Source organism: Danio aesculapii, chromosome 14 (assembly GCF_903798145.1).
Source record: "Danio aesculapii chromosome 14, fDanAes4.1, whole genome shotgun sequence".
NCBI lineage: Eukaryota > Metazoa > Chordata > Actinopteri > Cypriniformes > Danionidae > Danio > Danio aesculapii.
The window spans coordinates 10,521,098-10,585,604 of NC_079448.1; the positions used below are offsets into that span (position 1 = coordinate 10,521,098).

A 64,507-nucleotide genomic window follows, 5' to 3' on the forward strand; every position below is an offset into this window, starting at 1 on the left:
GCCTGTGTGAATTGTAGCGTTAGTTTCCTGTTCTTAGCTGACAGAAGTGGCTCCCGGTGTGGTCTTCTGCTGCTGTAGCCCATCCGCCTCAAGGTTGGACGTGTTGTGTTTTCAGAGATGCTCTTCTGCATACCTCGATTGTAACGAGTGGTTCTTTGAGTTACTGTTGTCTTTCTATCAGCTGGAACTAGTCTGGCCATTCTCCTCTCACCTCTAGCATTAACAAGGCATTTACGCCCACAGAACTGCCGCTCACTGGATATTTTTGCTTTTTCAGGCCATTCTCTGTAAACCCTAGAGATAGTTGTGCGTGAAAATCCCAGTAGATCAGCAGTTTCTGAAATACTCAGACCAGCCCGTCTGGCACCAACAACCATGCCATGTTTAAAGTCACTTAAATCACCTTTCGACCCCATTCTGATAATCGGTTTGAACTGCAGCAGATCGTCTTGACCATGTCTAAATGCATTGAGTTGCTGCCATGTGATTGGCTGATTAGAATTTTTTGTTAACATACAGTTGGACAGATGTACCTAATACAGTGGTGTTTCACAAAAAAACAAATATACAAACAACACTAATAAAAATGACATCAGGATGATCATGTTTGAATTTGTAAAAGTTATTAGTAAAAGCAAAGTTATTTTGTGTCATCCTGAAAGCGAATCATTAAAAAATTTTTTTTTTAAAAAGCTGCATAAAATCATTAGGAAATTATACAAATATAAAAAAAATATCCAATTATACGCTATACCAGTCATATTTTAGCATTATTTAACAGAATGCTGCAACAAAAACAAACAAAGCATTTAAAAAGCCATATAATAATGAAAAAGACAAACATAAGTATTTCATTTACGTTTAATAAATGCCAGCGTTCCAAACTTCAAGTCCTAGAATCCATTTGACATTCAGAAGGAATGCATATTACAGCAAACTAGCACACAAATGACAGCGAATCAGATTAAACAAATCAAAAGTGTATCCATTCCTGAAAGCTTTTCGAATGCTTCATTACAAATGAACAATGATATAAATACTCCACTGCGCATTAAAAAGCTGTTAAACGACACAGAGAGAGAGAGAGAGAGAGAGAGAGAGAGAGAGAGAGAGAGAGAGAGAGAGAGAGAGAGAGAGAGAGAGAGAGAGAGAAAAACAGTCCGGCAGGGAATCACCATACAAGGATCGGAAACAGACTCAGGTTGATCCGAGTCATAACACACACACAGACAGACACACACACACACACACACACACAATCTCTCACAGTAGTGCACAAAAGCAAGTCTTCAAGAAGTGTCTGTCAATAAATAAGGCTATTCACAAAATTCAAGTGTCATAAAACAGGGGCTAACACCACCTCTATGCTACGCAAAAAATATATTACAACGGAATTTTAAAGCTAACTAGTAAATGGCTTCACTACCCCCCCAAAAAAAATCATCAATAAGGCATTACGTTTCAGCCAATAAGAACTAGCAAAATAAAAAATAAAAAATCATGAAACTTCAGTGTCTTTAAATTCTACATCACATAACATAAGTGTCATGTGGTACGTTATGATTAAAGAGGCAGTGAAATTCCTTCAGCATGGAAACCTGAGAACAGACGGCACTGCTCTGAAGCTGAATTCGATTAGAATAACCAGTGGAAATGACTTTAAAAGTTCCTCTAAACGTGTTGCAGAGCACAGTAAACATACACAGGAGGTATCAGGAGTGTATTATGGCTCTATGTCATCATCTTCCTCTAGGGGCGTGGCTTCTCCTCTGCGTGGAAGGGGCATTGCGTCAGTTCCCAGAAGCCCTCTGCGCAGGACATACGGACAGGCCGGCCCACTGGGGATGTCGGCAAATCCTTTTAGGAGATAAAAAGGTGAGAAATAAATGTGTGTCGACTGAAATAACAGCTCTTTTATTAATTCTACACCTACACACCACCATTATGGGTTTAAGCACCACCATTAAGGGTGTTTTGGCGCCTTAAAATAAGGGGTCCCCCAACCTTTTTATCACCGCGGAGCAGTCAACGCTTGACAATTTTAATGCAGCCCGGCGGGTTGTATGTAGATTGCTAGGTGACCATCAACCGTTTTCTCAGAGGATGACAAGCTGACAAAACATTACTGCAACTCTCTGGGATAATGTGTACATTCCATACAAAATATAAAGCTGATTGGTCAGTTCGTGTCACATGACTTGCAGTGTGCTCGTGGCATTCTGATGATGTTTTCAACACGGTTCGCCTGGAAGGTGCAAGTGTGTCGCTCCCAATATGCACACACGAGCTGCATGCCTCTATTGGAAATAACAAACTTGCACATGGAAAATATGCGATATGTGAACGGACGCAGTCATTTGCGATCTTCAGCAGTTGGTCTTCTTGCACAGTCATGCTGGATTCACCTGATTTGCAGACAAATAGGTTGCAGATCTCTTTCTTGGCAGTTCACATGGGTCCTTCACAGGGCCTTATCCCCTTCGCAAAGAAACTTTCCAAAGATGTCCGTTTCTCACTCATTTTGCTAGCTTGTGAGTTAAATTTTGGTACTCAAGTGAACGAGATGTAAGCGAGAGAATACGGTCATTTTTCAAAATAAAAGATCGTTCAGACATGGATATTAAATAAAATGGAAAAAATGTATGATTTCTTGTGCGGCCCGGTACCAATTGATCCACGGACAGGTACCGGTCCATGGGCCAGAGGTTGGGGACCGCTGCCTTAAAATATCTCAAGTAAATGGTGATGTCATCTGCATGCATTAGTCTATAGAATACTTGATCACGATATATTAAACCACAATGGTGAACTACAGGAATATGTGTGTGCAGGCACACAGAGTTTTCAGCCGTTTTCTCAGATCGCCTGTACACTAGACATACAATACCACGAGAGTCGGGTTTCTATAATGCAAAATATCCACATTTATGGATGGCTGGTGTGATATTTTTGGCTTGCCTCATCAATTTTTATTTCTTTAAGCCAAAGTTAGTTTTTAAAGTTAGGCTACGTTTACACAACAACAATTTAGCCAAAACCTTTAGACTTCAGTTTCTTGTCTATGTGACTTTTTTAAAACAATCTGCATTTACACATATAGGAAATTGAATCATGAACTCAAAATTATGAATCAATTCAAGGAATTAAGTGAATAGCTACATACTGACTTAGCTGACTGATAGTTGGTCAAACTAATTCCTAACATGGGGGTGGAAAGATGGAGATGGAACTTAGAAGTATGTTACGCGACTGAATTGGCCTAAGATGACTAAATCACTTACAACCAGTTGTGCTGCTACATATTAATGAAGCTGAGAAAATCCCATTAAAATTAGCTTACTGAATGTTTGTCTTGACACACTTCAAATTCAGTGCCATTGTTTTGTATGTGCCAAATTCCTATTGTGCCGAATAAGACGCTGCTCCCAAGCAGAAGCATTAATTTCTTCAAATGGTATACCTAGAACTAAATCAGTACCCAGCTCCTGCTGTCTTATAGGACCTTCACACCAGACGTGGATGAAGCATCAAGCGCAAGTGATTTACATGTTAAGTCAATGCAAAGACTCAAATAGACATCCTGTGAATGGCGCGATTCGCACGAATGCGGTGGCGTATCGCTCAAGTTGGAAATTCTGAAATTAAGCGGACATTCGCGCCGCATTAACAAATCAGAAGCTTTCTCTTGTAGGGGTGATAATGACGTAGACACCAGACAACAGTTCATCAAACTGGGTTCGGCTCAGTCTGAAGCACTGCTGAAAGCCTCCAATATCCGGGTAAAGTTTCTGGAGGAGTTGATGAACTCACAGAGCTGGGTGCAACTCTGAAAGGATCTAGTGGACTCAGACATGACGCCGAACGAATCTACGCTGTTTTTCAGCCTTCCTAAAGCACATAAACCACAGTTACTATCTCAGTAAAATCCTTGTTAGCAATTTAGCAACAAAGCTAGAATCACCAAGCAGAGAGAAGCCCTGCCCATCACGGGAATGCGTATCCATGTGAAGCGAATTTGACGCACGAATGAAGCAAATTTGACGCACAAAAGAAGCAAGTAAACTCAAACTGCTCATGCATCTTTTTACATGCAAATAGCGTGATTTATCCACGCGAGCTGTGTCTAGTGTGAACACAGCATCAAGCTAAAAAGTGGGTACAACCATCAATAATTGCAGGAACTATGAAAAAGTTCCTCTAGTGTGAATAACCCATAGGATATGCATTTATGTGCAACTGACCCTACGTCATCAAAAATTATGCATCTGAAGAGGGAAAAGAAGTTATTTTGATTGAAGATTACTAGGCCACATTAATTAAAAAAGAATAAACGACACACATTTAATACTTATAATAGGTCCTGCAATATTCAATTAACTTAATTTAGGCATGTGACCTTAAAGGGGTCGCACACCAGAGGCGCCGTGCCATGCAGCACCATGCCTTTTAGAATTGTAATCATAGATGTCTATCAGGTTACGCAAATTGGCACCAGAAGTCAGTGGAGCTCAGCTACGACTCAGGACACTGTTCATATGTTTGCTGCACCACAGAGCGCCATCTGAATAGTTTCGTAATAAATAAGATGCGAATGTGTCCGGTGTGCGTTACTTACAACTGTCATATGCACAACATGGCGCTGCACGGTGCATCCGGTGTGCGACCCCCTTTATAATAGTTCTCTTACCTTTCATTACGACCTCTGGCAGGCCGTACGGTTCATATTCGGTCTCATCATAAGCAGCAGACATGCGGTTGCGGTTTTGCCGGATGCGTTCAGCGAGGTGCGCTGGGTCACTCATGGGGAACACGCTGGATAGCAGCAGTTGGTTTGTAACAGTGTGTGGGGTTGGGGAGAGGGCCGGTGAGTCTACAGATGCTTTATCACCTTCATCTTGCTCCGTCTGCAGCTGTTCTCCATCTGTCTGAGTGCAGGCGTGGACGGGTGGCTGTTTGTCTGCTAAATGCATCTCTCGGCGCTCCTCCGTCTGTGTGGACACACTTATGACCCCTGTTCTGTTACAAACTCCAACGACCTCTGCTTTTTGACCTTGAGCTGATTCGTTTCTGATTGTGTTTTCCACAGCAGTGTAATGTTTGTTCTGTTTATCTCTTGTTTCTCCATGATGTTTATCCAAAGCAACAGTTCCCATAGTTTCAGAATTGAGGAACTCTGCGTTCCCATAGGACTCTGTGATTGCATTTGTGTTGATTGCCTCGGACTGATATTTGGTTGAGATGGAAACACTGATTAAGGCATCTTCCTGGCTGTTAGCACTGGCATCTGTCACTTTGGGCTGACCCTCAGGAGACAATGAGGCAATCGGCTGAGACTCTGAATGACTGTAATCTGTTGGTTTGGTCTGTAGCGCTGACAGCTTGTCACTAGTGTTACTAGTCATTATATCTGAGGCACAGACAGGAGGACTTGTATCACTGTGGTGGTTAGCAGCATCGTTCTCACACTTGTGATGATCATTATCTTTGGTTTTCAGCTTCTTATTTCCAGCCATAATGTCCTGAAAATATTTTCAAAAAAATAAATGTGAAAGTTTTGTTATAATACACAAATAAGAAAGATCTATCATTATTTACTCAGTCCAAATACAGAATTTTTCAGACTACAAAGCTTTGCACACATTTACATCTGTAATAAACTGCATAACGTACATCCAAGCAGGTTATAGAAAAAAAAAGTTTAGTGCATTTATTCTGCACAATTAGTTTGTGTATATTTTTCAAATGCAATTAGAAAAGACTATTAATAAATACCAAATACTTGTTTTGTAGGGATGAACAAATTATCCAAAACTCTTCAACCTTGTGTATTATTCCACCCACATAGTTACAAGTAGATTACTCACTACAGTTTGACAAATATCGCAACTGTTGGACAGCATAATGTACTTTTGAGGCTTTTTCAGATGAGGATGTAGTTGTTTAGATTTCAACTATGCAGTTTATTTATAAGGATACTGCTTATTTTAAATATTAATAATTTCGGGATTCAGCACATTGGCGGCCATCAGCAAAGAAACTGATGGCTGATCGCCACAAGATGGCGACAGAGACCAAATAATAATGGGAGAAAAACTTGGCATTTTTCCAGTGTGTTTCAAACTACAGCTCAACAAATCATTACAGAACAGGTACGTGACATTCAAAGTCGATCTCTCTGTTTTGTATATTGTAGTGTTGTATTTATACCATAGTAATCTGGTCGTGTTTACTTTGGTTTGGCTCTTTTGGGGTTAATTATTGTGATCTCCCGATTGCAACAGAAAAACTGGGAAATGTCTCTAGACTGATGGCATTTCATGTCGTTCAGCCTTATAATCTTAAAATGTGAGCAAAATCCCCTGATTTGTCATTACTTTAGATATTACGCTAGAGAATCATTCAAATACTTGGTCTAAAGCGATGTTAGTGAAGCAACGGTTTCTGCCGTTCTGACCATCAGCTGCAGATGTGAATGAGTGGCGGAAGAAAGTAGTTCTTCGTACAAAAGGGTTTTTGAGACTTTTGATTTTCTTTTTTTATATACACGATTATGCCATCGAACTCGCAGCAGTGTGATTTGGCTGTATACTGTCACTGTTGGGACACTTAGGCACTCGGTCTGCGGCTTCGAGTCAACGCACGCCTTCCACCAGTATTTTGTTTTTCACAATACAACTGTTAAATAAAGATACTAATACTGTCTGTATTTCTTTATTTAAAAAACAAACAAAAAACATTAAAGCACCTATTTGTATGTATTATGGAACCTTGCAGGAATCTTAAATCTCCTCTTTTTAGTTTATAAATGCTTCTCAATACAGATAGTATTGTGATATGTTAAGTTATCTAGGGTCTGAGAGTAACGCAATTTCGATTCTCTGTATTAGGTCTGCCACGATACAGTGTTACCAGCCTGATCTCACGAGAAAATGTAAAATACTTACCAGTACTTAAAATACCAGTTTAGTGGCTAATTCGTACGAGTTCAGTCGTACGAAATTGTACAATTTTAAAAAGGAGGTGTGGCACCTAACCCCACCCCTAAACTCAACCGTCCTTGGGGATGAGCAAATCGTACTAAATTGTACAACTTAGATCGTACGAATTCATACTATTTAGCCACTAAATCATAAAGTTATGAATTGCCGTGAGATTGTGTTGGTGTTACCGTTTACATCACTTTTCCACCGTGACACCGTCCCCACATTTTCTTTTTTTTTTTTTAAGGATTAGTTTTTTTATTCAATATTTATTTGAATTAAGTGCAAAATATAATTCTAAATAATTGACATGAGACAAGAGCATGCAGTATATTTAAAATCTGAACATATACAATGCGTCACATTTCATTTATCACGTGAGGAGAATGACAGGAGTCGATTTTCCAGAAAGAGAATGGCGGACGATTTAGTGTCAATCCGCAATGCAAAAGCGCCTGTTTTGCAATATTTTGGGTTCAAACCAAATGCAAAAAGAGAACCTGAAAATGTAAATGAGGTAATCTGCAAACGTTGCCTGACAAAGGTGGCAGAATCTGGAGAAAACACAACTAATACATGCACCTTCAATGCACCTACTTGATGTTTAACTATGGGTGGGTCGTGGGTAGATAAGATCAATAGCCATAAATATGCAACGCATTCTCTCATTTTAAAAATCACATGACCATCGTCTCACAATGTTTAATAATAAATAATTATTTATTAAAACGAGTGATTTAGCAATGCCGCGCCATTAATAAGCCAACTGCAGAGAAACAAAGCAACCATCGCGGCAACTGCAGTGAGCACTTTTTCCTAAGTTCAGCTGTTCTTTTTTGCGATTAATTATTATGCGTCCAAAGTTTTAAAAAAATCAATAATGAATAGGCCGACAAGAGTGTATTCTGTGTGTGTGCGCGCGTATTTTATCACTGAAGCCGCTCTCTTCAAAAAACGAAAGTTGCTTCGTCTCTGGCAATATTTCAGCTTTTAATCAATTGAAAAGTTAATTTAGATGAGCCAATATTAAAAAATTGCAGTAAAGTAACTGCGACGTGCGGCCACACATCGAATCTAAGGTCTGATCTCATCTCGCTTTCATCCAGACATTGAAACAGACGCCACACAAGTCAAGTCGCAAAACTGAGGCTGGTACCAGCTGACAGGGAGAATAGCAGAAGCCTTTGCAAAATCTATCAAAATACAGCAATGAAATTTACAGGCCTAAATGTCTTTGAGCCAAAAGGTCTATCTGTAGGATATCTGTAAAAACGCAATGAGAGCCAATGTTATGTAGAAGTTGTGGAGCCTAATAATTATATTAATTCTAATAAAATGAAAACCAAAATAAACAATTCAATGCATTTTTCGTTTGATAAAAAAAAATATACAGAAACAAAAAAAAGCAAAGGGTGGCTAGTTTGTATTAATGTGTTTTAATATTAACAAAAATATGCTTAGCCTATTTAAGCTTAATGCTTGCATACGCTGCCAATAGGCAAACCATTCAAAAATGATTATTTTACTGTGTACTGGGTTATAATGTATATTTTACAATAAAAACTAAATGTAGCATGTCTCGCTGCCATTTGAAACATGCAATTCATAACACACCAGAGCTGTAGGCCTATAGTCTATGCAGTGTGTAACATACAGGGCAGTGTTGGTTACTGCGCACCACGTTATTGAACTCCAATATCTCTGAGGGAGATTATGTTACCAGATAGCCAACATTAACTTGAGAGATTTTACAAATAAAAGGTATTTTCAAAATGAACAACACTCAAATAACAAAACAAATAAAACTGGTCCCATGGAGTTCAGCACTTGTCACCTTGCCAGTGTATGCTGTGTAGTGTGTATAGCGCCCTTATGCAGTGCGTGGTGGCAATTCCCACAAAACTAAAAGTGAAAGTATAATGCGCATGCATTTATAAGCTATTTAAAAGAAGGAGAAAAGAGGAAACCCCAACCCCCACGGTGATACCGGTATTATCCATCTTGTCACATGCCGATTAACCGGTGGGGAAATTTCCTCATTGCCACAACCCTACTCTTTATGTCCTGTACATGTGGTTGAATTGACAATAACGGTGACTTTGATGTGTTAGATTTAGATTTTCTTATTATTTGACCCAAACTACAGAAATCAGTTTATTTGACGCACTGAAAGAATTATCATTAGCTACACTCATGCCTCTCACTCATTAGAAACAATGAACTTAAGCACACAATAGATGCGATATGTAATATGTATATATGCTATACAGTATATTCACAAAAAATGTTACAGTTCAATTAAATCTTTTGCAGAATGCTTTCAAGCTACAAATAAAGCATCTATAATAGACAAATTCAAAAATACAATAATATTTAATATTGTTTGGTCACTTTTGACTATAAGTTTTTTCTCCTTGTACCTTTCTGCTATTTTTTTTCCAAACAAACTATCCTATAGGTATAAAGCATAAAGGAAAATAAACAATGACATATTTGCAAATGTATTCTTTAAAAACCCAGTTAAACCCCTAACTGTCACCGTCCCACTTAAGTTTACTTCACTATATTGAAGTCAAATCCTAATCTAATCATGACAAACTATGTCATTGGAACGTCGCAAGTCTTCAAAATAAATATTTTACCACTTTTCTTTTATGTCATGTCGGGAGAGTAACGGATCAAAACCCATTTACTGTCACTCTTCAACCTGTGGGACCACTGCAGTTACATATTTAAATCAAAATATTGTAGTCTAAACAAAGAAATTGTGACAAACCATCTATCATTTGAAAGCTTAAAATGTTTAGTTACATATAAGGTCACTGATTTTTGAGATATATTACTGAGCAACAGTTATTTATTTATTTGCAACAAGAGTACTCAGAGTCATGAACATTACTTTGCTACAGCAATACATGTGTAAACATTTTTAGAGGCTAAACGTAAATTTCAACATTAGAATTTGAGGTCACACTTTATTTTGATGGTACTAATGCTCAAATGGACCCTCAAAATAGTGTTACAGAATACGATGTCTACTTAACAAATATTGTCAAAAGTATGAAAAAATATAGCTCGTATTGCTAAAAACTATACACTGAAGCAGGACGCCCTCTCCAATGGGAACTGAATGTCAATTGGTGGTCATGTCTGGTACTGCGGCCAAACAAAATGTGACAGCAAATTTTGAGGAAACAACTTCAAATTTGGAATATAATTCAAACAGATGTTAAGCTTTGATATACATTTAGTCCTTTTTACACTAAAACAGTTCTTGTTAAATATATATTTAATTAAATATATTAAAATACGAATTTATTGTTTTAAACGCTTTTACCACTACAATAAATTTCCCCTTTGTAAATTGTCACGTTATAAATTATCATTTACCTCAGCAGGTTCTTGTGTATTTCTCACATCATGTGACATTTGGGTTTCAGATGACACATTCTCCTCGAAGTCAGTCAGGGCATTCGACTCATCTAATCCAGAGCGATAGGTCACGTCTCTGACAGTGCATTGGTGCATCATTGCCCTACAGCAGACAGAGTACAGACTGAAGGGTCTTGCATAAAGGGTCCTACATAAACATCGCTCATTCACTGAATCTGTGTTTACCTTCCCAATCTCAAGAACAACACTCCCATAATTCACTTTAAGTACCTAACATGACCTTTTAAATTATTTCAAACCAACACTATTTACTTTACAATGGCGCTTATCGCAGATTTATCTTCAACAAATGACAGTCAATGGATAATACCTGGTTTGGAACTGTGTGTGCAGTTTGCTAGAACCGCAGGGGAGGAACAGCTCAAACTCTTTTAGTACAATAGAGGGTGAGTTGTTGCCCGCTGTTTCTTCCACAGTGGACAGCTTCCAGAGCTCCAGTTGCTCAGCCTGAGTCCTGTTCTGTTCAGAGAGGTCCCGGATCTTGTCTTGCAACGTCTGGATCTAGAGGAAATGCAGAATATTCATGAATAAAAAAAAATTTATAAAAAGTAAAATAAATATAAACAGAACAACAATTTCCCAATTGGTTACACTGAGTTTAATGCTTATAATGGTTTGTTTAATAGCAATCATTTATAAGAAATAATAGTGGTGCAGCATTGGATGCCAAAAAATAGAAAGATTGCCATCGCTCAATAAAAGATTTATAGTTTCAGTTCTCAGAATATTTATGCACACCTCTCACAAATCTATCGTTTGAATTGATAATTATTATTGGATGCTATCCAATATTATATTTGTGCACATACATTAGTTCAGTCGGTACTGGAGCCAAATCTGGAGCTAATCTAACAAAATAACTTACAATAACTGTCCAAAGATTAGTACACCCAAATTTATGTTAGGGAAATATATATAAAACATTAAATTATGCCGAAATGTTGTAGTTTCTAATTTCGCTTGAATTTAAATCTATTACCTTTCCATTTTTAAAGATGTTTCGTGACTAAAATATTATTTTAATAAATTTATTGATTTAATAAATCTGTTTTGTTCAAATGCACCAACATATATGACCTATATTTACTGAGAAATGGATAAAAATATTCCTTTTCAAAATGGAGTGTCCTCATTTATGCTGAGCTCTGTATTTACCATGTTTTATGGAATATAATTTTCCATTGTGAGAAGTACTGGGATAACGCTTTATAGTTAATATATAAACACTAATGTTTATGGTAAAGATTAAAATCACTGTTTAATGAAACTTGACACTGGTGAATGTTGTAACAATTACACTGTGTAACCAATGGGGTGGCGACAAACAACCATCAAAATAATGTCACTGAATAAGTTTTCAAAAATGATCCGCCTATAATGAAACAAAGTTTTATGTGTGAATTGTTGAATCATTAATTCGAAATGAATAAGATGTTGTACAAAATGTTAGATTTCTATATTTAGCATAATCAGCAACAGTAGTTTCAATAAAATTACAGGTTCTACCAAGTTATGTTTGTTAAAACCAATGGTTTTTGCAGTAATATTTTTGTATAAATGGAATTTAAAAGATCCAAAAAATGGTCTGATGCGTGACTCAATAACTGTAGTGTAATCCAAACCAGATTTGTGATCCGTTACGACACTACCAAAAAGTTAATATTTTTAGTGTAAACACAGAGTGAAGTGAGTGCATCGATGCCCCTTCTGGCCAATCACAGACATTTCGGTTGAGCTCCTACACAGCTCATGCTGATATGCTCTCTCATTGGCTGCAGCTAGTCACTACATCTGACCGCACACGGAGTCGGCCGGCTGGTCTGGAATATTTAGCATGCTAGATATTGGGTTTTCGTCTGCAAGGTGTTGGCGACACGTCAGCAAGCCTCTTTGATGTGTCGTTCAGTAGTTCACACATAAAGACTGCCAAGCACCCCCCGATCACAGCCTGATCTGTCGGCAAGCTTGTTAACTTCCAAATTGGGCTCAAATCAGGCTTAAAATCTTGTATTGTGAACTAGGCTTTAGCTTAAGCGAAATTAGCTTGAAGTGAAAAACATCCCATGAGTAAACTAGAGTGAGTGATGTAGTGAACCCAACATTAGACCCCTTCAAAATGTTTTGATTAGTTGAGAAGAGTGATGACATCTATTTTTTGTTTTTCTAAAACGTACCTGTTCGTGAAGAGACTGAACTTTCACTTCAGAATTTCCACGCTGAACGACCAATTTCTCCTGCCCTAATGGGGAGATGTTTTGCAATCCTTCATTTGAACTTAACAACGGTTTGTTTTCAGTGTTCATTAAATGTGAGGCACCATCTTGTTTAGCACCAGTGTCTTCACACAAGTGTTTCAGAGTTGATTTCAACTCTTCATTCTTTTGCTGAACATTCAGTAGCTCTTCCTTTATCGCGTCTCCCTGTAGAGCCAGCTCTGAATTCTGCGCCTTCATCACATTTAGCTCAAGCTGAGCTGCTTGTAATTCCTTTGTAACTCGTTCGAGCTCCTTGATATCATCCGTGGAATGTTCTGGAACGTCATTTTGGCAGTTAACAACATTCAACTGTTTATCTTGCAAGACAGAACTTGATTTCTCATCAGTTACATCAGAAAGTATTGGTGTATTTGAAGCTGTGCTATAATTTGAAGTGTCTACAGACGCTTTAGAAGTTTCAGTCACTTGCAGCTGATCAGAAATCTCACTAGTGTTTGTTTGATCAATGTCCGGACTAACAGAAGCTTCAACAGGAAGCTGTACAGTAGGTTCTGAGACCTTCTTCTTCAAAACCGGTGGTGTATCATCACTAAACATTTCATGGTCACTTATACTCGTGTTGCTGAAGACTGAATCACAGCTTAGTTCTCTTGAGATCTCTGTAGATAGTTCAGGAGGTATAGAGAGATCATCCGTCCTCATCTGTTTTTCTTCAAGAAAACAGATTTTAACCTGACATTTTTGCAGTTCCTCTGCCTGCTTCTGGAGAACACACTCTTTATCCTCTAACTCGCTCAACAAGTTGTCAATGTGCTTGCTCTGGCTTTCAAAAGCTTGGGTTAGCTGCTTGGTCTGAGTGGTCACTTGCTTCTGTAGTTCCTCCAGCTTTCTTTGAGATACTTTTGCCTTCTCAGACTCTCTGTCTCGGGCAGCTCTCAAGCGTTCCACTTCCAAAACTAAAACCGTAGAGCTGTCCATATCTGAAGCTTCTGAACTCAATGCTCGAGCCCTGTCCATATCTGAAGGAGTGGTCTTTGGTTTAGTTTGTGCTTCAAGGTCCATAATCAGCTCAATTGTTTTAGCCTCATTGCTGACCATTGTGTTCTGAAGATTCACAGAAAACTCTTGAATTCCTGGAGGAGGAATCAAGTCTTTGTTTTCGGTAAGAGCAGCATTCTGATCACTGTTTTGGTGGTGTTCGAGATGTAAATATGTGAGTGGAAGATTGTCTTTTGATATCTTCTCTTCCAAACTCGTAGACTTACGAAGAATGTCCAGCTCTTCTTGAAGCTGTGCAATCTTTAGTCCTTCCTCGCTTCTGATCAGCTTCCTTTCCTCCAATTTCTCCCGCTCCCTCTCCTCCCGTTCCTGTGCAAGCTTTAGCTGAAGGTCTTGCAGTTCCTTTTTGATTCCCATCATTTCTTCTTCCATGATGATCTCCTTTTGCTCCATCTCCTCCAAGACCTTTTTCAGCTGTGAATCTTCTTCCTGGTCATTCTCCTTCGTGTTCTCAGCTTCTCTTTGTAGAGCATCAAGCATTTCTCTTAATTTTGAGCTCTCCTTCTTCTCTTGTTCCAGCTGAGTTTCCAATTTCACCAGGCTATCCTTGAGCTCCAGAGCTTTGGCACGTTGCTGCTCTGTCTGGGTTGAGTGTTTGCGACTCAATTGCTTCAATTTGGTCCTGGCCTCAGTTTCGGCTCTCCTCTGAGTTTCGAGATCCTCAAGTCGCTTCTGAAGGTCATATTTCACATCTCTAAGCTCATCTTGAAGCTCCGCATTCTCTTTCTTCAGATCTTTCAGAGTTGTAGCGTCATATTTTTCTATTTTACCTAATGTGTTGTCTAACTTTAGGTTGCAAGTGATGTCCGATTTACTTTTAGGCATCGTGCCCCTGGTTGGGTCAGACGTGAAGGAGTCCGTATCCACATCTTCAATACCTGTGTCTTGTTCCATCACTGAGGTGTCTAAATCAATCTCAGTCAGTTTCAGAGAGCCACTTGGAAGTGTTCGGACTCCTTTACGCTTTTGGGATTTCTCCTCCGACTCAAATTTCTCAATGTGCTCTGAGTCTATGCCCTCTCCTGGCTCTCTACCGGAAGGATACTTCATTCTCTCCTCTTCTCTTGTTCTCCCTGTATTAGGGGCTCTTTTTCTCTGAGAGGAGTCATTGAAGGGAGGAGAGCGGTCGTGATGGAGGGAAACACAAGGGGAGAAGGAGTCTCCAGCTGAGCTAAAGTTAGGGGCAGCAACAGGTGGAGGAGGAGCAGCCAGCTGAGCTATAGAAAAGATATATAAAAATATATATATATTAGAATAAGAGTAAATTATTATGCTATTATTTGGCAAGTACAGCGCCAATAAAACAAAAACCCTCATACCCCTTTGAAATAATTCCCTTTATTTGTCATACCGCCTGAAATCAAATCACAATCCAAATACTTTTCCATCATTTGAAATGTTTTTGTAGCCTTCTTCAAACCTGGGCCTTTTAAACTTTATCCTGAAGGACTTTTGAAGGCAGGGGGTAATGAGAGTAGAAGTATAGATTTTTACAGGGTATGATTATTTTCTATGGGATTTTTTTTAGGTAATTAGAAAGAAAAAAGAAAAACCCCTTTTACTGGGGTAATAACATTTGTAAAGCATACACATAAAACTGCATTTTTTCATAATTGCAGCAATAAAAATATAATAAAAATATGCAATACGCAGACTCTCTAGTTTTTGCGAATTTACAACTGCTGAATCCAAAGCAAAATCAACAAAAAAGTTGCAAATTTTTATGATCCTGCAAAATTCTTGATTTAAATGCAAAATAATCGCAAACAAATTAAATAATCTCATAAAACATCCAATTCCAAACCATTTAATCAAATTAGATTTATTTATGTTTGTTTTACATGACTTATAGACGTTGCATTCACAGCGTACGTGATGTATTTAAGTGTTTCTCGAAACATGACATCTCACCTGCACCTTACAAACCTAACATTACATGGAATTTGGGGGGGGGGGGGGTGTTTTACAGCCTGTGCAGTAAGCAGAAGCGGATGAAGTGTGAGTGATTTACATGTGAAGTCAATGCACAGATGCAATTAGACATCCTGTGGCGCAACTCGAGTTAATAACATGGCGCAAATTGGGCGTTTTGTGCACTTGATGCGCTTCAGACTGCAAAAGAAAGTGGAAGCAAACATCTAACAAACAGAGCAATGAAACAAACAGAAAAGCAAGCAGCTTACAATGATGGAGATTAGTTCAATGGTGACGGCTCCTAGACGTGGCCAAATTGAAGGACATTATTTGTGCTTTACATGCATGGCTGTTTGCCTATTATGATCAGAGTCAAATCGATAAATGAATTCACTTAAATTAACTCTTTCCCTGCCATTGACGAGTTTTACAGCAATCTGTGTTTTAAGTGTATTACGGTAGCAGACATGATGTCAGATGTTATACAGCCTTTCTTTGGCTTAATCCATACTGTTTTAGATGTTGTCTTGACAATTTATATATATATATTTAGTGCAAGTTAATGCATTTAACTATGTTAAACATGTATGGTCTTATGACTTATGGGTCTACTGCTTTGGCTTTAAATATACTATTTTATGATGGAACACTGTCAAAGTCTGGACAGAAGGGGGAGGCAAACACATGAGACTGTGTGTAACAGAGCAAGACCAACATATCCAAACACTGTTCTCTTCCCAGATGATATTCTTTACTGACGTACCTTGCAGTTCTTTAATAAGCTTGAGTGCCTCAGCAAGCTCTTCAGTCAAGCGCTTCACTTCTTCCTGTAGAGCTTTCTCCTGTTTTTTCATCTGCCCCAGAGAAACAGTGAGACTCTCACAATCCCTCAGCGCCTCCTACAGGACAACATGAGCAGTGCAGGCCCAGAACACATTTGTCAATAAAGATCAATGATTAAACTCACACAAAAAGCCATAAAACTACAATAAAGAACTGCATTGTTTTAACAAACAGATTTTCAAGAGCAAAAGAGCAATGAGAATCCACAAAAGTGTTCAGGGTGAGGTATGCAAGAGAAAGACACATGGCTAAATACACTAAATTCAAGTATTTAAGTAGGAATCGTGATCTGCATGTTACACTACACTACACTTTGATTGGTTCAAACACAGATGTCAAAGCCACTTCCTGGAGGGCCTCAGCTCTGCACAGTTTAGTTCCAACACTAATTAAACACACTTGATCAAATTAAGTTATTCAGGCTTGCTTGAAACTTAGAGGTAAAGCTGCGGTCACACTGCACTTTTCTCCCTATAGACTTCCATTCATACGCACGCAAATGCATCAGACCGGCAACACAAGCTCCTATGACGGGTTTCGCAGTTCACCGAGTTGGAAAGTTCAAGCTTGGTGAACTTTGACCTGCGAAATCGCATCACTTGACTGCGTGAGACCAATCGAGGATCAAAACATCAAGCATTTCTCTCAATTTTGAGCTCTCCTTCTTCTCTTGTTCCAGCTGAGTTTCCAATTTCACCAGGCTATCCTTGAGCTCCAGAGCTTTGGCACGTTGCTGCTCTGTCTGGGTTGAGTGTTTGCGACTCAATTGCTTTAATTTGGTCCTGGCCTTAGTTGCGGCTCTCCTCTGAGTTTCGAGATCCTTAAGTCGCTTCTGAAGGTCATATTTCACATCTCTAAGCTCATCTTGAAGCTCCGCATTCTCTTTCTTCAGATCTTTCAGAGTTGTAGCGTCATATTTTTCTATTTTACCTAATGTGTTGTCTAACTTTAGGGTGCGAGTGATGTCCGATTTACTTTTAGGCATCGTGCCCCTGGTTGAGTCAGACGTGAAGGAGTCCGTATCCACATCTTCAATACCTGTGTCTTGTTCCATCACTGAGGTGTCTAAATCAATCTCAGTCAGTTTCAGAGAGCCACTTGGAAGTGTTCGGACTCCGATGACCTCTCTGGACAGAAATTTAAAATATGGAGCAATCGCTCACTTTTTTAAATGTCTAATCATCTTGTTTAATCCCGCCCCTTTTCGCAGTGCTGTACGACAGACTTTCGCAAGCTCAAACTCTAGTGTGACTGCGGCATTAGTGTGTTGAAGCAGGGTTGAAACAAAACTGTGCAGGGCTGCGGCCCTCCAGGAACTGGCTGTGACACCTGTGGGTTAGAACATTTGATGAGAAATTGAAGCTTGAGGTGACGTCAAACAAATCGTTGATCCATTTAGGCGGAAGTGACAAACTGCAAGCTTTGGATGTTTATATCTTCTCAATGCAAATGCAATGCAGTTTTTTAGCTTATAAATAAACATACTGATACGAATATCTATCATACTTTAATTTGATCTCATGGGAACTTTAAACACCATAAAAGCTTTGAGACATTATAATACATGACTCAAATATTACACGCACACCATTTAAAAACGGAGTGCTTAAACCCAAGCCCCGGTGCAAAACAGAAGTCATAACAAGATAACAGTGCTATATCTGAGACAGCATTCAGCTGAGTCAGTAACTGTATTGTTGCACTGGGATCTTCATATGTGTGTGTGTGTGTGTTCCAACAATGAATGTATCCCTTTGGTTAGTGTGTGAGCTAGCTATAAACTTCTGTTCGGAAGATTGATGTTAGTAATAAATATCTATAATGTAAAGAATTGTCAAAATAAATGATAATCTTTTGAAAATGAAGTATGGTTGAAAATGCATGAACGTTTTTAAAAACGAAATCAGCATGCTGGATTTATTTCTGAAGGATTACGTGACACTGAAGATTGGAGCAATGAGGCCTAAAATCTACATTGAGTCACAAGAATAAACTACTTTATAAAAATTCTTATATTTATCAAAATATTTCACAATATTACCATTTTAATGTGTTTTTTTAATCAATTTGATGCAGCATTGGTGAGCATTAAAAACTTGCTTGTGTATTTTCGGGGACATTCTCAATAAGGAAACGAATAAAACTGTTTATGCACATTGTATTTTGTAGGGTATATAGCCTATAGTAACAATATAAAGTTTAATTTATCTTTCAAGTGAAAAACTTCATTTAAATAGTAAGTGAATGTTGAGTGCTGTCATAAAGTGAAGGACCTGTTTGTTTCTCATTCTTCTGACTGAATCTTCTTTCTTACTTTGATCAATTTGTGCCTTATGACAGGTTAAAATGGCAGCAAAAACAACATTTGCTTGGTGGTCAGTGCCAATTTGCCAGCCTCTTATAATTATAGGTAGCTTTGCCTTATCAAGCAGACACAGACAGGTGACCTGGATTGGACTTTGACAATGCCTTTCAATAACACACTTGTTAAAGTTACCCAAGCATTTTTATTATATTTTGAAGCACAGAGGCATGTCTGAATGAACCTTGGTGTGTTTAGTCATACATACAGACAGACACATCCTTTTTTAAAAGCCGTTTTTTATGAGAATTAATGGTTCTGACAACAGTGAGGAACAATTCCAGTTGATTCCCATGAAAGCCTTTTGTATTTCTATTTGTGTGCATAAAGCATAATGTCACCAAACTGTTGCCAACTGTCAGTTTCTCCATATGCTAAGTGCAAATGCACAATAAATTAATAATTTTTGGTTATTCAACAAAGTAAATATTCCATCCCAAAAACAGAAATACAGTGGTCCCTGGTTTTTCGCGGGAGTTACGTTCTAAAAATCTGCAATAGGCAAAATCCACGAAGTAGTCAGCTTTATTTTTTACAATTATTATAGATGTTTTAAGGTAATAAACCCCTCACTTCACACTTTATGGACTTTTCTCAGACAGGCATTGACATTCACACTTCTCTCTCTTGTTTAAACACTCTCAAAGTTCAAACCTTCTTAGAAAAATAAGTCCAGTTTTATAGAATGGAACCAAAGATCAAAACCATTTGATCTTCATTTATTTATTCCATAATGGCGCCCAACAGCCTCGTAACTTCTACCTTTTTTTAGCATGTCCAGAACTTTTTCTGCGATGGTTAGCATCTCCTCTGCCTTTTGAGTGTGGTGTTACCGCAGGTGCCTTTGAGGATGCAGAAAGTTTCGTCGACATTGTGGGGAGAAAACTTGCAAATGTACAGTACAGCACTTCAGAGTCACACTGCTAGTGATTGAAGATATATGTCAATTTTGCAAACTGTACACATTCTGTACTGTACAGGAGACACGGCACAGAGAAGTGATTGACAACGGTCTACAGCCAGTCAGGACGCAGAACACAATGACTGTAGAAAAAAAAAAAGCATGTCAAATTGCACGAAAACAAAACAAACAAACAAACAAAAAAAACGATGAAACTGTGAGGCCCCGAAAGGTGAACTGCTTTATAGAGAAGGACCACTATATCTGATCATTGCTCAAATCACCATATATACTACACTCGCATCACCAAGGCAATAATTAGCTCGTTTTTATTACATTCCCAAGAACTCTGTTATAGGCAACAACCACCATATTTGTGCTGACTGAACTGGATCAGCTCAAAATTGAACGATTAAACATAGAGAAGCACTCAGCCTGATTAGTTTAAAAAAACTAAACTAAATGGTTAAATTTTTCAATGATGAATTATTGTTTGAGCTCTAGCCTTCAGTGAAAGGTTGGGCGATGTCAACCAATTTGGCATCGTATGATGTCTAATGTAAACATTGCGATGGACAATGGCATCGCCGTCGTAAGCAGCGAATTAATTATTTATGAATAACTCCTTCATAATGAATGAATTATTTGTAGCCTACCGTTTCAACTACCTGACTCGCATGGTCTTTTTTTTACCCATAACCAAATTATAAAGATAAGTTACAAATTGCCACCCGTCAATCAATTTTTCCACATGCATGAATAGGCAGAGTGTTCTGTGTCATTATAATGGCGTCCACAAGCTTGGTTGGTAAAAAAGGTGTGCAACCAACAGGAACCAACCAACAGTATCTGAGGTTTTGTGGAATGTATAGTGGTATAGTGTGGAAGGAAGCCTTTTCAGAATCGCTTGATGAAACACCAACGTGGACATGTATCGTTTTCGTTCTAAAATGGCATTTTAAAACTAAGATGTATTCGTGTAAACGGGGCTGTGTTTTTTTTTTTTTTTTTCGCTAGCCGGTTGCTGCTGCGATGTGGGCGAAGCGGAGGATCGCGATGTTGGCTTAGCATCGTGATGTCTATTAGCCATCGGCAATGAATGATGGCATTGTCTATCGACCCAACCCTACTTCAGTGTCACACAATCCTTCCAAGATCCTCCTAATTATGTTCTCAAGAAAACATTATTATTAAATGTTAAAAATAGAATTGATGATGATAAAATTATTGGATAAATGCTCAAAAGAACAACATTTATTTGAAATACAAATCAATAAGTTCTAAACTGATCTAAATGTGCTGGCCACAGTACAGCAAAACTATAATATAATTTTGGCCTTTGTCCACACAACATTGGCGTTGTCAGTGTCCTGAAACTATTTTTTTGGATGATGGATTACATAGTAGAAAAACCTCAAAACCTTACCCTTCATGTAGCCATATAGATAGGCAAAATGCTACTTTTTTTGGAAATGATAACACAGAACCACGTGACTAGAAGAAGGGAGAACCATAAATGTAACAACCAGTAACAATAACACTGGTAGATTACATACATATTAAGTTATTTAGAAGTATTACAAATATTATTACTAGATACTAAGTTTACTAGAATTATAAAAAAAATAAATAAATCTATTAATGCTGTATCAACTAGACCAGTGGTGTTTAACCTGTGAGCCATGACGGTATTGCAGGCATTTTATAGAAACAGAAACAGTAATAATAATTTGTTACTATGCATTCAATATTTGATTGTCGCTGATTGGTTTAACAATATGCCAATTAGAATAATTTGTTGCATAGACGGCTATAGGCATGGAACGATAACCGTGTTCAAGGTATACCATGGTTTGGAAAAGTCAAGGTTTTAAAATCGCCAAGATTTTCTGTAATACCGCTCCTAAGGTATGTGTTAGATTTTTCATTTATGTTTTTTTTTTAGGACAACAGTATCTCCAGCAGAAAAAAATCTCCAAAGATGCCCTTTTAAATTGTAAACAAATCTGTGTTTTTGAAATTAATGAAAATAGTGGAAGTCAATTAATCTTTTAAATCATTTAGCCTGACATGTTTACTGCTCCAAAATATTATAAATCTTTCAAAAAATAAAATATATTGTTTTCAAGGGGGAAAAAAGTTTTAGTTTTTACCCAGACATTTAAAAAGAATATATTTTAGAGCCATAATTACAATACCGTGATACCATGATATTTTTATGCAAGGTTAGCATTCCATCAGAATTTTATACCAGCCCATGCCTAGACGGCTATCAATGGGTCCAGCGCTCCTGTTCTCTGCCGGTTTTGACTGCTCGGCTGTCCTGAGATTTGCATTCGGAAAACCTGATGCAACCCAGATAAGATTTGATAGGTGAATGCTGCAGCATATATGCACAATGGTGCAGATTGTAAGAGACTTGTGTTTGTGCAGGTTGCGGGCACTTAAAATTATCTGTGAGACTCCCATAAAAATGGAAATATTACATTTTTTAAAAAAAAAATGGCTAACCATTGGCAAGTTTACCCAATAAAGACAGTTAACTGAGTTATGTCTGAGTAATTACCAACCCGCCACAAATAGTGGGTTCATTTAAAAATTACAGAGGGCCATGAGTTTGGGAACTACAGAACTAGACGATGGGATGGGACTGTGCTTTCGGAAGTGCATTTGCCATCACCCTCTTGCTGTGTTAATGTCAATACTCTGCATTCCACATTTATAATTTCTCTTAGTTACTAACATTATCTTCAGCAGGTACAGTGAAAACTAATGGTGGACAGCTGCTTCTCACTCAGGGCTGTTTATGCTAATGAGCAACCGATAGTCACTAATGGGCGGGGCTTTCCCCTCTGCTGAAATATACAAAGAAATAATATCAATCAAGCGTTTCTGCAGACTGTTTTTATCAAGTGTGATTATGAGATTAGAATGAATAAATTGTTTCCATTACAGGCTGGCTATATCCACACACTATGGCCACACAACTGTTTAAACCTCTTTTAAAAGTGAAGTTTCAAGCTTTAACCCATTTAATTTCTTGAAACAATACATGTATCTTTAAGAGTCACAAAAGAAGAACAAAAACCAAGATTGCTTCCATCTGGACGTAGCCTCATTTTAAGTGTCTCAGGTCATTGTGATTGTGTGTGCTGTTGTACCGTGAGTTTTGCCTCAGTTTGTGCCTCTCTCTTCTGACTCTCTTTCAGGTCAGCCTCTGTGTTCTTCAGTTTCCCTTTCACATCCTCCAGATCTCGCTCCACACTCTGCTTCTGCAAACACACCTGAGAGATAAAGACAGCGAGGAGAGGATTACAGGGTGTGCAAAGAGAAAGAGCCAGATCTTCATCCTGTCCTGTTTGTGGAGGATGGAATCATGTCATTCGTTTCATGCAGGACGCCACACAAACCCATGTTATAAGAACTATGACAAACAAATGGTGAGATTTATTCATGGAACGTCAAAATGCAAATCCTCCTTCTCTTGTTTTGCAGTTCGACCAGATGATGTGCACACCATGCAACACTTGAAGATTTGAATCCAAAGGCTTACTCATGGAAATCAGACACTCATGCAAACCACACATTTGAAATGTGTCTGTGTACACTTAAACAGAGAAATAAAAACAGATTAATAATAATGTCAAACATATTAACCCTCAAGCACATTACATTTTGAAGCCCTGTATATTCCTGCTATTCTCAGGTGTGATCACAACCTTTTTTTAAGCAAATGTTATATCCAATGACATTTTCAGATTTTTGAACAGTTTTTTGTACACCCAAGTAAGTAAAATATGCATGTTATGCTTCTTTAATATTTATCTTTCAAGTCCAAAACCATTCCAGCAAGTTCAGAATAACAATACAAAATAAATGGCAATAGTTTTCAATGGGGGCGGGGGTGTGGTGGGCGTTGTGTGTATGTAAGACAGAGTGTGAGATTGTTTGAGCAATGAACATGTTGTTTAATTTTAGCATTCCCAATTAATTTCCTATAGGACAAATTATGACGTTGGACTTATGACTGTGCGTGTGACTCTGAGGGCTCTATTTTGATGACCCATTCGCAAAGTCCAAAGCCCAGGGCGCAAATGCATTACGGGCGTGTCAGAATCCACTTTTGCTATTTTAAGGACGGAAAAATCTATTTTGCGGTTTACTTTCACTTTCACTCTCGTGGATAAGGAAACTCGTTGTACGCACAGACATCTATTAGTCTATAAATAATTAATTTTGTTTGTTAAGCACAAATATTGGTTTCAAAACTATTTCTAAATTCAGTTCTAATTTTTAGCAAAAGAAAAAATGAACAATAATATCGTAGTGTGGTCAAAAAAACGGAGTTATATCCAAATACACAAGCTGTGCCCCATATGGTCCAAAACCTGACAGGTGGGCAAATCTAAGCTTGTTTTTAATAAAAGAAATATAAATATGCAAATAATAAACAATACTGCTACTAATAATAACATTATACAAAAGCAAATTGTTATGAATAAACTGAAAAAGCCCTCAGAGATAAAGAAGGCATGAAAGTATGGTTTTTATATGTATGTAGCGAGAAAATCATAATTTTTGTAATATTTTAATCCTTTAATTCTTTTTCATTTGTAAAGATATTTGCAAATTGCTGTACACCCTGTGTGTATTAAGCAATAGAAACCTTTGATCTGGTCTACTGAACCGTCTATTTAAGTTCCTCAAAATAGCAACGCGCCAGCAATGCGCCTCCTTTTTTAGACCAGAACGCCTACGGGCACACATGAGCGCAAACGCGTTTGCTATTTAAACAGCTTGGCGCAAGAGTCGTTTTGATGTTTTGCACAACACTGTTTAAATAGCAAACGCGTTTGCGCTCATACTTTCCCATTCATTTCAGCTCTATTGGATTTTCTGTTTTCTAGGGAGTCTAACAATATTCAGGTACAGAAATTAAATAATAACAATGCAAAAGTGTTTTTTCTTACTTTGCTTAGTCTCGATTCTAGTCTAAATATATATATATATATATATATATATATATATATATATATATATATATATATATATATATATATATATATATATATATATATATATATATATATATATAAACATTTAGAGCATGTAAAAATATGGTTTAGTTTTCACCTTTAAAAAATTAAATCATAATTATGAGTTTGCGTTAAACTTCAGAGGTTTTCATTTCAATAAGCTAAATTATCTGCCAATAGAATAAGAAAAACAACTTTATTTTCACTTTAAAAAGTAGATATATGGACTAGGATCAAGAAAAAAAAAAAAAAAAAAAAAAAGAGTTAAGAAAACCTTTTTTTTTTTCCAGAAATCATATAAATAATTATATACAACTCATCTTTGCTACACCTCCAAACATCATTTTTGTGTCCAAATATTTTTTACTCTTGAAATGCTCAGTCACTGGCCTTAAAAACACATACAAACTAATGAGAAACTTTCACTCTATTATGGTTAAACTTAGCAGTGAGGTCAACTGTAATTCAGATTTAACATTGCAGATCCTGTGATGTGACTATTGTGGAGGCGCACATTGTGATATCGATGCTGAAACGATATATTGTTGCAACCCTGGCTCAGACGGCAAACTTAGAAAAAGTCTGCTCAGATTAAGAAAACTATTTAAAATATATATGTATACAGTATGTTAAATATTTTTGCCCAGAAATGTCCTCTAGCATGCTTGAGGGTTAAACAGCACACTTCATTAACCTTAAAGGCATAGTTCACCCAAAACTGAAAAATCTGTCAATGTTTAAATCACCCCACATTTCTCATAAATCTGTTTATTCATACCATTTGAGTTTATTCAGCTGAACAAACATATTTTTTTTTAAATGCTGGAAATCTTCTTTTGTGTTCAACAAAATAAGGCAACTCATAAAGGTTTGAGACCACTTGAGAGAGAGTAAATGGTGAATAAATTTAGATTTTTGGTGTGAACTATCCCTTTAAATGATCATGTACTTTGCATTAGTTTATGTCCCACCAGGATGGAGACCTCTATGGATCTCTGCATTTACTTTTCAACTCTTATTGCAATACACAGTATCGTATCAACACTATAAAAGAATGACTAATTCTACACAAGCAGTAAAACAGGGCTTTTTCCTTCAATGCCAAAACTGCATCGATCAGTGAACTATACATCTAAGTGTGGCATGTTGCTACCCCTGGTTCATCTACACATCTCCTAGTACTCATATTACCGAAGGACAAAGGCATTTCTGAAAGCACCATGCTATGAGATTCAAACAGACATCACACAGAGATTGCGACACTGACCTTCGCTTTAGTGTCCTCTGATGAGGAAAAACAGAAAGAGAAAGAGGGAACAGCAGTGTGTGAGAAAACATGAGCAGTGGGAGCATGAGAGACTGAGACAGAGGTGACATTAGTGCATTGACCAGCGGACAACCGGCCTGGAGCTCCCATGAGACAAAGCACAAGAGTCAGAGAGAATACAGAGAGAGAGACAGAGGAAAAGGACAGAAAGCAGAAGACGGTTTAATCTAGGCTGTTTTTAGCCTGGAAAAATGTTGTTTCCGCAAACTACAAATAAAAATGACTACATTTAAGAAAACAGAAGTGAATAGAGACAAGTGATGTGATGGCGGTCTAAACACTAATCTAGTTGGTTAATCAAGATATACCATGGTTTGTAGTGGTGCACCAATGTTTCTGCTAACAAAAATGTTGAGTTTTAGCCTGGAATGATTTAGATGGGCAAACAGTGATGTTTAAATAGGACTTCTCTTTTTTTGGTGTATTTTGAATGTTCAGTGAATATTTTGAGCAGCTAACCTGCTTGCATAACTGTGCGTTCACAATGAAGGTGGTGAGAGCGTCCAAGTAGCCGGAAGTCATTCATTTTCAATGGGAGTCTGTGACAATAAGCGGTGAGTCTTTGCCGGCGTGGGCTTCGAGGAGAGTTGAAATCAAGTCAACTTTATGTTATGACGCGATTCTGTGGCACCGCTTGAGAGAATTCCAGAGAACACAGTCCTGTAAACTTTGGTTTTGACCACAGTTGTTCCCAAGGATTTGAATATTGCAGTCAGGTGCGCCACTGGTCCCAACGGGCCCTCTGACAAGTTATCGTCGATGAAAATGAAGAACGGGGTCGGGGGAGGGTGTAGGGACGGGTAGAGGTGGTGAAATCGTGGTTCAAAGTTAACAGCGGGGGGTGGGGGGGGGGGGGGGGGGGGGGGGGGGGGGTTGAGGGGGGTGATCGCGTTTGACAGTTAAGAGCGGGGTGGGGGGGGGTTATCGCGTTTGAAAGTGTAGAGGGAGGGGGGGGATTGGTTGAGAACGCGGATGCAAGTGAAGAGCAGAGGGGGGGGGGACGGGGTGTAGGAGCAGGCCCTTGATAATGTCTCTAGGGGTCCCCTAAATGTTTGGGCCCTTAGAATCATCCTAATTTACCCCCACCAGTGGCGCCCCTGATTGCAGTCACCCGATTTCTAGTTATTTATGATGTTTTCTTACAGGGACTTAAATAAGAAAAAAGTTACTGGTGAGTTACTGATGTGCATTAATGCTATTTCTGTTTTTTTTAAAAAGCGGGAATCTCATGCTAACTATAACGACAGTGCAAAACAGCATTGCTTCGTCAGAATATTTCAGACATATGAACATATTGGAAAAGTGAAGCAAAGCCAAACCACATGAAACTACATGATTTTCCATAGTTAAATGAATTTGATAAAAGGCGCGCAACATTTTCAAGAAATCACATTATTTATGTGGGAATGTAAGTGATTTGCGGATATGCTGTAACGGGCCCTTTAAATACGAGAACAAATGCAGTGAATTTTGATGCTCTCGCCACCAGAGCTGTGAAAGCAGACAGCATTGTCACCTGGGCAGCCAGAGCAAACTTTGACGCTCTGACCGCCTTCAGTGTGAACGCACAGTAAGGCTTTTGCTTGGTTAATTTGAAAAAGAAACAAAGTCTCAATTTTCTTTTAACGTAGCGTGAGGAGGATTCTTAAAAAAAAAGTAGTAAACAGATTAAGCAGAGTAAACACTGCACAAGGATGAAACTTTACAAGGTGCACGTGTTGACTGCCTACGTTCACACACATTACCAGTAAACTTTAGGTCTTAGCACTCATAAGAGTTACATGTTACTGAGCAGTTACTGGGGGATTCAGTGTTGCTAGAAAGCTGTTAATGTGTAAAAAGTTAGTTCTGAATTGTAGGACCCTGTTAGGGTTTTCAGGAGGTTGTCTAACAGCCTAAAATAAAAGTACAGTTTTTTTTATTGTTTTTTTTATTACCCAAGTAATGTTTAACAGATCAAGAAATCTTTATAGTCTATTTTATTTTTCTTATTTTATCTTATTTCTTTTAGTTTGGTTATTAAAAATATTTTTAAGCACTGTTGTCCAATGACTTAACTAATTAACCTAGTTAAGCCTTTAAATTGCACTTTAAGCTGAATATGAGTATCTTGCAATAATTATATAAATATTATGCACAGTCATTCTGGCAAAAACCGGTGTTTGAAATGTGTATTTTTATTGAATAGCACTTGGAAAATATACATAAAAATGAATTCATAAGAAGGCTATCTTTTTTCAATCAAATTCTTAAACCATGAGTACAATGTTTTAAATTTTATGAAATTTTTTTTTTTTTTAATTCAAGGGAAAAAAGACTAAGCTAACAAGCGAAAAGGGGATGAAAAAAAATCGTAAATTATTTTTTAAAAAAGTACTTTTTCATAATTTATAACTTTTAAAGTAAAAAAGTGAATTTTTCATGTTTATAAATGCGTCCGTATGCCATCATAATTTTAGAATCGTTTGAATGACTTAAGAGTGCTTTCACACCTGTTTTGTTCCGAAACAGGGATTCAAATTGTTACAATGTTGCACTTTGTACTTGGTGTGGTTTGCTTTCACACGGCAAAGTTTCTAAGCGGACCAAAGTGCTAAAACAAGTCACGTGCGAGTAAACTCTCCTCACATTGGTCAGAGTTTCACGGTTTATTTTGGAGAGTCCCACTCAGCTGTCATGCGTACTTATTTTAATTTATGGCAATGAGCAACAATACATTATAAGCGGAAAGCTGTTCTTTAATTTTGAATTGTGACACCCATAGACATCGTCACCAAGTATAAATCAGAGGTAAGACCATCTCATACACAGCCCTTGGCTAGAATTATGCATTACAGCCTTTACATTAAAGAGAGACATAACAGATAAACCAAGACTGCAGTTCGGTCAGTTTTTCTAACGGATAAACAGCTCTCGTTAGCTTAGCATGCTTTCATTTTCATATTTGACATGAAACGCACATTTACCGGTAGGAATGATATCTTGCCTTACTCATAATTCTCTCTTCATATAGCCATAAATGCCTATTACATGTCTATAATACACTGTGATATAGCCTGGCTCGGATCGTTTTGCTTTCTCACTGCAATCGACTCAATCCAGAGTTTGTTTCAATCCAGTTGAGAGCACCTCATTCAGGCGATCTCGGACCAATTGATTTGGAGCGGATCCGAGCGCGATTGCTGGTTTCACATATGCCAAACGAACCGCGCTAACTGGGGAAACGAGACAGGTTCCGAAACAAAAGTCTTGGTGTGAAAGCACCCTAAGAATTTGACTGTGTGGATACATTATAATAAAAAAGGAAGCATACTTTGGCTTTTATGGTTGTCTAGAATTGTTGGACTAAGTAATAGCAGTTTCCAAAACCCTAAAAATCAAAAACACTGAGCAAAATCTGCAAATATTAATTTAGTCTCACTACAACTCTACACTATTTACATGAAGACTGAGCATCGGTTCAATATGGTCGTTCTCTATTTAGCACTGGTCAGTTTAGGTACCTTGTCGTACTGAGCCTGCAGTGTGTTGTGAAGTGTCCTGGCCTGCTGAATCTCCTGGTTCAGTCTGTTGTTCTCCTGCTGATGCTGTTTCTCCAGAGCCTGCCTCTCTCTCTGCTGCTCCACCAGCTCCTACACAACACAAAACACAATTATTGTAGGACTAAGACCACTGGTGTAATGTAACGCAGTAATAATACTTTGTTACAGTTCTTAAGTATTATTTGCGAATATCTGTAGTTTACTTGAGTTTTTATTTTTCTGGCAACTTTTACTCGACTACATTTCTATACAATAAATTTGATACTTTTACTCTGGTTTCATTTCATAGAAAGTAGTGAAAATGTAGCACAGGAACAAAGACTGCAAGTGAATTTGACGAATGCAGTGGTCTGCTGCATTATTTAAATTAGTTTGTGCATATGCAGTCAAGTGCTCACACTAGCTAGGCGGTTCTGAACAAGTCCATGCATTTCATGATAGCTAATGAATGATTATTATAATATTGATAATACTCCATAATAAGACTGATAGCGGCACCTTTTTGTCCTGTAAAAAAAAAAAACTGAACAAACTGAAGATAGTGCCTCTAATGGCCCGTCAACATCAAATTTCTACTGAGTGGTACAGTACGGTTTGGTAAGCTTCTATGGCCGTTTCCACTGTCAAAAGGCATACCGAACCACTTTTTCGGCACTCTTTCGAAAGGGTACCTAAAGGCGGAGCTAGATGCGCAGCTGAACGTTATTGGTTTACAGAGAAACATCATTCGCTAACCCAACAAGCCAGAATGAAAACAAAAGAGCCGCCATGTTTAAAATACACAGCCGAGAGATTACAGCGTAAATATATCTACATTTAGTAACAAGCCATGATCGACGGGGCTCAAACAAACCTTGTCATCGTCTTGATGAACAGCCACAAAGCTAAAAGAAGAGCAGATTTACCCTGTGCCCCTTAGTTTTTTACGAACCAGTCTGAAGCGCGAGCGGTTTCACTTTCTTGCTAGGGCTCGCTGCGCGTCTATATCTGAAATAAACTTTTTGAGCTAATGATAATAATGTGGGCTTGATTATTGACGTGCTTTTGAAACCCGATCCTATCAGAAACTGACAAATGCGAGAGTGACGCACGAAAAAACAAAGGAGAAGCCGGAAAAAAGGAGCACATTATTTTTCAGCAAACGTGAACAGACTGCCATGTTTAACTATTATCATCACCTTTTGGACTATTATGAACTCAGAATGATGGAATTAACAGAGGATACATGTGCTGCTGAAGATTACAGATACAGATGAGAGGTCTGCTCTGACTGTGGGCTATATTTTGTGTTGTTTTTGAACCTAAATAAGGACTAAATGTATGCTTAGTGTAGTTCTTCTGTAGTTGGTAACACATCGGAGACTGTAAGGGGCTGTATGTGTTCATATATGTTGCATTTATTTATTTTATATAATTACAGATGGTACAGTTGGCTATTTCGGCTATAAAATAGCCATTTTAGCTATTTTAGAAAAGTTAGTAATAAACATTTCTACACAAGCATTTATGTGTATAAAGCATCTGTTTTGTGAGAAGTGCTTCTCATATGATATGTAAGCGACCCGTACAGCTTTACTGTAGACCTTTTCTAGAGCGAAAATGACGTCGACTGAAACTCTCTGTCATACACCACACCCACCAAAAGGGTACCCTTGGTAGTGGAAACGCAAGCCTGATAGAGGTGATCGTATCGTATCAGTCAGTGGAAACGAGCCATTATGCTAGAAAACTGATGCAGAAATGTTGGTATTTGAAAACTCACTGTCCGACGTCAAGAAAAACATTAAAGGTCTCGTGAAGTGCTTTGAAATGTGCATTTCAAATATGTTTGACAAATCTCATCTGAAACACGAAAAGAAGGTGGGGCATAGTGCAGCTCCTCCTCTTTAAAAAAAACAAACAGCCAACAGTGTTTTATTTGATCACCGCTCTCAGTAAGAGTGGTTGAGCTCAAACACATCAAATATAAAGCGTCTTGAAGGGAGGCGGGGCATGTCAGATATTACAGAGCATTTGATTGGTCACAATTTGATGAGAAACTGAAGTATGAGGTGATGCGGAAAAAAGCATTGATCTTTTTAGATCAGGGGTGCCCAAACTCAGTCCTGGAGGGCCGGTGTCCTGCATAGTTTAGCTCCATCTTCCTTCAACACACCTGCCTGGATACAGGATTCTAGTATACCTAGAAACAGCTTGAACAGCTCATTCAGTTGTGTTTAGTTGGGGTTGGAACTAAAATATGCAGGACACCGGCCCTCCAGGACCAAGTTTGGGCACCCCTGATTTAGACGGAAGTGACAATCTGCCAGTTTTGTATGTTTATATCAGGTTTATATCTTCTAAACATGAATTTAGTCACTGTTTTGGTGTGCACTAGCTTATAGACATCCTAAAAATGAACAATACTGATGTTAACATCTAAAAAACTTTATTTTAATTTCACGGGACTTTTAAGGTACAGTTCAGATCCAGCAGCCAACGGTGTTTAATAGTCTTTAACATTTAAAATAAAAGTTTTTTTTTTCCCAACGTAAAACTTATTACTATCGTGATCATCATTTTACCTTAATATTTAGCCTATTTAATACAAATAAAACAAAATTACAATTGAACAAAAATTTGCTGCTTAAACAGTGTATAGATTTTATTAGTTATTACCAGTGGTGTAAAGTAACTAATTACAAATACTCAAATTGCTGTAATTGAGTAGTTTTTCTCAGGAATTGTAATTTACGAAGTAGTTTTAATAATGTGTACTTTGACTTTCTCTTGAGTACATTTTTTGGTGCTGTATCTGTACTTTTAATCTACTACTGTCCTTTAACTTGCAGTCTATGGTGATTAGAAAAATCAGTCCTGTGATTCCTGTCCAATCAAATTGCACATACTGTAGAAGGTAAATCGCATCATAATGAACTACCTCAAGACATGGGCACTTTATAATTGCAGCAAACTGTTTGGAGGCTCCAAGACGATGTCCAAAATCTTTAATTCAATTCAATTTAACTTTATTTGTATAGCGCTTTTACAATGTAGATTGTGTCAAAGCAGCTTCACATATTTACACGCATTGACCCAGAGGCTGTTTAGATACACGTCACTGATGAGAAGATGACTGATGTTTACTGTATGATGACCGAAATGGCCTTAAACAGCCAGCAGGCACAAGACGTCAACATGACGTCAGATTGACGCGTTACCATAACGTCATGGGGATATTGCATTTTGTTTGGAAATGAAAAAAAATGGGGTTGACGTTAGAACTCAACGTCAGGCCAACGTCAATGTCCAACCTAAAACCAACCAAATATCAATGTCTAATGATGTTACAGCTTGATGTTGTGTGGACGTTAACACTATGACATCTATCAGATGTTGGATTTTGGTTGCCATAACTGATGAATAAATTTCAGCATTTGACCTCAATATGATGTTGGTTTAAGATGTTGGCTCCACGTTGGATTTTAGTCACTTTCTCACAATCTAAAATTGACCAAATATCAACCTCATTTGATGTCGTTATTGGACATCAAAATAACGTTGTCCTTAGACGCAGGCTAAACGTTGAATATTGGTCACCTTACATCTAAACCTAAATCGAACCTAATATTAACATCATATGACGTTGTGTGCCTGCTGGGCAATAATTAAATGCACTACAGAATGTTACGTTTACACACACATGCACAAATTACATGTGAAAGCATCAACATTTAACTGAGCAACACTCACTGCTCACTACTCTTGAGTACTTTTGAAAGGTCTACTTTTTACTCATACTTTGAGCAATATTTACAACAGGTACTTTTACTCTACTTGCACAACATTTTTAGGCAAGTAATGGTACTTTTACTTAAGTATGATTTTTCAGTACTCTTTCGACCACTGGTTATTACCTGATAAAAGATTAAGCTTTTATTTTATTTGCAGCATTTACCTGTACTTTTACTTTTATTATTTAAGTATGAAAATATTATTTTATTAATATACTTTTAATATTTTAAACCGGGACTAAATGTTACCAAAGTAATTTTCCAGTGTGATATCAGTAGTTTTACTCAAGTACGCTTTTCAAGTACTTTATACACCACTGACTAATACATCATCTCCTGTGAAGCACTTTGAAATAACTTGCAAGAAGCTAAAAAAAGCCATAAATGCTAAAAACCAAGACGCCTGATTGGCCACTGGTTGCCTCCAGATTCTCTTAAGGAATCCAGTGACCAATTAATCTTTGAGTTTCCTCCATTGGAGTGGGGCTGTAGGAAACACTGAATCACCGGTGTCTCACCCGTTGATGTTCTCTCTCCATGTCTTTCCTGCGCTGCTCTGCATTACAGCGACTGCTTTCAGCATTCTGTCTTTGACATTTCAGCTCCTCCTGAAGATGCTTGACTTTCTGCTCAGCCGTCTGGGCCTACAGACACACAATCAATGCACATTCAATGCACGTACTAAACCACAGTAAACAAAGTAATGCAACAAGAAAAGTTCACAAATGGAAACTTTTTGGGGTATCACGTATTATGAACCCAACAATTAATACGTTTTTTTAGACCTCATTTAAAACGTGTAATGTTCATTTATGAATTTACTACTAAGAGATTTGGGTCAGAACTATATTTTGTAGGAAAAATAAGTTAAATTAAAATTAAAATGTATTAATTTTACAGTTTGCAATGCAAATGAAATTTAAATTAAAATGTATTAATTTTACAGTTTGCAATGCAAATGAAATTAGATCTATTTGTTTAGTAAACAAATTAAGTTTCTCATATATCTACTAAAAGACTACAAAAATATTACGTTACAAACTGTATTGGAAACATATCATATAAACATTTGCAAAAAATACACTACATAAAGTTAACTATGGCAACTTTTCATTCCATTAGGTATTATGAACCCAACAATTAATCATTTATATAGAACTCATTAAAAAAGTGTAATGTTAATTTATGAATTTACTACTAATCCAGAGAGGAAAAATGACATTTATTTTTCAGCTAGCATGCATTAAATACAACTAAAGCAATAGAAAAAGATTTATTAAAAAAAGAAACGTTTTCTATTTCTAACAAATGCTGTTGTTTTCAACAATTAATTCACCAAAGCACATGAATTTTTTGGAAATAAATGATCATGGTTTGACTAACCATTTCAGCACTGATAATGAAGGTTTCTTGACACTGATAATTAGAGTAATGACTGGTTTACACCTTTGCCATTGCAGTAATAAAAAAATCATCTTGTTATCAATATTATTTTAGTTTTGTTAAAAGGACTTTAAAAGTTCCTAATTTTTATACACACTTAAGGCATTTCACCAAGTTTTGTATAAAAAATATATAAAAGACAAATAAAAAGAAAAACAATAAACATGGATCCCTGCACTTTGTGTTTATTTACTTATGTTTGTATTATTTCATGTCATTTTTGTGGGTTTTTATAGGCGTGTTTACCTTTCGTATTCAAGATATTGTTTCATAAACCTACACATGGAAAACTATCTCACAGAGATCCACGTTTACGTTGTAATTCCACAAAATTACATAAAGCTGCTTTATATATAGTCCACAAAATGGTTGTGCAATTTGACTATGAAGAATCTAACTAAGAATCTGAGAATCATTCTAGCAAACTTATGGGTGTGTTGCTTCAAGAAAGAAACCATTCTTTTGTGTTGTGTTTTATTTTCATTGGATTCTATTAATTTATTCTTCATTTAATTATTTTATTTAATCAAATTATTTGACCATTAGTCATTTATATAATTATATTGATCATTAGTTAATTATTTGATTATTATGGATTATTATTTGTCATTTAATTCATTCATTCATTTTCTTTTCAGCTTAGTCCCTTTATTAATCAGGGGTCAACACAGTGGAATGAACCGCCAACTTATCCAGCATATGTTTTACGCAGTGAATACTCTTCCAGCTGCAACCCAACACTGGGAAACACCCATACACACTCAATCACACACATATACTATAGTCAATTTAGTTTATTCAATTCACCTATAGTGCATGTCTTTGGAACCGGAGCACGTGGAGGAAACCCATGCGAAGATGGGGAGAACAGGCAAACTCCACACAGAAATGCCAACTGACCCAGCTGGGGCTCAAATCAGCGACCTTCTTGCTGTAAGGCGATCGTGCTTGTCATTTTATTATGTTTATATATTTTACTATTATTAATTTCCTTTTTTTCTAATTTCTTTTTTCCGTATTGTTATAATCTTATGACTGTGGATTCAAGCAACACTAGGTTTTAAGAGTAAGAGATAAGAGAATATCTTCATTTGAAGGTCTGTATAGTCTCTGGACAATGTTGTGAAGTAGTAATTTTCGATTGCTGTTGCTTGTGGTAAAATAACACTTGCTGGATTTATCCTGGTCAGATAAAGTCTGAGCATTGAATCATACGCAACTAAGATTATTCAACATGCTATTTCTTTATCATCATCATTTCATCTCCTGATTCTGCTCCTCTCTGGCTTTTTTAGTCAACTCCTCTATTAATAGGAGATTGTTAATTCAGTTGAATATTGGTAAACAGGTTAGGATATTGGGTGGCTTTGCTGGTTGTTGTCTGGATACCCAAAGAAACAGACATTTTCAGACAGGATCTGGCATCCGGGGCTAGATCTTTTTTGTTTATCTGTCGTGGACAGTGTGTTCTAACAACTAAAATATATAAGCTGTGATTTTTATAACTGATATTGGGATTTGATCTTTAAATGAAAGGAATACAACATACTTTAACCATTTATGGATTACATAAACATACATTTATTAACTGTTCATAAAAACACGCATTTACATTGCAACCTTTCACAATTAGCTAATGACTATTTCACAGAAATTACAGGAAGTTTTCAAAATCAGGTTTAATCAAACATTTTTTAATAATGAAAATATGAAATGGTAACCATCAACAAGTTTACCAGGGTTTACACTGAAACTGGTAATTGTAATAACACTAAAATAAACGTAAATGAGAGTAAATTATATTACAATTGAAAATACTTTACTGCATTTTAATTTAATAACTGCAGCCTTGGTGAGGGTATTTAAGTGACTTTAAAAAAAGGAATAAATAATGAATTATATATAATAAATAAATAAATAAATAAAAAACTGGCACCCTATGCTATTGTTCATTAATATCCATAACATATTGCTTAAATTAATTATACATAATATAGGTTAACTAACTGAACCTTATTTTAAACTGCCTATTATTATTATTATTTTTTTTTTTTTTTTTATTATTATTATCAATAATATAGTTGAATCTGATGGTGTGAGTTATGGTAATTGGCCAAAATATCCTTCAAACAGCACTGCTTGTTGATTTGTGTTCACTTTGTTTTCAAACAATTGCAATTTTCCATTAAGTCTTGGATATTTCTGCATTAAACAGGACCTATTATGCAAAAATAACTTTTATAAGGGGTTTAAACACAGTTGTGTGGCGAGACTGTGTGTATATGGCCAGCCTCTAATGGTAAAAACTGATAAAATAAATTTTTTTATGATCACACTTCATAAAAAATTCTCTGTAGAAACACTTGGCTTGCCATTCTCCCTTTTTTACGTGTCATCAGAGGGGAAAGGCCCGTCTATTAGTGACGATCTCTCCCTCATTAGCATAGATAGCCCTAAGTGAGAAGCAGCCCTCTTCCATTAGACACACAATGCTTACACATAGGCATTTATAGTTCCACCATCTTTTGAAACATGAGCTGGGAGCACAATCTCATTTAAATTTAAAGCGACAGTCACGAGAAGGAGCAGTTTCAAAGACTTATAAAACATTACTTGTGTCGTATTTTGAGCTGAACTTCACATACACACTCTAGGGACATCAGAGAGTTATTTTACATATTGTATAAAGGGACATAATAGGTCGCCTTTAAGCATGTTTTTGGTGTGTGCTTACTCTGTCAGTTTCCTGTGTGCTGCGGGTCTGTGCGCGGGTCAGCTGCTCTTGCGTGCGCGTCAGGCTCTGCTCTTTGCTGCTGATCTCTCTGTTAGCCTGAGCCAGACGAGACTCCAAGTCCTTCATGCGCTCAGACTCCAGCTGGGCCTCGCGCTGTAGATCTGAAACACGCACACGCAGCTCTGAAAGAGGAAGACACAGTCAATTATTTATGTGCCATTCGCAAATGTTATTTTTGGCTATTTTGAAATAAACGTTTGATGTATTATGTACAATATGAGAACATTTACAGGATAAAGCTTCCTACTCAATCCAACAAGTGCATTTATGGAAATCAAGCTATGCATAACCTTGATATTTCTGGATGACATCATAATGTAATTAACATAGGACTCGAGTTTTGTATAAAATCTGCAGATGTCTGTGGAATGATTTTTGGAGTATTGTAACTAAATACTCTAAGCACAACATAAAAACATATTCATTTACCTTTAGAGTTTACAATGCGAATCTATGAAAAACTGCTTAGAAAAAATAAAGAAAATATTACTTTACTGTATTTCAACATTATTTAAACATCTGCATATTTGTTAGTAAAATTACTAAAATTAATATAAAAACTTACATTTATACAGGTAAATAAATTTGATTCGATGGGCTAGAAAATTTGTGAAACTTGCAGATTCTGTTTGAGCCTACATATGACTGATATTACAAGTGAAACATGTTTAAAATATTTGTTATATAAGAAATATAATTATTATATCTGGGTTCAAGATGAAAATGATTATTCCAAGTATAATAGAGCTTTAAATTTTGCTTATACATTTTAATATCATGTTTTTTCTCCATTAATTACAAGACAGTAGTCTACAAAATCATGTCATGTGCACTTAATGTAAGAATGATTTGATGACATATTCAAGTAATTTTTTTTTTTGAAGATGTGGATCTGGAGCTGCTGCAAATACAAGCATCAGATGAGTTTCTAATATAAATATATATTTATTCTGTCTTTCTTTTTTCTTCCTTTTAACTACCGATCATTTGACGCGCCTTGGTCCACTCTCAGTATCACGCTCCAGACTGCCTATCTCGGTTTCAACAAGGTCAGGTGCTGATGTAATGGGGGTGGGTACTTTCACTTTTCACTACTACAGCCCTTCACCTCTAAGATCAGCGCGGTTTTTCACATGGCAGGTTTTTACATCCTTCATACATGTTGAGAGATCGAATTGATCGACTTGAAAAGGGAATATGTCAACATAATCCACAAAGTTGTGACTTAGTAAAGCGTGATGTCATGTATAATTTTAATCGTTGCATTAGTCTTATATCAAGGTGCATCAAACGAAATGTATTAACAAAAGACCTGCGATGCATGTCCACAACTTCATGCATTGGGTTCAATTAGGCTGTCCAGTGTGTGTGTTTAGTCCGTTACTACCATGGTTGAAACCCAGACAAGCAGTAAGGCAGTGTAATACAGAGAGTGGAGCAAAGCACATCAAATGATCTGAAAAATAGTATATATATATATATATATATATATATATATATATATATATATAAAAAACACATCTGATGCTTGTACGCACTGGGTTTAATTAGGCTTTGCAGTCTCCGTGTTCAGTCCATTACTTCTCTGTATCTGTTCAGCCGAGGCAACAGAACCAACCCAATGACGTCAGACACAGCAACATTCTAAGATGGTGGCACCCTAGGTATAAAAACTATAGTAAAACATGCCTTTTACTTCTAAATGGTTACATTAATCGAGTTTAATATATTTTCATTAAAGTGGAAACTAACTTACTAAATAATGTAAACTTGACTGAGTGCTTTGTTTCCCATTTAACCCCATCATCCTGGCCAAATTTGCCCTCAGGCCTCGATCCATCACGGCCTCCTAACCGTCACCATATCATAATTGGCTTCATCGCCCTGTCTCCTCTCCATCAATCAGCTGGTGTGTGGTTTGCGGTCTGGCGCAATATGGCTACTGTTGCATCATCTGAGTGGATGCTGCACACTGGTAGTGGATGAAGAGATTCCTGCCTAAAATGTATAAAGCGCTTTGAGTGCCCAGAAAAGCGCTATATAAATGTAAGGAATTATTATTATTATTATTACTATAAAAGATACATTTTAAAGAGATAATTCACCCAAAACTTTCTTTCAGTTATGTGGTTTTAAATCTTCAGGAGTTTCTTTCTTCAGTTGAACACCAAAGAAGATATTTTGAAAAATGTTAGTGGCTTGCACCCACTGACGTCCATAGTTAGATAAGACATTACAATGGAAGTCAATGGGTGCCAGCTACTAGCATTCTTCAAAATATTTTCGTTTGTGTTTAACAGATGAAAAAAAAAAATAGATTTTGAACAAGTGAGGGGAGAGTAAATGATGACAATTTTAATTTGTGGATGAGCTATCCCAATAATACGTACAGGTCTGATTATGTGCATGAAACGGTTTTATAAATACGCGTGTTACGCTGATTAGCAATACAATGCTATCTCACCATTTTTAAATGTTCACAAAAAAATGTTTGAGAAATATGGTAGATCAAACTTGTATTCAATATGCTCTTTCTTTGTACATACAATTTAAAGGAAATAATTTGTGAATTTGACATACATAAAATTGGACACTTAAAATCTGAGGGTCAGATTTAATTTACTTTCAAAAATTATACAATTGTTTTTTTTACTTTGTGTCATTAATTAGTTGCTATTCCCTTTAAATTCTTATTAGCAGAAAAATATATATCAGGTCAGTTTTCTTGTTTAAATATTTCAGAAAAATAGGTTCACTTCATTGTCTTCATATGATATACATTCTACCATTTACACTATACACTGCACTAATTACATTACACTATAATAAATGAAAGCATTCTGGTGCAAAAATCCTTTGCTAGCTTTTAAAATTAAGATGCTTAAATTCAAGTGTTGAATAGATCCTTTTGAATGCATTCAGATCTGCCAATCATTGTGACAGTTTTTAAAGACTGAAGAATTTACATCTGAGAAAAGTTTATATTCCTGTTCCAGAAGCCAAGTGTTTATTGGTCAAAATCAGTAATACTGTGGTGCAGAGCTGTAGAGAGCTGTCTGTGGAGATGACAAACCCTGATGACCTCATTGATGACTCATCAACTCCACCAAAACAAAACAATGGAGAACATTCATACCATCCGCACTCGCTCTCTCACACACATACAGAGATCTCTTTTGCTCAACACACATACACACACCCAGTCTCTCGCTAAACCACCTCACAACAGTTGTGTATGATTCTGGCTAGAGATAAGACCAGCATGTGTCAGTGAGTCCAATTTGTGTCAGTGAGTCCAATTCTCCTTTCTTGTTTAGAAATTTAGAAATACTTAATGCACTGCAAATACTAAATATAAAAGTTAAGAAAAGATCTAGTGAAGGTTGGGGGGGGGGGGGGGGTTACATTTAAGCATATTCTATGGTTTCAATGTCTGGAGTAATTTTTTTCCAACATTTATTCATTGCATGAACACAACACTAAGCAAAAAAATATACATTTGGTTGATTAAAAGTGCATACTGTATATAAATATAGAAAATGCTTTTAATTAGAGCTGCAAAATATATCACTAAATTGTCATTATTACAAGAATATTATATGCAATATTCGTATAATGAACAAATCGCATGATAAATTGCATATATTTTTTGCATTGGTTGCTTGTCTAAATTTAACCAATCAGATAAGGCCTTAATCTCCACCTCTCCAGTAGTTGCTCTTCTGCTATTGGCTGGAGCGCCTCAAAGGTGAACCCAAAGCTGAAAATAATCACTAATGTCGAGATGAGAGGAAAATGACAACAGCCAATCAGAGTAAGAATATCTGCTGAGGTTTTAAAGACTAAATATTTTTAGTCTGTGTAAAATTAATTAGATCTGAAAAATATATAATTACCTGCTAAAAAAAAATAGCATTTTTTCTAGGGAATTGTACACTTACCAGCCACTTTATTACGTACACCCGTCCAACATTATCGCAAATTTCTAATCGGCCAATCACATGGCAGCAACTCAATGCATTTAGGCATGTAAACATGGTCAAGACGATCTGCTGCAGTTCAAACTGAGCATCAGAATGGGGAAGAAAGGTGATTAAGGTGACTAAACGTGGCATGGTTGTTGGTGCCAGATGGGCTGGTCTGAGTATTTCAGAAACTGCTGCTCTATTGGGATTTTCATGTACAACCATCTTTAGGATTTACAGTGAATGGTCCATAAAAAGAGGAAAATATCCAGTGAGCGGCAGTTCTGTGGAACCAAATGCCTTGTTGATGCCAGAGGTCAGAGGAGAATGGCCAGACTGGTTCCGGCAACAGTAACTCGAATAACCACTCGCTACAACCGAGGTATGCAGAAGAGCATCTCTGAACGCCCAACACGTCCAACAATGAGGCAGATGGGCTACAGCGGCAAAAGACCACACCAGGTGCCACTCCTATCAGCTAAGAACAGGAAACTGAGGCTACAATTCACACAGGCTGACCAAAATAGAAGGACAATAGATGATTGGAAAAATCTGATGAGTCTCGATTTCTGCTGCGACATTCGGATGGTAGAGCCAGAATTTGGCGTCAACAACATGAAAGGGTGGATCCATCCTTCCTTGTATCAATGATTCAGGCTGGTGGTGTAGCGGAGTGGGGGATATTTTCTTGGCACACCTTGGGCCCATTAGTACCAATTGAGCTACCTATCCGAGAATTGTTGCTGACCATGTCCATCCCTTTATGACCACAGTGTCCCCATTTTCTGAGGCTTCTTCCAGCAGGAGAATGCACCATATCATAAAGCATGAATGAACCAAGACTGGTTTCTTAAACAAGACAAGGTGTTCACTGTACTCAAATGGCCTCCACAAGCACCAGACCTCAACCCAATTGAGCCCCTTTGGGATGTGATGGAATGGAAGATCATGGGTGTGCAGCCGACAAATCTGCTGCAACTGCGTGATGCTATCATGTCAATATGGACCAAAATCTCTGAGGAATATTTCCAGTGTCTTGTTGAATATGTGCTACGAAGGATTAAGGCCGTTCTGAAGGCAAGATGGGGTCCAACCCGGTACTATTAAGGTGTACCTAATAAAGTGGCAAATGAGTGTATATTGCACGTAATACGTTAAATCGCAACATTCAACAACATCGCATTTGTTTCCAGTATTACACACTCAAATATTTTAGAGAACTGTCAATTTAATTTGAAATAATTGCAATCTATTGTTTTACTATATTATCAACTGCAGCTTTGGTGAGCACAATACTTTTTTTCTTTTTACTGAGCCCTAACTTTTGAACTTTCCATCACAGTGCATTCCTGCTTTTCAATGCATGTATTGTGCCTCATGTACTGGGATATCATTATTGGAAATCTGACACTAGCATTCACCAATAAGCAGGCTGCCTGTGTAAATAAACCTGACATTCTGTGAACAAATACAAAGCTCTACCTCAGTTAATGGGCAAACACAGCTGCAAGAAAAAGAAAACCTCACTTTAGTCTTATTTTAACCTTATTACTATTATTATTATTATTATTATTATTATTATTAAACAAATTCTTTTAGCAAATATAGAATCTAGTTTACTTTCAGCACCATGTGAAGCTATGCCAAATCTCCTCCTTCCTTAACATGCAAATACTACACAAATCTGCTCATACCACTGCTGAGGTCAATCAACTTGCTCTCAGTGGCTGCCATGCCAACTCTGCGCAAACAGCGACTTTGGACTGTTTTAATTTTTTATGATTATTATATAGCAGGCAAGCAAATGTCTTGGATTCCAACAAGCCTGGTAAGAGAGATGTAACTCAACCCAAAGAACATGACACAGCAGATTAGCATTTAAAGGGACAGTTCACTCAGAATTGAAAATCATCATTTACTCACTCTCCACTTGTTGCAAACCAGTTAGAGTTTGTTTCTTCTGAAGAACACAAAAGATGATCTACTGAAGAATGGTTGTTAACCACAATCCTCATAACAAGACAGTTGATAGCACATAAATGTGAAAAGAAACCTGGAGATTTTTCAAAATATCTTCTATCATGTTTAACAGAAGAAACAGACTGACGCAGATTTAAAACTAATTAGGAGTTAGTTCATTTATGGTAGCCCTATTCCTTTAAGTAAAAAGAGCATTTTCAACTCTCATATTATTTTAGGGTCCAATTTTGACCAGGAAGGGACATTACTAAAAACTATAATACAGTTTACAAATTGATATTCAAATGTAGTTTTTCTAAATTTGTTTTGTATGAAGCACTTTGCCAAAAATACTTTAAAATATTTAGGTAAAATATATATTTAGGCTTTTCTCCTATCCTTTCATCACTTATATTTTTCATCTGGGATTAAACTAATACGCAAATAACTGCTTTGGGGAGTGGGAGAAAAATAATCTGAATTGTTTTTGCAATATTTATGTTATTTTCTTAGAAATAAACATTTAGATTTCATAAATGTGATAACGTTGTAAGTAATTGCACTGAATTCTAATAACACCTATGAAGTAATGGTAATTCTCCTATAATATATTATTTAAATTAATTATAATGATTTATTCAAATAAATGTACCCATCAATGGTATAATAAATAAAAGGGGGGAAAATGCAAGATTTTATAAAAAGTGTGTATTAAAATAACTAATTTATAATTTTTATATATTTATAATTTAATTGGGGAGGGGGGGGGCATAAATTCCCACTTCAAGCTAAAACCAAAAGTTGGCAGGCCTGTATAATTGACATATCATCAAAAATTACAGATATCGAATGCAGTTATGATCCTATAATCTGGATATTGGGGGAAACTTAACTACTAGATACAGTTCATTATAAAAAACACTTTACACTTCTGGCTGGAACGGCTGGAAAATTTTTCTTCGTTTTAATTACCTGGTAGTCATCTCATTATCTACAAATCATTGGATTGAACTTATTTCCTACTGCACCCCTTAGAAAATACTGTTCAGTAGCTGAGATGCACACAAATTTTGAAAACGTGCATTAAAAAAAAAACGTATATGCATAACTGAGTATGATAAACTTTTTATTCGATAGGAAAAGATGCGCTACAACTACAACAGAAACACTTTTACTGAAATTCCAGTATCCGCATTAAAGTCATGTGATTTTGTTATAAGAGATCATGTGATGATTAAAAATGTGTGTGATTGGACAAACCAGCAGGCTGAGCACATTGTAAAACATCTGAAATGCTGTTTTGGTCATTTTAAAACACCTTAACCATTTCAGTATTAGTGTTGTTATATTATTTATTACCTCCAGAACTGTCAAGTCAAACACCACCACGTGTTCACTGCGTGTTGTCATTTGTCTTCTGAGGCGCAAGTAATTTATTAAATAAAGAAAAGATTCACGCAGTTTCCCCTACCACAGTAAATCCCATTTTTACTTTTGATATTTGGCGTCAGTTAATCAGGAAGTGACGATTTTTTCTCTTTGACTCGTTGGATGAAAAAAATGGTTTATGCAATATTCCGGTTTAGCGCATAAATTTAATTTGCATCTTTGGATGGAAACATGGCTATTGTTAGAGAATCACCAAGGACTTTTGAACAAATTTGGGGACCTTTTCTGGTACATCTACCTTCCATTTCGTAGTTGCTTGCTTTACGTTTAAATTAGCTTTTTTTTTTACATTTAATTATTACTTTTTTTTTTTTAATCTCTCTGATATCTTTTTTTTTTTTTGTTTGCTTTTGGTAAAGTTAAAAAAAAAAACGTTTGTTAATGTTTGTACAATATGATTTGTTTTACACATACAGTTGAAGTCAGAATTATTGGTAACACTTTACAAATAAGGTTCATTAGTTAATGCATTTACTAACATGAACGAATCATGAACAACACTTGTACAGCATAGATTAATCATAATTGAACATTTACTAACGCATTATTAACATCTAAGTCCATGCTTGTTAAGATTAGTTAATGCATCGTGAGGTAACATGAACTAACAATGAACAACTGTATTTCATTAACTAATGTTAACTAACATGAACAAATACTGTAGTAAATGTTTTGTTCATTGTTCATGTTGGTAAATGTATTAATTAACATTAACTAATGAACCTTATTGTAAAGTGTGACCGAATTATTAGCCCCCGTGTTTATTTTTTTCCTCCAATTTCTGTTTAACAGAGAGATTTTTTCAACATATTTCTAAACATAATAGTTTTAATAACTCATTTCTAATAACTGATTTATTTAATCTTTGCCTTGATGACAGTAAATAATATTTTACTAAATATTTTTCAAGACACTTCTATACAGCTTAAAGTGACATTCAAAGGCTTAACTAGGCAGGTTAGGGTAATTAGGCAAGTTATTGTATAACGATGGTTTGTTCTGTAGACCAGTGTTTCCCAACCCTGTTGCTGAAGGCACACCAACAGTACACATTTTCAACCTCTCCCTAATCAAACACACCTGAATCAACTTATCATAACATCAGAAGAGACTCCAACACCTGAAGTTAATGGGTCAGAAAAGGGAGACATCCAAAAAATGTACTGTTGGTGTGCCTCCAGGAACAGGGTTGGGAAACACTGCTGTAGACAATCGAAAAAAGAATATAGCTTAAAGGGGCCAATTGTTTTGACCTTAAAATGTTTTTAAAGAACTAAAAGCTGCTTTTATTCTAGCCGAAATAAAACAAGTAAGACTTTCTCTAGAAGAAAAAATATTATCAGACATACTGTGAAAATGTCCTTGCTCTGTTAAACATCATTTGGGACATATTTAAAAAAAGAAAAAAATTAAAGGGGGGCTAATAATTCTGACTTCAACTGTATATGAAAATAAAACTGGGAAAATGTGACAGGAACATCAAAACAATATACAGATTCTGTATTTTTAAAACTAAAGACCTGGTGCAGGTTACACATGTTACTCAAGGATGTCTGAATAACTTGTTAAAATGTTTCTTTTTCTCCTGAACTCCAGTGGTTAAGCTCACCATCGATTTCGTTCCTCAGGGCGTCCTCCATCCCACAGTCACTGCTCTTGTTAATGACCTCACTGGATGAAACCAAGGAAGCCGGTCGTCCTTTGGGAGTGGACCACAAGACTTCACGTTCCCATGGAAACACAGAGGAGGGGGTGGATGGCTCTGATTGGCGGACGTGGCGCCGGAGGGGTGGGGATTTATATGGTTGCTGTGGAAACGGGGAGGAGGCCCCGCCTGCTGAGGGCTTGGGGACGTCTCCAAAGTGCAGCTGCTGCTACAGCGGACAGAAGACAAACACGTGATTCAGAGTCATAAACAAAAGATTTCTTATTAAGAAGCTACTCTTAAAAGTGTTTATGCATACGTGACGTACTCTGGCATGCTGTGCTTTGCTTTCGCTCTCCGCTCTGAAACCACCTGCAGTGGAAAACAGGTTGTAAAAGAATCACAGTGATGAACGGAGTGTTCTGAATGCATCCCACACATGATACAAGCCAGGAAAAAAAGAGCCTGGATACAAAGTTGAAATCAGAGATAGACAAAGCAATCGCACACTCTACCATGCAATCAGTCTTTAGGGACCTTCAGGGGGGGAAAAAAACACTCTTTACCCTACTTAATGACAGGATACAAGCTCAAATCTTTGAAGAGTTACAAACAGACAGAAAGTGAGAAAAACAAATGAGCCAAGCGTGACGGATGGTACCGTTGTTGTCCCAGGGAGAGCTCGTGTTCCAACAAGGTGTGGAAAACATCGTGGATTCCCCAGAGCCATTTCCCTTCTGCAGCTTTTCCAGCTCTGCCTCAAGCCTACATGCAGAGAAAGAGAGAGAGATGGTGTTAGGTCAATACAGCAATGGGGCTTACAGGCTAATGTCAATACTCAGGCCTAGAGCGTAGAGTGTATTGGTCATTTTGTAACCTCACCATCAGTGTCACACCAAAATTATTTTAGTATTATTTTAAATAACCTTTGTCCATTTGAGCTTGTGTAAATTTACATAGTGTTACATTTATGTACATTTACAACCTATTCAAGCTAATTAACCAATGTTACTATTTAGTCACATTTTTTTTCAAATGCTAAACAGCATCCAATGATCTCATGACATGTTGTGATATTATTCCTGATACAGCTGAATACTGCAATAAATGTAGTGCAAGCTCTGCAACTGTAGGCATGGGCCAGTATAAGATTCTGACGGTATGATGACCTTAGATAAAAATATCACGGTTTCGCGGTTTGACGGTATTGTGATTATTGCTGTAAAATATATGCTTTTTAAAAATCTGAGTAAAAAACAAAAACCTTTTCCCCCTTTGAACACAATATATTTTGAGAAACATTTCCAAAATATTTTAACAATAAACATGTCAGGCTAAATAATTAAAATAAATCATTGACTTCTGCTGTCTTCATTAGTTTCAAAAACACAGATTTCTTTACAATTTAAAACGGTATTTTTGGATATCTTTGCTTCGTAAAAAACATAAATAAAAATATCTTACACATACCTTAGGAGTGGTATAGCAGAAATTTGTTTTTTTAAAACCTTGACTTTTCCAAACCTTGAAATCGGATTCATTAAACTTCTTTTAAACTTTAAAACACAGTTACATTTTGTACTGTGAGAATATGGATATTTTACTGATGACTTTAAAAGACGTAAAAAAAATCATGTAAACACATTTCATATTCACTACAAAATGTGCAAGATGTTTTTTGTAGAGATACAATTTAAATGTTTAATATTTCCCCATTTTTAATACCTCTGCGTCATCTGCAAGGCTTTTTCTGGATGTTAAGTGTGCAGTCTTGTATTTCAGTCTTTTTTTCTGATTACCTCTTAACTTCAAATCAAAGTAGGTAATGTTGTAGTTTACCTGGTGGCCCATAAAAGTTTAACAAAGACTTCTTGACAATCACTGGGAAATACTTCTGGAACCAGTATTGTCAAAACAGTGTTCATTCACTAATGCGCAGTGGTAGAAGTACACAAACCAGTATTTGAATACATTTACAATTTGAGTAAAAGTACATATACCCTAATAAAATATTACTAAAATCCTCCTTTTTCCTAGTGTCAAAGTAAACAAACGATTTTAATGTACTTGAGCATAAACATTTTATTACAAAAAATTGATAATCACTTAATAACCATACTGTTATGCTCATTTAAGTGTGCAAACAAGTGACAGTAACATCACATACTCTAGTAAACCATAAAACAATAAAAATAAAAAAAAACGTATGTAAATGTGTGCAGAAAAATATAAACACAAAAAAGACCCAATGGACCTCACTCTGAAGAAATCATTTAATCAGAGACTCACTCTGAACGGATCATTTGAATCAGCAAGTTGTAAATTGGAGACTCAATCTCAATGAATCATTTAAATCAGTGAGTTGTAAACTGGAGACTCGCTTTAAACAGATCATTTCAATCAGTGAGTTGTCAATCGAGACTTGCTGCAAACAGATCATTTGAATAAGTGAGCTGTCAACTGGAGACTCGCTCTGAACAGATCATTTGAATCAGTGAGTTGTCAACTGGAGACTCGCTCTGAACAGATCATTTGAATCAGTGAGTTGTCAACTAGAGATTCGAGGTGGGAACAGATAAATCAGTTTAGTCCAAGGGTGTCCAAACTCAGTCCTGGAGGGCTGGTGTCTTAGAGCGTTTAGCTCCAACCTTAATCAAACACACCTGAACCACCTAATCAACTTACTAGATATACTAGAAACTTCCTGGCAGGTGTTTTGAAACAAGTTGGAGCTAACCTTAGCAGGACACCAGCCCTCCAGGACTGAGTTTGGACACCCTTGGTTTAGTCCAATTTACAAATAAATTGTTCAGCCCATTTTGTAAACCTATTAAAGTGGTTACCTGAGAAATTACAGCTCACTCACACCACTATTGCATCTCTGAGCATTATTTCGTCACTTCAAAATCACGTTTTACTCAGCTTCACTTAGGAAAAGTACTGGAGTAAAAAGTACAGTATTTTATTTTGGATTGTATGACTGTGACTCAATATTGGCATGTAGATGTCTTCAGGAGTGGAATCTCATTGAAAGTGAATTTTCAGGCAGATCAGACATTGTGTGTCTACGTTATAAGTACTTCCTCTTCCATGGCGATACACTAACCTTTGTCAGTCCGTCACGGACACACTCTTCGGCGAAAACTCTAGATCGTCACAATTTCACATCACAAAGGCCTTTGAATTAAACTGCTAAAACACATGATAAAATTTGTGGAGGAGTGTAAAACATGTCATTTCCTGTTGCCAGCAGGTGGCGATATGATAGTAACTGAATATTGGCATGTAAACGTATTCAGGTGAGAACTCTTATCAAACATGTGGACTTTGAGGCAGATCAGACAACGCATGCCTGAGTTATAACAACTTCTGTTTTTGTGGCAAAAACATTAGTTTGTTGGCCCACCACAGACAAGCCTTTCAACGACAACTCTAGATTTTGAACATGGCCATGGCCTTTAGACAACAATAGCCAATTTTGGTGTTGATCTGATAAAATCCCTTGAAGGAGTTTATTAAAATGCAATGCCTGTAAATGGCAAAAACTGCACTTTTTTGAAAAGGAAGTTTAAAATATCCGATTTCCTGTTGGGTTTGAGATTTCGCTCCAAGAGACTTTTTTGTAGGTATTGGCATGTTTGATGTGTGTGCCAATTTTTGCACGCGTGCATGAAACGTAGCTCGGAGGCCACTTCGTCAAAAGTGCATAGGTGGCGCTGTTGAGCTATTGTGTCACACCCACTTCCACAACGTAAATGTTTAAACCCTCAAAAATGCAATTTATTCTAGAGAAGAAGAAGTAGAAGAAATAGATGAATTCCAATAGGGGCCCCGCATCGTAGGTGCTCAGTCCCTAATAATGTACAGATACCTAAAAAAGGCACTTTTGAAGTAAAAAAAGAGTGTGTGAGTGTGTACTACTTGACACAGGAGAGTAGGATTTTCTCGTTTCTTAAGGACAGTGTTGTGAATAACCTACAGTAGTAGATAAAAAGTACTGGCAGATCAGAGTAAGAACTAAAATATTCAGTGATTTGCTAATTAATGTTGATGATCTGGTTCTGTCTGGTATGTAAACAGACAGGAATGTTTGCAGGAGCGCGTCTCACCGTTTGATCTCCTGTGTGAGGCTTTGTGTCAGCTTTTTGGCAGACTCCAGCTGTCCCTCCAGCGAGTGCACTTGACCCGTTTTGGCCTGCAGGTCGTGAGCCAGACGTTCTCTGCTCCGCACTTCGGCCTGCGCCGCCTCTCGTACTCCTCCCAGCTCCTTCTGAACCGCGGCCAGCTCCACACGCACCTCCTCATGCTGACAGACAGGAAGACGTACATAACATCCCACACTGTTTGTGCTACAGCTGTGCTCAAACTTTCAGCCAACTTTCCATTTGGTGTCCTTCCAAGCAGTTATTTCTGCATTGCTTAAGTGCCTTTGTTAACCCTTGAAAGTCTACTTGGTCATATATTTGTTTTGTGTCTACTACACGACTCTGATGCGTCTTTTCAATCAAGGCTTTATAGTATGAGTCTAAAAGAGTCCAAGTCATTCTATTAGTGTATTGAAAAGCAATTGCAGGAGTTTACAAATACAGTGGTCTCTTGCTTTAATGTGGCTCTAGGCATGGGACGATAACCTTTTTCAAGGTATACCATGGTTTGGAAAAGTAAAGGTTTTAAAACCTCCAAAATTCTGTAATACCGTTCCTAAGGTGTCTGTAAGATTTTTTTTATTTACGTTTATTTTTTTTTTTTTAGGACAACGGTATCTCCTGCAGAAAAGATATTCAAAGATGCCGTTTTAAATTGTAAAGAAATCTGTGTTTTTGAAACTAATGAAGAGCGCAAAAGTTTATTTGAATTATTTAGCCTGACATGTTTACTGCTCCAAAATATTTTTACTCTTTCAAAAAATAAAACATATCGTGTTCAAAGGGGAAAACGTTTTTGTATTTTACCTAGACATTTAATTGCAATACTAATGTCTTTTAAAATATCATAAAATTATTGTTGTTAATACATCTGAAAAGATTTCTTTTGACATAAATAAGTCAAACTGAATGTCTTTTTAGTGAGTAGTTTCCATAAATCGTGGTCTTAACATGTGTCCTAGTTATTGTTTTGGCGCAGAAAATAAAACAGGACACATTCTGATAACCCTTTAACTTGGGACCCCTTTTTGCATTTTACTTCCATATTTGTTTATTCATTACAAGCTTATATCCAGAGGCAAACAGAATCTGCAGTCTATTTCTGCTTAGATTTTTTTTTACTATGTGGATTTTTGCTGAATAATTTTCAGACTACAGCAACTAACCTATTAAATTAACCTATGAAAAAGTATTAATAACTTCTATTTAAGGTATACAACGCAAATCTAATTAGTACTACTTGTTTAGTAAACAAAGCTACAGTAAGGCCCAATCCCAATTCTATTTTTGTACCCCTACCCCTTCCAATCGAGGGTTAAGGGGAAGGACTTCAAAATGTACCCCTAAGAATTGGGACAGCACTACAGCACCTGCATACGTCATCATATGTCCTTGCGATCTCTTGCTTCATATGAGATCAGACAATCGCGAATGCTGTAGTTATTCCAGCTGTGTTTTGTATTTTTTGGTATTTATCTTCAGGAGATCACTGAAGGCATATATTATGTTATCATAACGATCTAATGTGTAAATAAGATCACAACAGTACTGTGCATTTACATAGTGGCCATATTCATCATGTAAACACACCAAAAACAACATTAACATTATAGCAGACACTGTAAAAAGCCCATTCCCAGCCACTAGACTTTTCTGACAGGGTATTCCAGTGTCATCGAGTGTCAGAATGTTGTGGGACTGCTGTACAGGAGCTATTATAAGGCATTATAGATTGCAAATAGATCGCAAAATTTAGCGGTTTTTATTTTAGCGTTTTTTTTTTTAAAGCATGACGGTAAAACATGAACGCGGTTATGAATATATTAAAACATGTGTTTGTTTGTTGTAAAAATTCGTAATAATGACAAAAAAAATACTAATTTGTGGATCTTCATACTTCCGGGTGCAGCTGTTGCTAGTGTATTCTGGGAAATTTTTCTTAGCCCTTGGTTTCGAGTGTGGTCCTGAAAAATCTTCGTTTGAAGGGGTGTATACCCCTTGCCCTTAGCCCTACTCCTTCAAGCTAAAGAGAATTGGGACACCACTACCCATTCACGGGCACGCACAAAACGAGGGGTAGGGGTAAGGGGAAGGGCTAAGGAGTAGAACTGGGATTGAGGCTAAGTATCTCATATAATAGATCTATTAGAAGACATATTATTGAAATATTATTTGAAATATTTCAAAACATATTGCACATAAACCACCTAAACATTCGCATATTATTCAATAATTTTAATAAAATTTATATAACTAATATATAAAACTGAAGAAATAGACAATGTACAATAATTCCACACAATTACCTAAATCATTATATAAACAGAATGGACTCAAAAAAAGTAAGTGCAGAAGTCTGTGGGTGCAGATTTCATCATCATAACTGACCTTCTGCTTCTGTTTGTGCAGAGCGGCCTCAGAGTTGTCCAGCTGTAGCTGCCTCTGCTGTTTCTCCTTGTTCAGCTTCTCGTTCTGAGCCTGAAGCTGTTTAACCTTCTGCAGGACGTGACCCGTCAGACCCACGGTCCAGTCGTCTCCAGCCCAGCTCATCGTGGCAGACGATTACAGATCTGTCATAAGAGTTCACAGATCCTTCAGCTGCTCATCATCTTCCAGCACTGGACACAGAAGAGAGTTCATATTAACATTTTCATTCTTAGGCCCTTAAATATCAGGGGTCACCACAGAGGAATGAACCATCAACTATTCCAGCATATGCTTTACGCAGCGGATGCCCTTCCAGCCACAATCTAGTACTGGGAAACACCCACACAATCTTGGATTCACACACACTCAAACACAATGGGAAATTTTAGTTCATCCAATTCACCTATAGAGCAAGCCTTTGGACTGTGGGGCAAACTGGAGCACCCGGAGGAAACCGAGGAGAACATGCAAACGCCAGACAGAAACACCAACTAGTCCAGCCGTGACTCGAACCAGCGACCTTCTTGTTGTGAGGTGCAGTGCTAACCACTGAGCCACCAAGTCAAGTTACATGCGGGCAGTATTTGTTCACATGTGGAGCAACGGTTGCATTTTTCTTTAATGGAGATTGAGAGTTTTGGAGGTTCAGCGAAATGTAGCGATTTTATTTCATCTTATTTTACGCAGTAGTAATTGAAAGCATAATAGAATATGTTTTAAAAGTATGGTTTTAAAAGCATTACAGTTTGTTCTAAAGCCAAGCTTGCACGTTTGTTGAAGCAGGGTACATGGGAATCAGAGAGTAAAATTCAATGCCATTTAAGACCGTTTTTAAGACTCTTTCCATATATTCTAAGACCTCATCGCCATTTTAGGTCTGAACCGGTAACATTGGCGACATTTTAAATATATTCACTAAATACTGATTGTAAGAAACATTCATATACTTTATAAAAACGTTAATCCAGAAGGTGTCACCTATAGTACAGCAGAAATAACAGTGCTGCCTTGGTGTGTGACATCAAATATAGCAGGATTTTATCGATTTCATAAGCTACACAGCATCCCAAAATTTTGAACTTTATCATACAATTATAATTACATAACTGTATAATCAAAAATGATGTGAAATTTAATACCTTGTAACAGCATTTAAGACTTTTTAGGGACCTTAAAATTCTCTAAATTGATTTATCATCTTTTAATACTTTTTAAGACCCCTCGGACACCCTGTAAAGACAGCCATGGAAATCATAGAGAAAAGGGATTTTTACAATCATTAGCAATGATCAGTTCTTATTGAAGCTACTAAAATAAAATCTGATGCCTCGCATCATTTATTTTCAGACTCAGACTTGAGCATGTAATTCTCTTCTTTGAATGTTATTTTTGTGTTCACTTGTTTTTTTGTTCAGTGTAGGCAAATGCACGCCTAGGGTCCAATACAACTTCCTCCACTGCGGACAATAAAGTGTATAAACTAAATTAAACTAAACTATATGGAAACATCTGGCTTGAGCTGTTTTTCATGAGGATCTGTGCTCTGCCTGAGGGGAGACACACTCAGATGTCTGTACTTGTTTCGGACTAGAAATATCAGTTCACAATCTCATATTTATAACATGATAAAAGCTCAAATGAATCCGTGTGTTTGCATATTCATATAAAGAATATCATAGCAATTGTGAGTGTGTTTGTCAGAGTGTTCATGGAAACACTCTTGAGGGACTTCTGCTGCCAAAACACCAAGTTAAACTGAAAACAGAAGATTTAGTCATTATATAAGCAGGTGTTAGTCTTAACCAGTATAACATCATATTTTCTTTATAACACATAGAAAGAAACACTGTACACTGGTTGTTTTTGTTAAGCGATTACAAAGGATGGAGACTGACAGTCCAACTCAAAAACAAAATATGTCATCCGATGCATCAATGAATCATTCAGTCCGCCCCTTTGTGAAATGGATTAACAAATTCAAATACATTATTTGTCTGAAAAGAACAATTCATTTACTGCTGGGACATTTACTTCTCTTGTGAACAAGACAACGCTGAGACAGGGCGACGGTGCACATTTCTGAATGACTGTTTTTTATTATTAAACTGTAGTTATATTAACTATTTTTATGATTACATAAATAGCGTGTGATGTGAAGTTTCATTTATAGGGGTGTCAAAATTAATTGTTTCTATGGTGCACCGCGATGCAGATGCAGGCAAATCGGTATTGGTTCAGTAATAGATCATAACCGGTTATTACGTACTGACGTCATTTATCTCATATGTGCTATGTCTCAGTAGGTTACTATGGGAAGGGAGGCGAGTGAGATTAATTAAAATGCTCCAACTACTTAAAAACCCTGAACCACTGCACAATTCACTGCGTGTGTGTTTGCTGGAGTCTTTCACTGACACTGAAGTTACAGCAGAAGCCTTTTTCACTTTTAGGGTAAAAAATGAAAGTAAACTTCTCTAGTAAAATTTCTCTCTCTCTCATTGTGAGAGACATTTAACTTTCTGTCGCGAGGTAACATTTTCTCTCCTCTCGGCTGTTTGTTTTAAAGGATAAATTGTGTTACAAATAATACATAAATATTTATACATTTTGTTTGAATTATTTATTAAAGAATTGTTGGGCAGTGAAGAAAAATATTAAACTGTGTATGGAAAGTATCGTCAATGCACCGTGATGCATTGAGATATCGAACTGAACCGAATCGATGTCATGATAATCGTAACCGAACCGTGAGACCGTATATTATATGTTTTTTTTTTACATTTAGAAAAAACTAATATCTAAAAACAATTTAATTTACAAGATGAAATGAAAAAAAAAATACTCAATTTAAAAAATTACATTTTCTAAATATTTCAAAAATTATCAACAAAAATGATATTCACTTCAAAAATATAATAGGCAATATAAAATAATTCTAGCATAGCTTAACATCTAAAGCAGGTTGCAAGTGATAAATTATTTTATGCAAAACAATTAGGCTTAATTATTAACACTTTTCTATTGTGTTTTACTACCCAACAATTGTGTGTGTGTGTGTGTGTGTATGGATGTTTCCCAGTGATGCGTTGCAACTGAAAGGGCATCCGCTGCTTAAAACATATGCTAAGTTGGTGGTTCATTCCACTGTGGAGACCCCAGAATAACAAAGGGACTAAGAAGAAAAGAAAATGAATGAATGAATGATAAATAACTATTTTAATGTAATTGTAAATGTAAAATGTAGCCACAGTAGTTGCATACAATTCAAAATGGAATCAATTTACATATTTACAGTTAAATGCTAAATTATTAGCCCTCCAGTGATTTTTTTTATTCGTTTCAAATATTTCCTGTTTAATGGAGAGATTTTTTTCCAACACATTTTTATACATAATAGTTTTCATAATTAAATTTTTTTTGGTCTTTGCATAACATTTTAAACAACTAGTATGTTACTAGTATGCATCATAAAGTGATATTTAAAGCCTTACCTAAGTTAAATAGGCAAGTCATTGATTAGACAACATATATATTAGCCAATTGAGGAAAAAGAAATCATAAAGGGGCTAATAATATTGCCCTTAATTTTTGTTTTTGTTTTAGAATTTAAAACCGCTTTGCTTTTACAGCCCAATGTGTTAAATTTCTTTATCTTTTTAACCTAATAATATTTTATTATGTGTACTTGTTTCTGTACTAAATTTGATTCAGAGAGGAAGAATGTGTAGACTAATTTGTTTTCTGACCAGTATTTCAACCAAACTACAAATATAAGACTTTTTCCCAGAAGAAAAAGTGAAAATGTACTTGCTCTTTCGGGAATTTAGGGAAATATTTACTACACTTTTGCCTTCAACTGTAAAAATAAAGAGCTGAATGTTTTTGGCTGAACTACTTTTCCAAGAAAACAGAAATGGACAGTGAAATTGAAACTGAAATGAACAGTCCAGCACATGTTTGCTATTCTTGTAGGGACTTCCCACACACTCAAAAACAGAAAGATTTTAGCTGTTTACTCAAACTACTTATTTAAAATGAGCTGAAACAATTATTGCCGCGATACTTTGTGGAACAACTTTTGGTTCAATCCACTTGAAATTGTTAAGTTAACTTAATCGATTTGTGTTGGTACAACAAGAATGAATTATGTGGAACCCAAGCAGCAACCTCCCGCTCTCCCTCGTGAAGCAAATACGGAAGTAACTGAAACTGCAATTCATCGAAATTCCGCTAGTCCTGACTCCATAATAGAGCAGACTTCTATTGACTACACTGTTAAAATGGCCAACTTTACAGCAGAAAAATGGTGTTTACAGCCTGGTACAAAGAACAATTTTGGTTCAGATAGCTAATATTATTCTTCATAACACCTGTGAGGGGGGAGATTTTTTTTATAACTCATCCGTTGCCTTAATATTAGGTTATATTAAGTCTGCATACTTGAGTGACAGCTAGGTCTCGCTGATCACTGTCACTTCACCTCAGATGATTCCAGCTGGCTTTACACAGTCAGTTGCTTTTTGGAATTATTTCTTACAATTATCAGATAATATGGCATGCTGTGTGCACTTAATTGTGCTCACAAACCATTCACATGGCCTCTGGTAACCAGGTAATTGAAATTATATACTTAAATACCATCTCTATAAATGTATTTGTTTTACTTAAGATCATTTATCATCTTCTTTAGACCTGTAATGCACTCCAGAATCTGACAGATTGATTAGCTGTAGGCTATAGAACGGTCATGTGAAACGTTGTCATACAGTGTTATGCCTGGATTTTATAAATAGTTTTGTATTTACTAACACAGACCTTATTTTAAGTGTTTGAAAGTAATTAGCATTTTCCTCCTGTAGAAAAACGTCACTTTATTGATATAGTAAATAACCAAGCACATGTGGTCAGAAAAAAACGAGTTGCAAGTAATAAACATATTTAGCATTTCTCCCAAAGAAAAGCCCATCTAAGCAAAATGTTAGCAGGTGTTTGTAGCTCCGCCTCTTTGCCCTTGTTTGGTAACCCCAGTGCTATGACGTGCAAACAAAATCTATGTCTACGCCTACATTTAGGTTCTTTTGCGTTCTTCAAAAACCCATGGGTGACGTCAGGGATACTAAACCCATATCTTTTACAGTCTACTAACCCTGCATTTTATACCATGTAGACAGAATGGTTTTTATACTATACATATACAGAAGTGGATTTATTGATTAGGGGGGATGGTGGACTAAGCAATTCCAGCCAAGGGGCCCAACAGTCCTAAAATGCCCTTTTGTACTTTTATTTATTTATATTGCAGGTTTTTCTCTCCTTTTCTATGTTTTAGCTTAATGAAATCTTTACATTTTAAATAATTATTTTCCTCAAAATGAATTTACAACAATAAAAATAAAATCAATCAACTATTTTGCTTTTAAAAACTAAATCTTTAGCTGATTTGACCATGTAGGCATTGCTGCAGCCCGGAGATCTCCAAGTGGGAGGGACTTAAACCACAAGTAGGTTGTGTTTAAATGGTGTAGGTGGAGCAGATATTGATAAAACACACCAGGTTACTGTGAGGTTGGGTTTAGGGTTGGGGTAGGTGTAGACATTAATAAAACACACCAGGGTACTGTGAGGTTGGTGTTTAGGGTTGGGGTAGGTGATGTTAATAAAACGCACCAGGTTACTGTGAGGTTGGTGTTTAGGGTTGGGGTAGGTGATGTTAATAAAACGCACCAGGTTACTGTGAGGTTGGGTTTAGGGTAGGTGTAGACATTAATAAAACACATCAGGGTACGGTGAGGTTGGGTTTAGGGTTGGGGTAGGTGATGTTAATAAAACACACCAGGTTACTGTGAGATTGGGTTTAGAGTTGGGGTAGGTGATGTTAATAAAACACATTAGGTTACTGTGAGGTTGGGTTTAGGGTTGGGGTGGGTGTAATATTCATAAAGCACAATATTGGACTCTGTGTCATGTTCAAGGCATTAAATAAATAAAAACTCCAGGTTTGTACAGCCCACTTGGTGCTCGAAGGTCCACCTACTTAGAGCTGACTCCTGCCTCCATTTATAGTCTTCTCGATTTGACTGCTGGAAGCTTCATGATTGGGGATGGCTGACAAATTTGCAGACATAATAATTACATTAAAATGTTAGGATTTCTTTGACCCTCATGTTACAAAATGAAAGAAAAAGATGTAATATAAATCTTATAGGCATAATTTACACTTCTATGTATTTATTTGGGGCGCCCAGATTTCAGGGGTCCCTAAGCATCCATTTACCTAGCTTATTGGTTAAATCCGCCCCCTGTACAGACTGTATCTTACCTAAACGCTACCCCTAAACCCTCACAGAAAACATTCTGCAGTTTTATTTTCAACAAACTTCATTCTGGATGATTTATTAGCTTGTTTACCATGGTGACTCTACAGTGACAAGTCCCCATGAGATATAAAAACAAGACCTATCTCACACACATACACACAGGAAACAGTCTGCAGTTTTACATTTTCAATAAACTTCATCCTGGATGACTTATTAGCTTGCTTACCATGGTGACCTAACAGTGATACAAGTCCCCATGAGTCTGTGTGGATTCAGGTTTAAGTCCCCAAGGGATATAAAAACAAGACCTCACACACACACAGTGGAAGAGTACATTTACACTATCACCCAACCTACCGTGTTTTGTTTCTCTTTTCAGGCAATAACAGAAGAGGACTACACAGCTGAGAGAGGAATGAGGAAAATCCGGCCCACGAGCTGTGAAACTGTGAACACCCTGATCAGATCTCCAAGAAGCTACATTTCCATGACAAAGCACCAAAGATGTGCTTTCAAACACAGCTGACGCCAGCCTGAGGTAATAACAACCATGTTCCCTACTGAGATGATAATATACGTTCTTGCCTCAAGTTTAATCTCCACTCTAAGCCACATTCACAAAAGTAAACCTCAGCGAATTTATGAATCCTACTACGGTAAGGTGGTGGCTCATGAATATTCATTAGACTAAAATGATCGGAAGCTGTGAGAAATATTACTAATTAATATTCATGAGATAAACCTTCTCCTTAGTAGGATTAGGAAATTCGGCTGGAGTGTTTACAGTAAACTAAAAGTCAGGAGTTTGCTGAGGGTGCATTTTAAATTGGTTCTCTACTAGGAAAAACGAATTAAAAACAATATCCGCACAGATTAAATAAAATATCAAAATTCAAACAACGTGGCATCACTTACCGGTTGTTGATCTCTCTGAAGCGCGGTGATTCTGATGTGTTAATCCGCGTTCGCGAGGATTTTACTGAAATAAAAACGACGTGTATTTGCGTTGAAGATGGAAAGTTTGACCGTTTAAGGGTTCCAGATTGTCGTTATTTTTCCCCAGTCAAGCTGAGCACACGCGGTCGCTGAATCTCCTGCCCCTCACAACTGGCGAAGTTGATTTGACGATAGCCGCGAGGGTCCGTGACGTGACGTGGTAGGCGGGGATTTGAGAGGTGAGCTGAAGTGCAGTGGCGCCCACAGTCTTTTGTTTACATTTTATTTTAATATTTTTTTTAAATAAAGTGACACATTATATTTGTTTTCTGCTCACGAAGTTTTTCAAACATTTCATGATATTTATTTTAGGTATTTAAAATTAACCAGCATTGGAGGCAAAGTATAATTCATTTATCAAAATTCATTTATTTGTTTGATAAATTAAAATAAAATAAAATTAATTGGAATCAAATAAAATACATTGCAATAAACTGCAATAAAATAAAAAAATATATATATAATTAAATAAAATACAATTCGCAAAACATTTGCCAGAGTCCCTATACAACACACTGAAAAACACTAGCAAGGTGTTTTATATTTATTTCTTTTCATTACACGTAAAGAGTTTATGTCGTAAATAAACTTCAATAAATGAATAAGGAAATGAATGCACGGACAATTAAATGAATAAATATGTAATGAATTAATAAATAATTGACTAATAGTAAAACAAAAAAAACAGAAATGAACGAATTAATAATATGCAATAAAGGAAACGTGAATAAATGAATGAATACACAAATGAATGAATAAATAATCAAACAAATTAAGTTTGAAAAGTCTTCAGCCCCGGCTGGGTCAGTTGACATTTCTATGTGGAGTTTGCATGTTCTCCCCGTGTTCGCGCGGGTTTCCTCTAAGTGCTCCGGTTTCCCCCACATTCCAAAAGCATGTGGTATAGGTGAATTGGGTAAGCTAAATTGTCCTTAGTGTATGTGTGTTAACGAGTGCGTATGGATGTTTCCCAGTGATGGGTTGCAGCTGGAAGGGCAACACACACACACTTGTATAAGGAAAAAATGATATCAGTGTATTTGTGTATCAAACTCTTGATACCTGAAACTACTAAACTATTACTTCTGGATTCAGACGGAATAAACAACGTTCATATCTGATCTCGTGACTTCTTGACATTTGTTATTGAACTTCAGAAAAATCTTTTGTTTATTAAATATATTATGAAGTATGAGTGACCCCTGCTGGTGATGTGACTCAATAAATTTTACGTTTGACACCAAACACTTCTCAGTGAAACCTTGTCATGCTGAAGATGGGTCTGAAGGGGATAATTATTGGAGTTTTCTTTTTCAGGTTAGTTAGCCACTGTATGCTCATCGAGGTTTAGACCTGGTTTTTTTAAGTCAACAAAATTAAACTTTCAACTAGGCCTATTAGGCCTACCGTTGCTGAAGGCACACATTTTGTGCTCCACACGAGCCTAAAATGTTAACAGTAACACTTTACAATAACAGTACATGAATAATGAAGTGTTAATATGTAAACTAAACATTTCTTTATCATGAATTAATGGATGCGCTAACTACCTTTAACTGCAACATGAGTCACATGAGATCATGTGTGAATAACAGCTACCTTAATTACTTGTTAGTACATGATTGTTTGTTAATTAATGTATTAACTACCAGATTAGTTTATGATTGATTAAACCATCATGAACTCATGATATGTTAATGTATAATTATTCCGTGACTTTACTTGGAGGGGCACATCATCATTAACCCATTGTTAACTACTCATGATGAACTCATTATGCACGTCTATTGAGCATTTACACTTAATAACAATAATAAAGTGTTCTATCAACATCAACAGTTTAAACACAGGAGTTCATGAGTAGTTATGGATGAGATAATGATGATGTGCCCCTCCAAGTAAAGTCATGACATAATTACACATTAACAGCTCATGAGTTCATGTTGGTTACATTTAGCTTAAACTTAAAAGTTAATTCGTACATTAATTAACTACATGTGCTAACAAGTATTAGGGTAACCATTATTTACTGATGAACTCTTGACTCATGTTGTAGTTAAAGTTAGTTCGTGATTAGTGCATACATTAACCCATCATTAATTCATAATAAAATAATGTTAGCTTACATATTAATACATCATTATTCATCTACACTCTTGGAAATAAACACTCTTGGAAATTTTCCCCAAAGGTAACAACTATTTGTTTAGCACATCTTAATGTGTCCTGTTCATACATAACCTGCAGTGATATCAGCTCTGATACACCAATAATTTTCCAGGCAGTGTGAATCAAACGATTACCTTAGATCTCAGCTGCAGAGACACCAACCAGGCTGTGATGCCGTACCTCATTAAACTCTCAAACACAGCCTTATAGAACATGATCATACATTTCTGACCCACTCCATAAATTCATAGACGTCGTAAAAAAGAACAGTCATTGCTGAAGCTTACTACAGAGATTATCAACATGTATATTCCATTTCAGTGAGTTATCAAAGAAGACACCAAGATATTTATATGAAGTGACCTGTGTGATGGTTTGAGTGTTGATGGTCACAGGCCTATGATCACCAATTCCTCTAGGGTCAAAGACCATCTCTTTTGTATTACTGACATTCAAAGCTAGAAGATTGTCATCGCACCAACTCGCAAATCTTCCAATCTGTGAAAAATATTCCGATAAATCTCTATACTTATTCAATAACCCTAAGATGACAGTATCGTCTGAGAATTTAATAATGTAATTCTTAAAATACAAACATCTACGCATCTGTATACTGAGTGAACAAAACCGGTGAGCTATCGCAGCCCTGTGGAGCTCCCGTATTCAGAAATTTTGGCTCAGAAATTGTTCCATTAAGACTAACCTGCTGTCTACGATCGGTTAAGAAAAAGAGTAATACCATTTAATTAATAATGGATGAACTTTAAAATCATTTAGCTTTTAATTAAAAGATGTGGCTGCAACATGTTAAAAGCTGAACTAAAATTAACAAATAAAAGTCGTGCATATGAGCTTGGATCCTCTAAATGTTTATTAATATGATGAGTCACTGCTATCATAGCGTCATCTGTCCCCCTCTTGCTCATATGCAAATTGAAAAGGGTCTAAAAAAATAATAAATAAATTACTGCTAGTTGAAGACAAAAATGAGACAGTTAATTTAAGCAAAGACTCTAGAATACACAAGATGTGTCACATGTATCTTTTTGAATGTGGAAAAGTGTAACAGTCAATATGGTGAATAAAGCCCCGCCTACTAGTACAGGAGCCAATCATCGATCGCTATATGGCAATTAAAGCCTGCCTTCTAGTACCAGCCATGATCACTGTTGACTGATGATACTCTGGGGGAGGGGCTTGGACAAGGCGTGAGTTTCTGCAGGTTTTGTGTGATTGAACGTTTAAAAATGAAACTAAAGAGAAAGTTGATGTTTAATTTTATTGGTGATTCCTAATATGAAATTCAGTGGTAAGCTTGGCAAGCAGTTTTGGAGAATTTGATGTTTCCCTATTCAGACAGAATGCCCGAGCATAATGCCTGAAAGGTTTTTCAAAGATGGCCGCCAAAGTGAAATGACTTGCCTTAAAGGGACTTTGGTTTAAGTTCAATTCAATTCACCATTATTTGTATAGCGCTTTTACATTGTAGATTGTGTCAAAGCAGCTTCACATTAAAGATCATAGTAAATTGAAACAGTGTAGTTCACTTTTCAAAGTTTAAGTTCAGTTTAGCTCAGTTCAGTGAGGTTTAATAATCACTACTGAGGGTCCAAACACTGAAGAGCAAATCCATCGATGCGCAGCTCTACAGATCCCAAACAATGCAAGCCAGTGGCGAGGAAAAAACTTCACCAATAGGCGAAGGTGAAAAAAAAACCTCGAGAGAACCCAGGCTCAGTTGGGCATGACCATTTCTCCACTGGCCAAATGTCTTGTGCAGAATTGCAGTCTA

The 64,507-nt window shown here is 36.7% G+C and overlaps 1 protein-coding gene across 2 annotated transcripts; it reads right to left on the minus strand.

Annotated features, from left to right (window-relative positions):
- Positions 1-847: 847 nt before the first annotated feature.
- si:dkeyp-115e12.6 (centromere protein F) lies at positions 848-60,656 on the minus strand. 2 transcript variants are annotated; one of them, XM_056471777.1, is made up of 16 exons: positions 60,466-60,656; positions 53,195-53,424; positions 50,771-50,967; positions 47,323-47,426; positions 46,990-47,033; positions 46,626-46,887; positions 37,584-37,765; positions 33,925-34,050; positions 29,595-29,723; positions 22,890-23,012; positions 16,386-16,521; positions 12,608-14,925; positions 10,744-10,934; positions 10,371-10,515; positions 4,688-5,519; positions 848-1,857 (listed from the first exon to the last, which is right to left on the minus strand). In XM_056471777.1, the coding sequence occupies exons 2-16, from the start codon at positions 53,354-53,356 to the stop codon at positions 1,724-1,726; spliced, it is 5,085 nt and encodes a 1,694-aa protein (XP_056327752.1). In that variant the 5' UTR covers positions 53,357-53,424; positions 60,466-60,656; the 3' UTR covers positions 848-1,723. The 2 variants fall into 2 exon arrangements, with proteins under 2 accessions (XP_056327752.1, XP_056327751.1); XM_056471776.1 differs by having other exon boundaries at positions 46,626-46,890.
- Between the last annotated feature and the right edge of the window lie 3,851 nt (positions 60,657-64,507).

Excerpts from the sequence above, each read along its gene's own strand:
- si:dkeyp-115e12.6 (XM_056471776.1), bottom strand. The coding sequence starts at position 53,356 with ATGAGCTGGGCTGGAGACGACTGGACCGTGGGTCTGACGGGTCACGTC. Across the intron at positions 14,926-16,385 it reads GCTTATTAAAGAACTGCAAG|CTCAGCTGGCTGCTCCTCCT; the intron begins GTACGTCAGTAA and ends TCTTTTCTATAG. Across the intron at positions 5,520-10,370 it reads ATACACAAGAACCTGCTGAG|GACATTATGGCTGGAAATAA; the intron begins GTAAATGATAAT and ends AAATATTTTCAG.